Below are 72,089 nucleotides of genomic sequence, written 5' to 3' on the forward strand. Positions count from 1 at the left end.
AGGTATGCACCACACTCAGACATGTAGCCAGACCATGAAACACCATAGGGTACCCGATATGAGGTTGGGGGGGGGGGGGAGGGGGCGATGGGCTTCAGTTATATGCCTTGTATATTATTTTGTGTTCCTGTGTGGGGGTAGCCCATCTAATTAGGATCCTGCGCAGGTGGAGGCGCTGTCACCTAGTGAATCAGGTACACCCTAGGCTCCCAGCGGCGGAGGCTCAGACCTCCTGTGAGCCACAGGTAAAGCACCACACGCACCGTAGACACCTTATCTCCAGAGGGTGGGGGATGAGGGCTACATTGGCAACATCGTTACAACATTCCCAGCAATTGAAACACCATTATGTTCCACTACTGCCTCATAATCACGTTGCCAAAAATATATATTGACAAACACTGACATTTCTTTGTAAATGACAGGGAAAAAGAAAATAAGGTACAGGAAAGGCTTTCTCAAAAGCTAATTCGGGCATTTAGACGTTATATCCTCTAATGGCTTTTGGATGAATAATTGTTGCAGCAGTTTTCTAATCTATACTGTATTCTGCAACACACAGTGAAGAGTCACAATCCTGGTTTTGTCTGTTTGTATAACCTTTGAATGTGAATCAGAGCAACTCAAAGGGGATTTCCTGTTAGTTGATTTCGTTTACAGAAAGGCTTTTCTCTAACATCCAGTATTCACAACCTATGTGAAAGAAACGTTTTAATTAATTGACACCTCAGCAAAAAATGTCTGTCCGATCCTTTTATCTGAACTCTTACAGGGACAATCTAATTTATATGACTAATAGGATACCATTTAAAAAAAATGTTTCCTTAAATCCTTCTCAGAGCAAAACTACATTTTTGGTTGTTTGAAAAAAAAGATATTCTTTTCAGACTCTTTGGCCTGGATACAGTAAGCTCTGTTATCTTAAAATTGCGTTAGCGCTAGAAAATGTATGATATATTTATAATTTAACATAAGAAATATTGCATATTTAAGATTTGCGTTATAAAAAAGTTAAACCAGACACGTGTAAGTAACAGCAAAAAAATATATACACGTGTGATACATCAACATGCGATGGGTGTGGTTAACTCAAAATCGGATTTATATAGCAAATAATTAACACCTGCTTCAGGCAGGCGTTACCTACCTGTTTTTTAGTGTAAATGCTGAAACTTCCTAATACCTTTCTAACGCTGACTAAATGGAGCTCTTTAAGATATTTTTTGTGGAGTAGAATCTGAGGAGACATAGGCTCATGGCTGAACAGAGGGAGAGGTGGAGACCGAAAGAGTGGGAGAGTGGGAATTTCTGGAGGAGGAAGTGGCAAAGGTGGCCAGAAGGAGACGTTTAAGGCCCAGGGTGTTTAGAGAGAGGAATACCCTGGTAAGACTAAGGCTTCGTCCATAGTGCAGGCTACGGCGCGAGCTATGTAGGTCGCGCCAAAACAAACACTAGTGGGCCAATGCAGAGAACTGCGAGAATGGCCATTCGCCATACTTAAAACTCTCCATGTTTTTGGCGGATTCCCCTCGCAGTATGCAGGAAAGTGCACATATCTGGGAGAGGAATCCGGCAGAGAGATGGCGAGCCCTATAGTGTCATTGTTGGGCATGCCAATAAATATATGAAACTGAAGGGGTTACTGGTGTATTATTTAGTTATTTATATATATATATATATATATATATATATATATATATATATATATATATATATATATAAAAGGGACATAGAAAAAAAATCTGTCCCTTTTCCTGGCTCGGATTGATGCAGGGGGGCTCTTACACACTGCACCCATCCCTGCTAACCACAATATATATATATATTTATATATATATATATATATATATATGTGTATATATATATATATATATATATAAATATATATATATATTGTGGTTAGCAGGGATGGGTGCAGTGTGTAAGAGCCCCCCTGCATCAATCCGAGCCAGGAAAAGGGACAGATTTTTTTTCTATGTCCCTTTTCGCCGCTCAGCACCACTTTCTTGTTGGCGGAGCGATTTTGAGAAAATCTCTCCATTTTATAGCCGCGATCAGCGCCGAGATGCTGATCGGGGCTACTAGAATACAGCGGGTTTTAAAATTGGCGAGATATTGCATCTCACCACCCGCGCGGCGAGATTTTTTTCACAACAAAAAAAAACCGGCGGATTTTCCTCATCTCGCCAGTTTTTTGCCATTTACTGAATTGCTGTAGGCATATATGGCAAAAAACTGGCGAGATAGGGCTTCTCGACGCTTTCTGCATTGGCCCCTAGGACGGCAATGTATTAGTGTATAGTGCACGCTCTAGCGCGTGCACATGCGCTACAGGGAGAGCGGCACTTCGCAATACAAACAAGTTTGTTTTGCAAGTGCGACGCCGGGGAGGAGCGCAGAAGCTAGCGCATCCTACTTTGGACGAAGCGTTAGTGAGCAGGAGGTGGTTAGGGTTGCCAGGTGTCCGGTTTTCAACCAGACAGCCTGGTATTTTGCCCCTGCGTCTGGTATAAAATGAAAGGTAATACCATTATTACCTCTCCCCGAACACAGGGTGGATGCAGGCACCCGGCGGCAGGTCCCAGCTTTTGCTGATGTTCCCGGCTCTCCCCCGCTGCAGGTTTCTCCCTCACTGTCTGTCCCACGAGGTGTCTGCTGCTGACGTCAGCGTCGGAAGTCAGCTGGGCTAAGCTTCCAACATGCCGGCCTTAGAGGGAGGCCCGGCACATGTGACGTCAGCATCAGACACCCCAGTGTGGGACAAACAGTGAGGGAGAAGCCTGCAGCGGGGAATCTGCTGCCAGGTGCCCCACAGCCACCGCCTCCCCGCCCCCAGTCATCGCCCCCCCTGTAGCCACCGGCCCTCCTGCAGCAATGGCCCCCTTCGCAGCAATGTCCCGTCACAGCCACCTGCCCACCCGCATCCCGCAGCCACCGGCCCTCCCACAGCAACCCCCCCCCTGCAGCCGCAGCCACCGGCCCTCCCGCAGCCACCAGGTCTGACCTGAGACCATCCCCAAGGTAAGTCTGATTTTTATATGTGGACATGTGTTCCCCCCTCCAACCTCACTTAGGGACCAGTGTGTGGAAGTGTTGTGGTGCTCTACCTGTTGGTTCGCTGGAGGTCTGAGTGGTCTGCTTGATGTTATGAGACATGACAGGACTGGCTCGTACAGGACTCTGGGTTCTTCACAAGGTTGTCAGCGCCTCCAGCAGTGATGGATCCACGAAGTGTAGGTGTCAGCCCCCATCACTACATACATACCTCCCTCCAGCCCAGGATCTGAAACCTTAGGCAGGGGTATCTCAAAAGGGTCTTTATTACAGGCATCTTTCATCAGCACTTTTAGCAGCATGTCATACTCCACTCGTCCCAGAACTTCTAGACGGTGCATTCTCTTCTCTATTACTCTGCTCCAGGTGGTCATTAGGCTAGCTAGACCACTATGAGCAAGCTTACCCCGCCATGGGGAAGACTCACCACTCCCACCTTGTTCATCCTCCTTCACCCTAGCCAGGGTTCAGGGAGGGACACTCTCTCCTACATCTTCTCTCTCCAAGGTGGAGAAGAAGACTCTGCTTCCTTCTCTCAAGGCTGCCAGAGAAAGACTGCCCTAACTTTAGGCTATTCCCCCTAGAAACGTCTGGAAGGGGCAGGTTCATGGACTGTACCCACTTACAAGGGGCTGTACACAGGCCATAAGGCACCACCTACCTTCCTTCACTTTCTTGGGAAGCAGGAAGGGGGGTCAAGGGCCCCCAGATTAACCTGTGAATGCCTGGATCTGAACAGGGCTTATATAGCATATACACTATGTGGGAAGAAACAGGTACAGCAGGTACCCCCTGTTACATATGTATTGGGGGTATATTTGTTCTATGTATTGGGAGGATTTGGGTATTTTTTCTATGTATTGGGGGTTGGGGTATTTTTTCTATGGATTGAGGGGGTTGGGGTATTTTTTCTATGTATTGGGGGTGTTGGGGTATTTGTTGTATGTATTGGGGGTTGGGATATTTGTTGTATGTATTGGTGGCGTTGGGATATTTTTCTATGTATTGGGAGGGTTGCGGTATTTTTTCTATGTATTGGGGGTTGGGGTATTTTTTCTATGGATTGAGGGGGTTGGGGTATTTTTTCTATGTATTGGGGGTGTTGGGGTATTTGTTGTATGTATTGGGGGTTGGGATATTTGTTGTATGTATTGGTGGCGTTGGGATATTTTTCTATGTATTGGGAGGGTTGCGGTATTTTTTCTATGTATTGGGGGGTTGGGGTATTTATCTATGTATTGGGGGGTTGGGGATATTTTTGCTAGGTATTGGGAGGGTTGGGGTATTTTTTCTATGTATTGTGGGTTTGGGTATTTTTTCTATGTATTGGGGGGGTTGGGGTATTTATCTATGTATTGGGGGTTTGTGTATTTTTTCTATGTATTGGGGGGTTGTGGTATATTTTTTATGTAATGGGGGTTTTGGGTATTTTTTCTATGTATTGTGGGGGTTGGGGTATTTGTTCTATGTATTGGGGGTTGGGGTATTTGTTCTATGTATTGGGGGTTGGGGTATTTTTTCTATGTATTGGGGGGTTGGGGTATTTTTCTATGTATTGGGGGTTGGGGTATTTTTTCTATGTATTGGGGGGATGGGGTATTTTTTCTATGTATTGGTGGTTGTGGTGTTTTTTCTATGTATTGGGGGTTGGGGTATTTTTTCTATGTATTGGAGGGGTTGGGGTATTTTTTCTATGTATTGGGGGTTTGGGGTATTTTTCTATGTATTGGGGGTTGGGGTATTTTTCTATGTATTGGGGGGTTGGGGTATTTTTTCTATGAATTGGGGGTTGGGGTATTTGTTGTATGTATTGGGGGTTGGGATATTTGTTGTATGTATTGGTGGCGTTGAGGGTGGGGTATTTTGTCTATGTATTGGGAGGGTTGGACTAATTTTTTCATGTATTGGGTGTTGGGGTGTATTTTTTTATATATGTATTGGGGGGTAGGGGTACTTTATATAGTATATGTATTGGGGGGGTATTTTGCGAATTTATTGGGGGTATTTTTATATGTATTGGTGGGGCGTGGGGTTATTTTTTATATGTATTGAGGAGGGGTATATTTTTATATGTATTAGGGGGGGGGTCTTGCATATTTTAGCATTGTGTCCAGTATTTTTGGGCAAGCCTCCTAGCAACCCTAGAGGTGGTACAGAGGTACCGTCTGAAGAGTAATTGAATAATGGCACTTTATGAAGCTTTGACGGGAGACTTAGATCTCCTGACTAACCGGACTCATACTGTGCCTGGTTTGGTCAAATTAATATACTCATTAAATTTTTTGTAAGCTGAAAAACACAACCCACCTTTTACCTCTATTTCTGCAATTACTTCATGCTTTAACTAGACTTTCTAGGAGGAACATATCATTTCTAAGCGAGAGGACAAAGGGGCAGGACATCATTAGCCTTCTATCACCTAGCGGGCCTTCTAAATGTTGTGGTTGCCGTTGATTGCACCCATGTGTCGCTAGTATCACTACACGAAAGGGAGAGATATATCGGAACCCTAGAACATTATCACTCCCTTAAAGAAGCAATACTACATTCCCTCTAATCCCCTCCCACCCCCTTCCACGCGTAATCTGTATATGTAAAGCATATAACAATGTATAATTCTACATTCTTAGAATGTAGCAATCAGCAACTGTTTGGTGCTCCTGTTATACTGTAAGGAATCTGTTCCTGGTTTTGGCTGGAGCTCACTCTTGCAGAGTTGGTGAGCTCTCAGGCAGACCTTTCCTAGGAATTGCAAGCACTATCACCTGTGCTTGCAATCTCTGCAGCTCTGTCTCTCTGCTCTGGCATTGGAGGAGTTCCCACACATCCCTGTCTTGGGATTGGCTATCTGCCCTTCTTATACTGGGTTCTCCCTTTCTCTCATTGCTGAGCATAAACCAAGATTCACTTGGATGTAATTGTGTCTGCCACTAACACACCTGCCTTAGCCTTGTTCCTGAGACCTGCTGCATTCGCCCCAGGCAGAGGTCTGCTTCCTGTACTAAAGCGCTGGATCTCCAGTGCTAGCCTTGCCTTCCTGAGACCTGCTGAATTCACCCCAGGCAGAAGTCTGGTTCCTGTACTGAAGCGCTGGGTCCCCAGTGCTAGTCTTGCCTTGTTCCTGAGACCTGTTGCATTCACCCCAAGCAGAGGTCTGCTTCCTGGTTCCTGTGCTGAAGCGCTGGATCCCCATTGCCAGCCTTGCCTTGTTCCTGAGACCTGAATTCTCCCCTTGCAGTGACCTAATCATGGGGCCATTCCCGCGCTTCAGCTGCTATGCTGAAGCGGTGTGCACCTGACTTCCTGTTGCCGAACTCCAACCCGGACATCGACTACCTACTGTCTCCAACCCTGACCCTGGCATGTCTATGGATTACCCTGGCTTCTCCAACCCTGACCCTGCTACAATTGACTACGGACTGCGCAATCCTGAACAGGCTTCGTGTTCTAAGGTCGGTGTATTCACATCCCCACCTCAGCCCCGCGGTCCGGTCCCAGTTTGTAGCAAGCACGTCCGTTACAGTATGCTTAGCCCCACAAACGCGGACTGCCCTGTGGTGAGAGTAAGACTGTTCCTGTCTGAAACACTGTCTGAAGACCGGTTCCTGTTTGAAATAATGCCCCGCCTGAAACCCAGTGCCTGTTTAAAGGTCTAACACCGTCTGAAAGACTGCTCCATAAGGAACTCCTTGGGCCCAGCACCTTAGAGTTAAAACAGACCCTGGTCTCCTATGTCCCTTCTCCTGGTTCCCCTGTGCCCGGGGGAAACGTGGATCCTGTACAACTGGCGCAGGCACAAAGTGCGTTCCATGAACTGTCCCTAGCTTTTGATCATTTCATAAAACTGCATAACCCTCTCCTCACCAGCTGCGCTGTTACTGGACGGTTCCCCCGCTACTAGTCCTGTTGCTAAACCTTTGGAGGTGCCTCCTTCTGAAAATAACCAAACTGATTTTGTTGCTCTGAAGTCAAAAGAAGAGTTTGCCACGATACCTGGTTTTGATTCAACCTCTAATTTCTCTGACTCTGATGTTTTGCCTACTTTCACCCCTGCTTGCAAACCCTTTGAGACACCCTTTGTGCATTCTTGTAATCCCCAAGCCAATGTCACCTTCCTAAGCCTGAAGATGAACCTTCTATGCCCCCAGTTTCCAAGTCAAATCCCCTTCTCTCTGACTCTCATGCACTGCCTGCTTTGACCCTTGATATTGTATAGCTCCTCAAATGCCCATGTGGCTTGGTTTATGTGGGAAAACCCATAAACATATTAAAAGAACAGATATCTCAACATAAAAGTAACATTAAAAATGTCATGTCACATCTGTGGCACGCCACTTTAGGCAAATGGGACACAACTCAGCCCAGCTGAGGTACCAATAGCCAAAAAGTCTGTCCTGCACTTCTGTGCACTTGGCAAAATCACCTTAGGTGTCTCAGTCACTGGAGCAGTGTGCGAGGGAACTCAGCGTGGCCACAGAGTTGACCGGTGCAGGGGGATGTTAAATCTTACCTCAGCTGCATTTCCGGTCTGGGACCCGTTCACCTTGTCTGCTTCTGCGTGCCGCCGTCTGGAGTATCAGGATAGAAGAGAGGATTCGGCGCAACTGCGCATGCCTGAGTCAATGAAGCTCCCGGATGTTCTTCAATCAACTTTATTGTAACAACACACAAGGGCTACACCACGATCTCCCCCTCGATCTCCCCCACGATCGTGGTGTAGCCCTTGTGTGTTGTTACAATAAAGTTGATTGAAAAACATCCGGGAGCTTCATTGACTCAGGCATGCGCAGTTGCGCCGAATCCTCTCTTCTACCCAGCTGAGGTACCAGGTCATAGACCATGTGAAACCACTGCAGAGAGGAGGCGATAGAGAAAGAATCCTTTTACAGAAGGAGGCAAAATGGACCTTTACGCTGGACACGGTATCCCCTAGGGGCTTGAGAGACTCAAACTGAATTGGTTCCTGGGGTAAGGTCAGCCTCCATTAGCAATCAATACATATGCGGGTGGTTATACTACGGGTTCCATCCTGTCATTTTGGTTCACGACTGCAATGGGTTTCCATATATATTTTTTGGTTTACCATATACTAATAAAGTTAGTTGAATTCCCACAATAAATCCAAATGTATGCAGGTGGGTAGATCAGAAATGCAGTTTTAATGATCTGTTACTCTGAACAATGACTACTATGGATTTTTAATATTATATATATATATATATATATATATATATATATATATATATATATATATATATATATTACTAATTAATATGTATACACTAAAACATATTCTCCCATTACTATTATAATTATATGCTCTTTCATTTATAACTCTAAAGGGCTGTTTGCCATGTCATCCTAAAAGGAAATATGTGGATAAGATTGTCTCTGTTTATAAACCCATAATACTGAACCAGTTTCTAACTCATTTCCTTTTTAGCTGTAACATCCTCATTTTGATTGAAGAAACACCTAATTGAGAGAAAAAGAAAATATCTTCATGGTTCCCTCCAGTCCTTCAGACTAATTATTAGTCATTAATCTCCTTTTAACATCAATATAATGCATATGTGCTGTGTAATCTATTCCAGTTTTGTTTTTATCACAGCTCAGCTGCTATACTGTGCTGTCTGTGTGTTCTGCATTTTTTTCTGTTCTTGTTTATGTTTTCAGCTGGTTGCTACAGTACAAGGAAGTAATCAGGCTGCAGTGGCTGCTCAGCTCTAAAACACAGGTGGTGGGGGTAAGGTGATTATGTAACCCAGTGGTGTGCAAACTTTTGCAGCTGCGCCCCCCCTGTCTGCTGCCCCCGGTGCTCGCGCCCCCCTTACCTCCGTTCCCTGCGTCAAATGACGCCACAAAGTCATGCGACGTCACGTGATCCAACGGCATCATTTGACACTGCGTTGCCATGTCGATGGGCGTCCAATGACGCCGAGGTTAATGTTACGTCACATGACCACGCCACGTTGCCATGGCGACGCGTCAGCAGCCGTCTGAATCTCGGTAAGTAATAGGTTGCAGATTCCTCACGTGATCCCCCTGCATTTAATTTAAACACCATAAGGGAGAGCACAGGGCCTCTGCAACCACCGCGCCCACCCAGAAAAATCTCCCGTCCCACTGGGGGGCGCCCCCCCAGTTTGCACACCGCTGATGTAAACCTTAAGGGATATTTATACTTGCTTTTGACACTCTTTGGTAAGGTGTATGGCAGGCCTGCACAACTTGTACAGTGAGAAGGGCCGAACTGCTCCAAGGATAAAAGATTTGGGCCGCACGGGTAAAATCATCATCATCATCTCTCCTCCAGCACCTCTCATCATCATCCTCATATATCCGTCAGCACCATTCATCATCATCATCATCATCCTCATATCTCCCCCAACACCCAACATCAACCTTTGCGAGACTCCCCATCGATCTCTCATACCCCCATCTCTCCCCGTCACCCATACACATAACACTCCCCCTCCACATCAAACACACAATACCACTGCACACCACACATCCCACCCCCCCTGCACCTCACATCACGCTCCCCCACTGCACCTCACATCACTCTCCCCCTGCAGCACACATCACTCTCCCCCTGCACCTCACATCACTCTCCCCCCTGCACCTCACATCACTCTCCCCCCTGCACCTCATATCACTCTCCCACCTCTGCACCTCACATCACTCTCCCCCCGCACCTCACTTCACTCTCCCCCCCACGCCTCACATCACTCTCCCCCCGCCCCTCACATCACTCTCCCCCCCCCCTGCACCTCACATCACTCTCTCCCTCACAAGGAAAACAGAGTTGGGCCCCACAGCCAAGTTCAGTAGCCCCCCAGCCCATATCAGCAGCCCCCCACAGCCCATATCAGCAGCCCCCCACAGCCCATATCAGCAGCCCCCCACAGCCCATATCCGCAGCCCCCCACAGCCCATATCAGCAGCCCAACCAGCCCATTTCAGCAGCTCCCCAGCCCATTTCAATTTCAGCACCCCCCCCAGCCCATTTCAGCAGCAACCCCAGCCCATTCCATTCCAGCAGCCCCCCAAGCCCATTCCAGCAGCCCCCCCAGCCCATTCCATTTCAGCAGCCCCCCAGCCCATTTCAGCAGCCCCAGCCCATATTAGCAGCCCCCCAGCCAATTTCAGCAGCCCCAGCCCATATTAGCAGCCCCCCAGCCCATTTCAGCAGCCCCTTAGCCCATTCCATTGCAGCAGCCCCCCTGCATGAATGAACTGCCCACCCCCAGTGTCAGCAGCCCCCTGCATGAATGAACTGCCCACCCCCAATGTCAGCAGCCACCCGCATGAATGAACTGCCCACCCCCAATGTCAGCAGTCCCCCGCATGAATGAACACCCCCCCCCCCCCCATGCTAACCTGATGATGGTGGCGGCAGGGTGAAGCCCGAGGGAAGCGCGCTCTAGCAGCAGACCCGGAAGTTCCGGGTCGCGCTACACTGCTAGAGCAGGCTGAGGGGAGAGGGGGGTAAGGAGTCGGGTCAGGAGAGGGGAGGGGCGTTAGGGGGGGAGAGCGCGCAGTCACACAGACACTGCTGGAGCGCGCTCCTACTTAATGCTGGAGCGCGCTCCTGTCCTTACCAGGGAAGGGGGGTGAAGTGGGGGGGGGGGTTGAAGGGGGTCAGTTGCGGGCCGCACGGGGTGCCCTGGCGGGCCGCATGTTGTGCAGGCCTGGTGTATGGTCTGTAGAAAGGACTTGATAGTCCTGAAACGTTACTATATGTATATACCTGCTCTGATGCCTTAATACAGCAGAAGTTAATTTAACTCAACCAAAGTCTCCTGTGTGCTTCCTCTATTACCAATACCTTCTCATGTCCACGTGGATCCAGTTTTAAGACACCGGGATCAACAGAAGGTTAGTACCAAGGAGGAAAATATTGTTAACTTTTTTTCTTTAAAGCAACGGTGTGCCATTTTTTTCACTCCCACTTTTCCAGGTTGTATTGTATATATGTATGTATGTATGTATGTATGTATGTCTTTATATAGCGCCATTAATGTACATAGCACTTAATTGTTCAATTGTAATTTGTATTATATGTCACCCTTTATTCCCAATATCACTTGCTTATACACTTCACACTTTAATTAAGTTTGCACTGAAACAGTTTATCATCACCATACAAATATTTAACCCTGACTGATTAGATACAGATTTGGGACGTGTGCAACATGTTTCTATACACTATATTTGTCATGTTAAAGACTAAGTATGGCCATAATGTGTAAGCTTTAAAATGTCATATAATAACAAAACAAACCCACTATGTTTTTTTGTGCCAAATGATATCCACTCTTTATTTATCACAATAATGCTTTATAAGGTGTGGTGCAATGTAGGACCAAAGTGAACCCATTTTATGGGACTCCCAATTTATCCTAACCTGTGGTCATCTGTAGAGATGGGCACATTTTTGGGGGCAGATTTGGCTGGTGGGTCCGCTGGTTCCTTTGGTCCGCACGATTTCAGTGGATCAGTCTCAAAAATGGTGATTCTCTCATTAGCTGATGGTTTTTAAGAAGCGAATTTGTGGATTGTATCCAATGGCGGTTGTGAATTAATCTGAAACTGTAACAATCCATCGGCAGATTTTACACCGTGGAACGGATTTTAAATGGCAAATTCAGAAAAATCCGGGAAACGGATTTGGACTGGTTCGCCCATCTCACATTGATGGGATGAACATACTGTGCATCTGATGACCTGAAGTTCACTGGAGTGAAACAAAGAGAGATTATTATTTTTTTCAGTCCCAGGTGTAAATGAAAAATGTCAAATTTTCAAAAATGTTTTAGAAATTCTAAGGCTGAGTTTATAGTGGAGTGTGGCTGTGCTCTCCAGCGCTGATGCTTGCTAATGCTCACCTCTCGCTGCTTTTCATGTTCTTGCCCATCAGATAGAGCGTGTGCTCTAGTAGGCGGGGCTTGTAGGCGGAGGCGGGTCGGGAGGCGTACCTGACAGATGTCATTGTGCAGCGTCGTCTCCAAAGGGTGTGACATCACAGTGCAGCGACCACGAGGAACCAGCGAGGCACAAAGAAAGTGAGGCAAAGAGCCAGGCAGCTAGCCTAGTTGTGGCATTAATATTCATTGTATATAATATATATATATATATATATATAATGCCATTGTCAAGAAAGACCAAGAAGCAGCTATGCTCATCTTTATCACAAACATATTGTGTCCTGTTTTTATGTGTGTGTGGCGTAGTGACGATTGAGTGCAATTCTGTCACTCTGCTTGTTTGTGTGTGTTGGTGTCTGTGTCAGCCATGTGGCCACATCCTATGTCCCTGAAGTTTCTATATAAAATGAACATATACATTGAACAACAAAACAGTACAATTTTCTTAAACAGAATATACATTTTATTTTTAAGTGCAACGCAAAACTGTGTAAAAAATAAACAGTACAAACAAACCCCCCCTCTTGTTCCCCCGATGGGTCCATTTGCCCCCCCACCCCACAGCAGCCCATTTGCCCCCCCACCCCACAGCAGTCCGTTTGCCCGCCCAACCCCCCACCCCACAGCAGCAGAATCCCGTTTGCCCCCCCCACCCCACAGCAGTCTGTTTGCCCCCCCACACAGTCCGTTTGCCCCCCCACCCCGCACCCCACAGCATCAGCAGCCCGTTTTCTCCCCCACCCCACAGCAGTCCATTTGCCCCCCCATCCCACAGCAGTCCGATTGCCCACCTACCCCCCACCCCACAGCCGCATCAGCCTGTTTCCCCCCCCCACCCCACAGCAGTCTGTTTACCCCCCACCCCACACAGTCCATTTGCCCCCCCACCCCACAGCAGCAGCAGCCCGTTTGCCCCCCCACCCCACAGCAGCAGCAGCCCGTTTGCCCCCCCACCCCCACAGCAGCATCAGCCCGTTTGCCCCCCTACCCCACAGCAGTCCATTTGCCACCCCCACCCCCCACCCCACAGCAGCAGCAGCAGCCCGTTTGACCCCCCACCCCACAGCAGCATCAGCCCGTTTGCCCCTCCCCACCCCACAGCAGCCCATTTGCCCCCCCCCCGCACCCCACAGCAGTCCGTTTGCCCCCCTACCCCACAGCAATCCATTTGCCACCCCCCACCCCCCACAGCAGCAGCAGCAACAGCAGCAGCAGTCCATTTGCCCCCAACCCCAGCTACCTCTCTCTCTGCATATGCTTGAAAATGGCTGCTCTCGGGTGTAAGTTAATTTCTGTGCTGCGCTCTGATTGGACGGCAGTGAGTCACGTGACTGCACCTCCTCTCCAGCAAGCACAGAAACACAGATTTGCCTGTAGCTGGAAGCTGAGCGAGGTCCAGCAAGTGTGAGCAAGCAAGCGGAAGATTTCACTCAGAATGGCACCATAACATATAATGGGTCTCTGAATATATGCTAAGCGTGCCTCAGCGCGCCTCAGCAAGCACTACGCCACTATAAACTCAGCCTTATGCTGTGGCCCCGCTGGCACTGACCGCGCTTATGCTTGAGTGGTGACATTACCAACTCTCCAAGCATGAGCGCGGGTGTCCTGCGAATTTTGCAAGCGCGCGCTAGGGGGTTGCATGGGGGGTCTAGTGAGCGCGCTTTGAACATTCTTTTTTTGACTTCCCAAGCGCCAAGCTTGGGAGAGCGTGCGTGCCCACGCACGAGCGCGTGCGCCGCGTGAGCGGGGACATGAGAAAATCACTTTGCACAAAGTGAACTCGGCAAGCGCCGCCCGCTCAGCGCGCTCAGCGGTAGCGGGGACGTAGCCTTATACTTGTCTTTTATTATGTAGACTTATTGTAGATACCTTTTAGGGAAACATATGTTTCTCATACAGTAGATGAAATAATAGTGTACAAAGCTTTCTGAAGCTCACAGGTTTTTCAGAATAGACACCTTTGAGGTTTTGAAAGCTCTGAATATTATAGTTTAATCTATGAAAAAGGTTCATGTTGGTCCCCTAACAGATGTTAAGATATCTATAATTTTCCATGAAAATAAAGTTACTAGAACTCTGGCTTTTTTTTTATTAAGACATCAGTTATGAAGATTTAACTCAACATATAAACCACTGCATTTTACTTTTACCTACACGGGCCACTACTTTAAAGTTACATTTGCATTATAAAGCAGTTTTCAACCTGTGTTCCTTGAAGGGTTTCACAGAAGGTTACTAGAGAGTAATCAAATCTTATAATGTCATATATTTATTTAAAATAATAGTATATCTAAAAATGTAAGCCCTACAATAAAAGTTCTAGGTACATATGATAGGTAGGCTTGGATCCATAGTCACAAGACATTTAAAAAAATGTTCTACAGTTCTTAAAACGTTTAAACCACTATTATTGTGTAGCAAAATCATCATTTACAAAATGTGCTCGTTGCTGTTTTTTTGTGATTATATAAATAAAGGTAATTATTCTAGAAATACTATTTGTACATTCTTTTCGACTATGACCAGCAAAGTACATTCACCAAATAATCTTCATATATGGGTATTATTGTCATTTGTCAAGTTGACTGAATACTACAGAAATAATAAATATATTAAAGGCAGGAAGCATAATTTCTTATTTGACATATAAATCACACACTTCTTCTCTAAAATCCAACTCTACTTAGAAATAAATCAATCCACATTCATTAACTGATTGTAAATTGTATTTTTTTATCTTTAATATGAGATTTACATTCTAAAAGTAAGTAATATGATGGTTTTTATTAGGAACCACATTATATGGCATATATAAAAGAACAGTGAAATTGTAAAATAAATGTAAAACAAAAAACTTTGTACAAATTTTAAAGATAGAAAGACTATTTGAAATGACACAAGTTTTGTCAATGAACAAAACTTGTTGTCACTTCTGTTTATCATGCATGAAAGCAACAATAATACTGACTCATGATGGTTAATACAATACAAAGTACTCTTTTGTGTCAAAGACCTTGATTAATGGACGCCATTGTCTAGTGGACTTGAGCTTAGAATTGCTTATTCAAGCAAAGACTGCTGCATATTGTGCTGAGAGTTTATTGAATTCATTAAATAAACATTCTGAATCTCATTCAATGAAATATTTTTTTTGACTGGACTAAAACTGCAGATGTGTCTTTAATGGGAGCTGTATCATTTATAATGGGCAGACGATTCTATTAGTCTGTCAATATATGTACCTGACCAGAAGTAGATAGCACTATCTGTTTATACATGTTAGCATTCTTATTTTAATTTTTGTGTATATATTATTGTCAAGTCTCAGCAGCTCTGCTATTCGCAATATTTCAAGAAACAAAATAACGCGAGTCAGTAAAGAGGCGATTCTGTGAAGATAGGAGACAGGGGAGAATGGTAAATAGATCCATGAGAGAAGTCTGGAAGAGAAATGCAGTATGAATGTCCTTTCTTACTGCCAGATTTACAATGCAGAACAAGTGCTCTCGGTGTATATTCAATGGTGGTGCATTGGTCACCTTTAGTGAATACTGTAGTGAATCTGAGCATTATTCAATATGCGGTGAAGCTACTTTCCAGGGCTACAAATAAAATATCCAGCATTGCATAGCTGCTTGAAAGCATATTAAACAAGAGCAAAGCAGGTGTATGTCTTCGCTTTTAGGTCAGGATGCAATTTGGTCATCACCAGAAGTTTAGCTTTGAGGCATTCTGCGTTATGGGACTGAGTTATGGGACTGCTTGTGGCAACTGCGGCCCGCCAGGGCACCCCATGCGGCCCGCGATGGACCCCCCTTCAACCCCCCCCCTTCAACCCCCCCACTTCACCCGCTTCCCTGGTAAGGACAGAAGGAACATGCTCCAGCATTAAGTAGGAGCACGCTCCAGCAGTGTCTGTGTGACTGCGTGCTCTCCCCCCCCTAACGCCCCTCCTCCCTCCCCCCTCCTGACCCCCCTCCCCCCTCCCGCCCCCCCTCCCCCCTCCTGACCCCTCCCCCCTCCTGACCCCTCTCCTGACCCCCCACCCCCCTCAGCCTGGCCAGCAGGGTGACGCGCTCTAGCAGTGTAGCGCGACCCGGAACTTCCGGGTCTGCTGCTAGAGCTCGCTTCCCTCGCGCTTCACCCTGCCGCCGCCACCATCATCAGGTAAGCATGGGGGGGAGGGGGGTTTCATTCATGTGGGGGGCTGCTGACATGTGGGGTGGGCAGTTCATTCATGCAGGGGGCTGCTGACATTGGGGGTGGGCAGTTCATTCATGCAGGGGGCTGATAGAATGGGCTGGGGGGGCTGCTGACATTGGGTGTGGGCAGTTCATTCATGCAGGGGGCTGCTGAAATGGAATGGGCTAGGGGGCTGCTGAAATGGGCTGGGGAGCTGCTGAAATGGAATGGGCCGGGGGGGGGGGGGGGGCTGCTGAAATGGAATGGGCCGGCGGGGCTGCTGAAATGGAATGGGCTGGGGGGGCTGCTGAAATGGGCTGGGGGGCTGCTGAAATGGGCTGGGGGAGCTGCTGAAATGGGCTGGGGGGGCTGCTGAAATTGGCTGGGGGAGCTGCTGAAATGGGCTGGGGGAGCTGCTGAAATGGGCTGGGGGGGCTGCTGAAATGGGCTGGGGGGGCTGCTGAAATGGGCTGGGGGCTGCTGAAATGGGCTGGGGGGGCTGCTGAAATGGGCTGGGGGGCTGCTGAAATAGGCTGGGGGCTGCTGAAATGGGCTGAGGGGGCTGCTGAAATGGGCTGAGGGGGCTGCTGAAATGGGCTGGGGGGGCTGCTGAAATGGGCTGGGGGGGCTGCTGATATGGGCTGTGGGGGGCTGCTTATATGGGCTGTGGGGCTGCTGAAATGGGCTGTGGGGCCCAACTCTGTTTTCCTTGTGAGGGGGAGAGTGATGTAAAGTGCAGGGGGGGAGGGAGAGTGATATGAGGTGCAGGGGGGGGGAGTGATGTGAGGTGCAGGGGGGAGTGATGTGAGGTGCGGGGGGAGAGTGATGTGAGGTGCAGGGGGAAGAGTGATGTGAGGTGCAGGGGGGAGAGTGATGTGAGGTGCAGGGGGGGTGGGATGTGTGTGGTGTGCAGGTGGTATTGTGTGTTTGATGTGGAGGGGGGGTGTTATGTGTATGGGTGAGGGGGAGAGATGGGAGTATGAGAGATCGACAGGGAGTCTCGCAAAGGTTGATGATGGGTTTTGGGGGAGATATGATGATGATGATGATGATGATGAATGGTGCTGACGGATATATGAGGATGATGATGAGAGGTGCTGGAGGAGAGATGATGATGATGATGATTTTACCCATGCGGCCCAAATCTTTTTTCCTTGGAGCAGTTCGGCCCTTCTCACTGTACAAGTTGTGCAGGCCTGCCTTACAGCCTACTAACTTCAATGAGCTGTAATGTGTCTTCCAGCAACAGAGGGTGGTAGTAATTATGGCCCAATATCCTTTCTTCTCACTGAGGAGTATTTCTGCCATCATTTGTCAAACAGAAAAGTATTTAGATAATAAGAAAGTGAGATGATTTCAAATGAAGTGCTGAAAATAAAAATGTATTCACATTTTCAGGGTCATTTAATCTTGTTATGGAAATTAGTTGAATTATTATCCAAGTACTTGACCCAGTCTTCCGCAGGTACGTCGTGCATTTCGCAACAGTTCTCAAAGGATCGCAGATATCATAGATGTTATCCGTGTCCTTGCAGAATGTGGCGAAGCTACCATATGTGAGTCGGGGTACCTAACTTGCCCGGGACCACCGACTTCTTGAGGACGATCTGGGCCTCGATCGGATGGGTGCGTGAGAAGCCAGGAGCTGGAGCAGGGTGACTCGCTCGGCAGCGGTCACCCTGTTGCCCAGGTCTTCCAGTGCACACTGGCATACCCACCTCTGCTGCAGGCGTCCCAATAGTTGGCTGGCAATTCCCGTAGTCCAGAAGGGCCCAGAACTACCTCAGGGCTGGCCAGTGCCTCAGCTCTAATCACTGAGCACTGCGCCTCATACGCTACCAGTTCGACGACCAGCTGCTTCTTGTCGCAGTTCCCTGTAGGTACTCCACACTCCTTACACTGGAGTGCGATACAGTCCTTGGTCCAGGACAGATACTTGGCCGACATCCTTGTAGTCTTGTCTGTATGTCGACTAGGCTACAGGGAATGGTAAGGGGGGTGTGTTTGAGTACAGGAATAGTTGTTACTGAGTTCTGTGAGCTGCAAAATTGAGACCCTAAAAAAATGGGAAAATGTGATTTTTATTTACTGTTTTGATCTGACTTTTATAAACCATTCGATCTGCACCATTTGGCACTTTTTTGTTCCCTCTTCCTTAGGCTGAGCTTATAGTGTGGGCTACACTGACGGCGACGCGACTGGTGACATCGCCGTCGCAAAAGTTGTAATTTAGTTTTTCCAATGTGCTGGCTGCAAGGGGCAGTGACATCAGGTAGAGGCTATGTGATTGGCTTATTGCAGTCACATGGTGTGGCCGTTGCGGTTAATATCAATCTATTGATTTCAGCGATTTTGGTCGCTGTGTCGCGCCATCGCGGTCACGCCCACTATAGGCGCACATGACAGATTACATCTACTTGCTTTGGCACTGCGGGCCATCGATGTAGCTGGCACTATAAGCGCAGCCTTATATCTGAGATGCTGGTTGGAGGAGAGAGACCTGATACCATCATCGTTTTGCTGTGTATTGGAAGCAGACATTAAGGATAAGACATTTTATCTTCGCTTTCTATGTCACATTTAAGTAGCAGGGTGGCTTTTACCAGTCATTTATTATTGCATTTATTGTGCACAGTTACTAACACTTTGTATACAGTATTCACTGACATATTTTTTGTGTATTACCAGTGCTCCCCATTGTTTCATTATTTCTTTACACTTTTCAAACTATGAGGCTAGTTCATTTGGGTTGTTAGAGTAGCGATTATTTGTAACTCTTTGAATAGTCACTATTTAAAGAGTTACAAATAATCGCTACTCTAACAACTACTCTTAACTGGTAAGGGATATCCCTTCACTTATTTGTGTATTGTATCAATATTCACAAGTATTAAGATGTTCATAATCATATAGGAGTGCCGGGTTTTGCATTTATTTTACCACCCCCTGTTGACCTATATGGAGAGTATACAGACAGCAAAGACAGATAGATGGTATTTCTGCATACAAATTAATGTAGTGCACCCACAGTGTACCTTTTTGTGTTGGTTTGTGGCTGCAGCGATGAAGGTCTCTAGGGCTCTCCAGAGGACGGTTGCATTTCATCAGAGGAGGTGGGACCTTGGAAGTCTGAGGCTACTGCTTCGGGTGTACACAAGAGGGAGTGGAGCAGGCACTAAAAAGCCATTTAGAACGGCAGAGAGTAGTAAAGGGTTTTGAAGTTGACATTTGAGCCGTTAGGGCATAGAGATGTAGAGACCCTCGTGAAGGCAAGACCTGATGCCAGGTGGGGTAAGACAGAAGACCATAGGAAAGATATCTACAGGACTAAAAAGAAGAAATTACATATAAATGAATAAGTACACGTGTAAGAGGGTAAATGAAAATACGTGAAAGTCAATCAAAGTGAGGGATACGGTGAGCAAGAGAGAAAGAGAGAAGTGGTTGATAAGAAGAAAGGTACCTGTAGTGTGAAAGTGTGAGGAGGGATAGAATAGGGGTGAAAGGAGATAGAGTAGAAAGAGACTAGCGAAAAGGCAGGGGATCCGGTTTAGAGACACATAATATATAGATAGAAATATAGCTTTAGACAACAGAGAAGCCATAGGTATATGATACAGTATGATAAGATATTCAGGAATATGTAGAAGCACATGCACACCGCTGGTAGGTGCTGGAGGGGGATACTTATCTGCCGGTGCGCTCCTATCCAGGGAGGTCCAGACATCCCAGAGGTACTCGAGCAAAGGAATGGAAGCAGGCACACGGTCTTTCTAAAGGTGCAGTTTATTGTGCCACCAAAGGTCCAACGTTTCGGCAAATAGATTGCCTTTATCAAGGAGAGGGCTACAGAACATGCTAAACATACCACAATTTATACACAAATGGGTACTCACCCCTCCACGATCACTGCTGCCTTGCTCCTGGATGTCGACGCCCCCATCGTGACGTCAGAGCGCCAGCGCGACGCGGCGTGATGACGACATGCACCACCAGGGGAGGATCCCAGGGCTCCACGAGGAGACAGCCTCCCCAATGCCTGTAACAGGCTAAGATGGCTGTCCTGCAGGAAGCTGGAAACTCAGGGAGCCACCCCCTCACTGGCAGCAGAGGCTCCCCTGGTGATGTCATCACGCCCTCACGGTGGAGGGGGGGAGGGGCGGGCCCCAGGCATCAGACCTGCCCTGGAGTGGAAGAAAGACAGCCTGATGCCCAAGGAGGACTGAATGATCGTGCAGGGGTGAGAGCCCTTACATAAACAATCAAGTGTAATGTGACTACAATTTTATTAAATAAAAAATAATTAAATAAAGTGTACAAATCTCTCCTAGGCCTGATGCAAAGGGCTGATACACTGGTGCTTACTGAACACGAAATTAACAGAATACTTTTTAAATCCACTCCAGAGGAAGCATTTGGGCCAGACCGGCCGCAGGACCATCTGCAGGAATTGGAACGCCTTAAAAGGAGAGAGATTGAGCTTTTTGCACACGGCAGCACACTGTCTGAGTATTACAAGCAGAAGCTGATTCCCAGAGGATTTCGGATAAAAAACAAGCCAACTATAGGGGGAGAAAATACGGCTTTCTGTGAAAGGTGGTGCCAGGTACTTAATAAGGCCTCATTAGACCTTATCATCTTGGTGATTGAGGAGGTGGGGGAACAACTTATTAACACCAGAAGGGATATACTGAAGGTGAAAATCCTGATTGAGCAGGCGAGTTCCAGTACTGACATTATACAATCTCTGGACACTTTAAAGACCAAATTGGAGAAAATAAAGAGTGACCTGATCCATTTAAAAAAATTGAAATTCAAGAAAGTGGTGCAGGATTATAAGGACATAAGGGTCTACCCGTGGCTAAAGCAGGATCGCAAGCAACGCAAACCCAGGAAGGGACAGACCCCCCCGACAAACACAGACGCCAACACCAGTGATTCCGAAGCCCACTCCTCCAGTGAATGACAGAGGGAAGCACCACTGACTCCTTTTTTAGTACAGACTCCGGAAAAGGGGGCAAGAAAACCAGACAGGGGAAGAAAAGAAAAATCTCCTTACCTCCGATCACAAACACGCCAATGAGTATGGATACCCTGGTCATTAATCTTTCACAGCATATACTAAGTGCAGATGAAATGTCTGTACTGGCACGTGGCCCCTCCTATGTACCCACCTTGAACTTTGATGATTTTGGGCTAGAAGTTGACTTATTTAAGTTTGAATGTTTACTTAACCCGAAATCCTTTTTTTCCCACAGGACAACAGAAACGATGCCGCCTACAGAGCCACCAGGGACAGATAATTTGGCACTGCCTATCGAACCGTCAGGGACAGTTAATTCAGCTGATCAGAAAGGTACTAAAGTATGTAAATTAAAATCCACATTCATACCTCCTTTCAAAAACCAATCAGTGAGTACCTATATGCGATTAGTTAAGGCAGACATTGCTAAATATGCTACCAATAGGCATAAAATCACGCACAATATGACACTTAGGGAAAAGAACGCCCTTCAAAAATTGTCCAGTAATAGTGATATTATCATTAAAAGGGCAGATAAAGGTGGCGCCCTTGTCATACAAGACTACATAGCATATAAAACAGAAATTACAAGACAACTGAGCTCAATTGATTGTTACATCAAATTGGATAGAGACCCCACTCCGACTTATGCGAGGGAGATAAAGGAGATTATCCAGCTTGGCCTTAATAACCGCTGGATATCTGAGACTGAAGCAGAATTTCTTACAATAGAATATCCCAAATGCCCACTGTTTTACACCCTCCCGAAAATACATAAAAATCTCCAATTACCTCCAGGGCGACCAATAATAGCAGCTATACATTCACTTAATCAGCCATTAGCCATATATGTTGACACATTCCTCAACCCTATAGCACAAAAAGCACGCTCATACGTAAAGGACACCTTTGACTTTTTAACCAAACTCAAAGATATTCCACGCAATGGTACTGACCATATAATGGTCAGTATGGACGTTTCCAGCTTGTATACTATTATACCTCATGAGGATGGCTTAAATATAGTAAAAACTGCTTTATCTGCCCATTACCAGGCGACAGTCCCCACTGAATATATTTTGCTCCTATTACACTTCAGCCTTCATAAAAACTATTTTAAATTTGAAAAGGAGCATTTTTTGCAAATTAAGGGAACTGCGATGGGCAGCAACATGGCGCCCGCATATGCCAACCTACAGTATATATGGTAGATTTTGAGGAGAAGTACATATATGCATCAATATACTTTAAATACATAATTGGGTATTATAGATATATTGACGATCTGTTCTTTGTGTGGACAGGTACTGAGGACCAGTTACTATCATTTTTTGATTATTTACACAATCTCCCTTCTCCTGTACAGCTTACTAATGTCTGGAGCTCTAAGCAATTATCCTTTCTAGACGTCCTGATTTCCCAAGAAAATTGCGAGTTCCACCCAGACCTTTACAGGAAAGATACTGACAGAAATGCCCTGTTACGTGCTTACAGTCACCATCCCCCATCCCTCATCAATGCCCTGCCTTTCTCACAAAAAGTGAGGGTTTCTAGGATCACTAGTCGACAGGACAAACTAGCACCGGCCATGGATGACCTTCGTGAAAGGTTCACTAAAAGGGGATATACCCTGGCAGTGCTTGATGCAGCCCTTAACAGAGAGGTGATTCCTAATAGGGCGACTAAGGATGAGATACGCATTGTATTTTCCACCACATACAATAGGGCCAGTAATTTTGTCAGATTTACTATCAAGAAACATTGGCACCTGCTGCAGAATGATGAGGTGTTAGCAGCTAGTTGTCAGACACCCCCCTTGATCGCTTATAGGAGAGGGAGAAACTTGTCAGACAACTTGATACATGATGACAACAAGGACCACTACCATACGCCCCACTTCCTAGAAGGCGGTAAACAGGGTAACTTCCGGTGTATGAATTGTTCGGTGTGTAACAGTCTTATTACCGGGGACGTATTTTGTCATCCACATAGTGGTAAAAAAATCACTATTCATAATCGTATTACATGTAGATCTACATTTGTGGTGTATATTATCAGGTGGCCATGTAGTCTTGTCTATGTAGGCAAGACTACACGCATGCTTAAAGTAAGATACATTGAACACAAAAGTGTGATATGTAAGGGTACGGACCCTACTGTACTGGTACAGCACTGTGTTGAACACAGACACACTGTGGCATCCCTTAGAGTGATGGGGATTGAACAAATAGCACCAAGACAGGGATACCCTGATAGAGAAACCTTTTTACTGAGGCGTGAGGCTTATTGGATCCACACACTGCAGACAAGTAATGGCAGGGGTCTTGATGAACAACAAAATTTCAAATGCTTTCTCAACAGGAGGTAGCGGAAGGACTCTGTAAGGCTCTGTGCGTCTCGCCGTGGACCCCTGCGACCCATTATGTACACTATGCTCCTCTAAGGATTGCTGTATATGCATTTATCTATATGTATCATGTATCCTTTCAGGTTCTAATTCTATATGTAATGTTGCTAGCATAAATACAGTTCTCTACCATTTTTTATACACTGCATTAGGTGACACTGTGGTTATATAATTAATTTGTACACTTTATTTAATTATTTTTTATTTAATAAAATTGTAGTCACATTACACTTGATTGTTTATGTAAGGGCTCTCACCCCTGCATGATCATTCAGTCCTCCTTGGGCATCAGGCTGTCTTTCTTCCACTCCAGGGCAGGTCTGATGCCTGGGGCCCGCCCCCCCCCCTCCCCCGTGAGGGCGTGATGACGTCACCAGGGGAGCCTCTGCTTCCAGTGAGGGGGCGGCTCCCTGAGTTTCCAGCTTCCTGCAGGACAGCCATCTTAGCCTGTTACAGGCATTGGGGAGGCTGTCTCCTCGTGGAGCCCTGGGATCCTCCCCTGGTGGTGCATGTCGTCATCACGCCGCGTCGCGCTGGCGCTCTGACGTCACGATGGGGGCGTCGACATCCAGGAGCAAGGCAGCAGTGATCGTGGAGGGGTGAGTACCCATTTGTGTATAAATTGTGGTATGTTTAGCATGTTCTGTAGCCCTCTCCAAATTAATTGGAGAGAACCGCCGATATCGTGGAGCACTGCGCTGGTTGAGACAGCTGTATAACCCGCTCGCGTTTCAGCTAACCCTTCCGCATACGTCACTTCCGGACGACGTCACACGTGTGGGCGGAAGGATATCTTGCCTCTGGGTAACGTGTGACGTCGTCCGGAAGTGACGTATGCGGAAGGGTTAGCTGAAACACGAGCGGGTTATACAGCTGTCTCCACCGACGCAGTGCTCCATGATATCGGCGGTTCTCTCCAATTAATTTTTTAATAAATAAAATGTGAGTTTGTTACTCTTTATCTTATATCTTTGAATATATCTGGTGAAACATTACACACTATTGTGGCATCTTTCTCTCATTGTATATCTGACGACTACAAACCATACACACTGAGGGATATCCTGTGACTACACCTTCTCTCTACAAAATGGCTCCAGTCAGAGAGAGAAGTATCTCTGACATACTCTCTTTATCTGGAAATATTGTGAGTGCAATCTCATCAGAACTTTATTATCTTCCCAATCACTGGCATATACCATCTGCACTATTGTGTTTTCTTTCATTTCACACATCAATGGATATATTCAGTGCTCCTCCACCCAAAGAAAGAATCCGTTACCCTTGGGACAAAGAACAGTCCCACTTGGATGTTGAGCAGCTTTATTTTTCATTGTATATATTGTTTCATTATCACTTTTCACTATGGGTAAACTTTATTCACCTTGCACTTTGCATTTTATCACATTTATTTAATATCACTTTTGTATCACGTTAGAAGCGCCCAGTCCACTCCCCTTTTCCATTATAAGGATGGGCCTATTGACACGGCAACGCAAATTGCTATACTCGTCTACTATAAGATACAAATACTAAAGCCCTGGCCAGGTGAATCCATCTAATCATATAAACTTCAATTTATTAATAATTTAGAGCTCCACTAGGGAAATCACCATAGTAAGGCAACACAGTAGCTGATTATTACCCTACAATAGAAATGAAAGGCAGTGAATAATTGAGCATTATTATTTAGTTGTTACACATATTTATTTATGAATTTATACAACATTATTGTTGATAGGTACCTTATTCCATTACAATATAAGCATATTTACTACAGTATAAACTAGGGTTGTATTTTCAATGTCTGTTTGTCCTGGAAATCAGCTATCTGTCCAGCCTCTACTTGTGAGTGTTGTTACATTATATCAATGTAGGATGCATGTTATAGGGGCTACCCATGCAAACAAACCTAAAATCCAATATATAGCAACATCCATGAGTCGGCTCTCCAGGCACTGCACACACACACCATCCACCATAGTATTGACAGAGACAGATAGATACTGTCAGAACAATGTAGGCAGGATAAAGAAAGGGAAAATCCAGAGAGAGACAGATAGCAGCAGGGGAACATATTATTACATCAAATAGAGACAGAGTATAGTCTTATTTGAGTCTACAGGGGATAAGTAGCAATGACATAATTAACTTTTCTCTTGTGCAAATATGTTCTGCTATTAACTGTATAACGTTTGCAATATATTTAACCTATTAAACATAATATTGAAATTTGTTGAATGTGATTATATGTGAGACTGCACTTTTAATCCATTATGTGCTATATTAATATTAGAAAATGTTCAGTATTGTTAGCATCTTCTCCCATTATATATACAAGCAAAGTATCAGTCTCACCTGCCTGAAGTCATTGATTTAAAAAATTAGATTTTAGCTGTTAATTCTTATCATGTAATTTGTTGAATATCATGTGAAGACTTCATTTTGTGAGATTTGCTCATGTGGGTAAATTTGTACAGTCAAAAGTAAATTGCTACCTTACAATCACTTATAACACACTTGGACAAGATCTATCTATAGATAGTATAAAGTGTTAATATAAGTCCAGTCACAGGAACTTTAGATGCTGCTCTGTTATGGAGGGGTTTTCCCACCACCTCCTACGTATATAAAATTTGTGGAAATACAAAGCACAAAAAGCACCCTCTAATGGTGTGTAACGGTTTTTCTGGACCCCCCTTGACCCACCCAATCTCAGATTGGCCCCTGTGGTCTACCCGGTCCCCATTACATGGTTGTATCTGGTGGTGCACCTGTTGGCTACAGGACTCCTGAGTCTCCCGCATGATGTTGGTGGGGATATCAGCAAGACATGCGCTGAGGTAGTGTGCTTTGAGTACTACCTACATCCAGTGCAGCACCTCCACCTCTTCAGTATCTCTGCATCCGCAGGGAGATGGGTCTGATGAGGACCTCCTCTGGGGTGCCTCCTTCTGTGCAAGAACTTCACTCCCGCACAGCAAGGGTTTGTTGAACTTGGGCATCTTTATTGTACGTTCAGGCAGACTGCCCCTCATAGCGGTCGTACTCAGCCACTCATTCCTTTTCTGCACTCCATTAGGAAGGTTCCTTCTCCTCTAATAGAGTTGCTCTCCACCTCTGCCCTCAGGGAGATTCACCAGCTTGTCTCTCTGCTTTGAGCTACACAGACTCACAGCTATTGCATCAGACACTGCAACACTGTTGCAGACCTCCACATGACTCTCCTGAACAGAGTCAGAACACCAACAGGACTGAACTAACTTTAGGAAGTGCTGTGCAATATATCAGCTTCCAGAAAGACCCATCTCTCTGTGTCACTAACAGTGGACACAGACAGGCTGTCACTTCCTTTGCTACTATCTTACACATCACCAGGGGTTAAGGGCAAACATCCATGATGACTACTGGCAACCCTGCCCTTTTAACAGGAGTTACTGCACTGTATGAGAGAGATATGTACACCAATTTTACACATGGCTACAGGTGTAATGCCCTTTAATGGGAAATAAAATTAATAGGCAATAAAATACACTCACACACATCTATCTTTGGTACTTGACACATAAAAAGGCAGCTGCTTGAGTAGCCGAACGCAGGAAGCTTTTCAGCAAGTTTCTTACATTTGACTCTAAACATTATACAGGGAGGTTTATGCTACCACACAACTATGTACAGGCATACCCCACATTAACGTACGCAATGGGACCGGAGCATGTATGTAAAGCGAAAATGTACTTAAAGTGAAGCACTACCTTTTTCCCACATATTGATGCATGTACTGTACTGCAATCGTCATATACGTGCATAACTGATGTAAATAAGGCATTTGTACCAGGCTCTATAGTCTCCTTGCTTGCGCACACCTTCGGTACAGGTAGGGAGTCGGTATTGCTGTTAAGGGCGTGCTGACTGGCGCATGCTTGAGCTACCCTTTGCCTATTGAGCAAGATGTACTTACTCGCGAGTGTACTTAAAGTGAGTGTACTTAAACCGGGGTATGCCTGTACTATGTAACTATGTAACAATGGAGTGTATGAAGTTCTGCATTTCTATTCATTATATTTTCCTGTGTTTTAAGATTTAAATAAAAGCCTCCATTTTTTTAAAATCTTAAAACACAGGAAACTATAATGATGAATAGAAATGCAGAATTTCATACAATCCATTGTTACATAGTTACATATTGTAAGGAATCCGCTCCTGGCTTTGATTATAGCCTTGCAGACCTCTGCAGTTACAAAGGCTTCCTCTGGCAATCAATGGCACATGTGCTGCCTTTCATTGCAGCTTCAGCCCTGTGCTCCGTCATTGGAGGAATGCTCACACCTCCTCCATGTGATTGGATCTCCGCCTTTTATATTGCTGGGCTTTGGCACTGAGTCAGTGCTGAGCATAATCCTTCTCTGGACGTTACTGTCTCTGCCACAAACCACCTGGCTTGTCTCCATGTGTACTAACCTCTCTATTCTCGTTAGTAGTTCCTGAGTTCCTGAGGCCTGCTGCTACTCTCCGTGCAGAGGCCTGAGTATCCTGAGGCCTGTGTTTCCTGAGTATCCTGAGGCCTGCTGCTACTCTCCTTGTAGAGGCCTGTGTTCCCGTGTATCCTGAGGCCTGCTGCTACTCTACACGCAGAGGCCTGTTCCGGACTCCTGTGCTGAAGCGTTGGTTTGCCAGCACTGGTTCCTGGTACCTGCTGCATTCTCCCCTAGCAGAGGTTACCAGTCGTTTCCTGAGGCCTGCTGCTATTCTCCGCGCAGAGGCCTGCTTTGGATTTCTGTGCTGAAGCGTTGGTTTTTCCCCGACACTGCCCCGCGGGGTACTTCAGCCAGCCTGCTGTCTCCCCCTGCTGAGACCGGTGTCATGGGCCGAGGCCACTCCCGTGCTCACGCTCCTAAGCTGAAGCGGGGAACTCCTGTCTACCTGTTGCCGAACTCCTGCTTGAATAACGACGATGCTGCCTTCTCCAATCCTGACCCTGCTATGTACAACTACGAACTGCGCACTCTTGATCAGTCTGCGCGGACTAAGGTCGGTGATTATATAACCCCACCTCAGCCCAGCGGTCCGGTCCCGGTTTGTGGCGAGCACAATTGTAACACATATTAGATGAGGTTGAAAAAAGACATACGTCTATCAAGTTCAACCTATGCGAAATGTAGATGACAGATACTTTATCCTCTGTCCGTACTTACAGTATATTGATCCAGAGGAAGGCAATAAAAAGGGGAAAACTAAATTCATTCTCGACTCCAAATATTGGAAATCAGATTACTCCAGATTATTATTAGAAATCAACATCCTTCCCATGTTTACTTTTTTGGAATATCCCTGTATATCTTTCCTTTCTAAAGTTGTCCAACCATTTTTAAAAGAAATCTATTGTATCTGTCATCACAGTCTCCATGGGTAATGAATTCCATATTTTAACTGCCCTTACTGTAAAGAACCCTCTCCTTTGTTGCTGGTGAAATCTTCTTTCCTCCCAATTTAAGGGATGACCCTGTGTTGTTTGTAGTGCCCTTGGGATGAATAATTATTTTGAAAGTTTCTTCAATTATCCCTGAATATATTTGTATATGGTTATCATATCCCCTCTTAGATACCTCTTTTTCTAATCTAAACAAATCAAATTTAGCTAGCCTCTCCTCATATATCGGATTATGCATCCCTTTAATTAATTTGATGGCTCTTCTCTGCACTTTTTTCTAGTTCCATAATGTCTTTTTTATGGAGTGGTGCCCAGAAATGTACATCATATTCAAGATGTGTCTTACTAATGCTTTATAGAGGGTCAAAATGATGTTTACTTCCCGTCCATCCATTCCCCGGTTCATGCAAGATAAAATCTTCCCCTCTCTCATTCCCCCCATTATCCCCTACCTTACCCACCTCTCTTTTGCATGGAGTGTACTGTATAAAATCCAAGAGGGGGAGGAGGTTTACACTGGAAGGGAAGCTATCCACTATTACTAGTGGAAGCTATCCACTATTCTTATATTGATATATAATGATAGAGATCCTAGGGTAGGTAATAGTAGAGGCTGATAGCAGTATGAGTAAGGTAAGTCTTTAGAGGAGGTCTAATTGTTCACCTAGGAGTGTTAGTATACAGCTCAATCCCGTTATAGCGCGATCTGCTACAACACGAATCTGCTTATAACGAGGTCTGAGCATGGCTCCCGATTTGAAAGCCTCAATTTTGTCTCGCGAGGACTTACCAGCATCTAGATCTCTCTCCTCATTTCATAAGGCTGTCCATGTGCTCTCCTCTCTCCAGCTGTCCACGTGCTCTCCTCTGCTGCTGACAGCTGTAGAGAGGAGCATGTGGACACAGCCCTATGAAGAGAGGAGAGAGCTGATATCTGCAATGAGGAGAGAGATCTAGATGCCGGTGAAATTTTAACTCGATCCCGGTTATAACACGGTCTCGGGGTTGTGGACCCCAAGGACCACGTTATAATGGGGTTCAGCTCTACTTAGTACTTTAGTACCTCAGAGACAGATCCCAGGGTGGGGCCTGTTCCTGTAATAAAAAAGGTACATGGGGTGGTTTTTAAGAACCGCGGTTAGCTCAAAAGTGCTCTAAAAAGGTATGTTAATTCATTCAGAATAATCTTGTACTATATGAGCTATTGTAATACTGCACAGGGCTGCCAATAAATCAAGCCTTTAGACCCTCACATGTCTGCAGATGCTGGTTCAATAAAGGCCAAGAGGTCTGATTTGACTTAGTGGGGCCAATTCACAACATTTTGAGTGACTTAATGCTTATTTTCAAGTGTTATTGCCTGTGTAGCTATTCACAAAACTTTCATAACAGGGTAATATTGCTTGAAAATGTCTTTTTAGCAAGGGTTAGCACTCTTGCTATAACAAGCCTTGCGGTAGCTGAAAAAATGGCCAAACTTGCATTTTTTTTGCCAGCAACTGCTATTCACAAAGCTCTGAGAGGCAAATCGCGGGTTAAACACACACATTGTTTTCTTGCTGCCTAAAGGGTGGTGAGATCGGAATTGCGATTTGCATCAGACGGATTCTTTTTAATAAATAGGATTAAAAATGTACTGCGTGTACTGATTGATCTGTGTGGGTGATTGAAGTGCTGGTTGGTTAAAGTGTGTGCAGTTAGAACCAGAAGCAGTTTGAACAAGGAAGCGGTTAAACAAGGAATAGTTTATTGAAGTACAGTTTACTGTTAGTACTTCTAAACTTCATAGTTGCTAGAATGAGCATGATTGAAAATGCCACTCAATGCACATCTTGCCACATGTATGTGCACTTGGAGCAGCTGTTCCAAGGAGCATACCGCTGTGAGACGTGTGAGCAGGTGGTCTCTTTAGAATCAGAGATTGCTGATCTGAAGAGGCAACTTGCAATATTGAGGGACATTGGCAATCTTGAAAGGGAATTAGAGCTCACTGAGCAGGCCCTTGCTTCGACTAGTGGTGCAGATGGTGGCGCTGTTAGTGAGGAGCAGGTAGGTAGCTTAGTTGCTGTTAGTGAGGAGCAGGTAGGTAGCTGGGTTACAGTTAGAAGGGGAAGCAGGGGCAATAGTGAGAGGCAGGTCGTTTCTGAGCTGACAAATCCCAATAGATTTGCCATGTTAAGTGAAGATATTGGGAATGTTGGGGCAGAAATGGCAAGGCTGGGGGAGACTGATTCCTCTAGCAGCCAGGGGAATAGTTCCTCCAGCACAGTGGGGACTCAGGATGCTCAGATGCAAAGAAAGATCGTGGTGGTAGGGGACTCCTTTATTAGGAAGGTAGATAGGGCAATCTGTTGCCGGGACCGCATGAACCGAACAGTTTATTGTCTCCCGGGTGCTCGGGTTCGGCACATTGCAGATCGGGTAGATAGATTGTGGGGGGGGGGGGGGGGGCTGGGATTGACCCGGCGGTCTTGGTACATGTTGGCACCAATGACAAAGTTAGAGAAAGATGGAGGGTCCTAAAAATGATTACAGGGATCTAGGCCAAAAGCTTAAGGCAAGGACCTCCATGGTAGTATTTTCTGAAATACTACCAGTGCCATGCGCTACCGCAGGGGGACAGTCAGAGATCAGGGAGGTTAATGCATGGCTAAGAAAGTGGTGTAGGAAGGAGGGGTTTGGATTTTTAGAGCACTGGGACTCCTTTTCTGAGAGGTGCCATCTATATTCTAGGGACGGATTGCACCTCAATGAAGATGGATCTTCTGTGCTAGGGGGGAGAATGCTAAAAAGGTTGGAGGAGATTTTAAACTAGGATGGAGGGGGTAGTGGAATGAAACAGATAATGAACTAAATGGAATAGATGAGGATACAAGGTGGTATGGAGGTAGAATGAGGGCAAGTGCAAGTTTGACAAGCAGTGAGAAACCCATAGTAAATAGAGATAATACTAGAAAACTTCTAAAGACTAAACCAAGTGGGAGCAGAAAGGAAGGAGCAGATAAGATAATAGTACAGGCTGAAAAAAAAATTAAATGCATGCTTGCTAATGCAAGAAGCCTGACAGATAAAATGGGGGAGCTTGAATTAATAGCTGCAAGGGAGCAGTATGATATCATAGGCATTACTGAAACATGGTGGGATGAAACTCATGACTGGACAGTTAATTTAGAGGGTTATTCTCTTTTTCGGAAGGATAGAACAAATAGAAGGGGAGGTGGAGTATGTCTATATGTTAAACCAGATCTAAAACCTATTATAAGGGATGATGTCTATGAAGGGAATGATGAAAATATAGAGACCTTGTGGATAGAAATTAGCAGTGGAGGTAAAAGTATAAAGAAAATGTTTGTGGGAATATGCTATAAACCACCAAATATCTGTGAGATTGAGGAAGCTAAAATACTTTTGCAAATGGAGAAGGCATCAAAACTGGGTCATGTTTGCATAATGGGGGTTTTTAATTATCCAGACATAGAATGGGGCAATGAGATTAGCGTTACAACAAAAGGAAACAGGTTTTTGGGGTGCTTAAAGATAATTATATGACAAATTATTGAGGAACCAACCAGGAGAAGGGCAGTTCTGGATTTGGTCATATCAAACAATGTACTGTAGAAGTAATAACAAATATTCAAGTCCTGGAACATTTGGGTAACAGTGATCATAACATGGTCTCATTTGAAATAAATTATCAAAAAACAGATTACTTGGGTTCAACAAAGACTTTAAACTTTAGAAAGGCAGATTTTAATAAACTGAGGTCTAATCTAGTAGTAATAAAATGGGATGATGTTTTTGCAGGGAAAAATGTAGAAGATAAATGGGCAGTCTTTAAAACATTGTTAGAAAAGAACACTTATCAGTGTATACCCTTGGGTAATAAGTATAAAAGAAATAAGTGAAAACCAATGTGGCTAAATAAACAGGTAGGGGAGGAAATGGACAAGAAGAGGAAGGCGTTTAGATTCTTTAAGTCAGAAGGGACAGAGACATCGTATCAGAATTATAAGGACTGTAACAAAAATTGCAACAGGGCAATTAAATTAGCAAAAATGGATAATGAAAAAAGGATTGCAATAGAAAGTAAGGTCAACCCTAAAAAGTTCTTTAAGTATTGTATTGTATTGTATGTCTTTATTTATATAGCACCATTAATGTACATAGCGCTTCACAGCAGTAATACATGTGGTAATCAAATAAATAACAGATAATAAATAAGCACCTTAATAACAAAAAAATGAGAAAAGAAAATATAGTACCCTTTCAGTGTGAGATGGGTAGGCAGATTATTGGAGATAAGGAAAATCAGAGGGATTAAACAAATTCTTTGCCTCTGTGTTTACCAGGGAAAAATCAAGTTCAATAGTAGCGCCATAGGAGGAAGCCACAACCTCCATATTAATGACCAATTGGTTAACTGAGGAAGAAGTTCATAAGCGACTTGAAAAAATTAAAGTAAATAAGGCACCTGGCCCCTATGGCATACATCCAAGAGTTTATTTATTTATTTATAAAATATTTTACCAGGAAGTAATACATTGAGAGTTACCTCTCGTTTTCAAGTATGTCCTGGGCACAGAGAAAAACAAATAATACATGGTTACAAGTACAGTTACATAAATGAGCAAGGTATACATTATATACAAGACATTGCATGCACAGTTAAAGAAAATATATATTATGAGCGTATGAAACAGTTACAGACCAGGTTAAAATGTTAGACAGCCTTAGATTTGAAAGAACTTAAACTGGTGGTGGATGTGAGGGTCTCTGGTAGGTTGTTCCAGTTTTGGGGTGCACGGAAGGAGAAGGAGGAACGTCCGGATACTTTGTTGAGCCTTGGACCATGAATAGTCTTTTGGAGTCTGATCTCAGGTGATAGGTGCTGCATGTGGTAGGGGCGAGGAGCTTGTTCAGGTAGCTGGGTAGCTTGCCCAGAAAGTATTTGAGGGTGAGACAGGAAAGGTGAACTTTGCGCCTAGACTCTAGTGATGACCAATCTAGTTCTTTGAGCATTTCGCAGTGATGTGTATTGTAGTTGCATTGGAGAATAAAACGACAAATTGAATTGTAGAGGGTGTCAAGTTTGCTAAGGTGGGTTTGAGGTGCCGAGCCATATACTATGTCTCCATAGTCAATAATTGGCATTAGCATCTGCTGTGCAATACGCTTTCTGACCAGGAGACTTAGGGAGGATTTGTTCCTGTAAAGTACCCCTAGTTTGGCATAGGTCTTGGTTGTCAGGGTATCAATGTGCATCTCGAATGTTAAGTGGGAGTCAAACCATAAGCCCAGGTATTTAAAACTAGTGTCAGGTGTTAGGGTGGTGTTAGCGTTGGTTCTAATCAGTAGCTCAGTCACTGGAAGCTTTACAAATTTAGTCTTGGTCCCAAATACCATTGTTACAGTCTTGTCAGTGTTTAAAAACAGTTTGTTTTGGGAAATCCAGTTTCGAGTCTCAAAAAGTCAGACTGAAGTATGTGTTGAAGGTCAGAGAGGCTATGGCTGTGTGCATATAGGATTGTGTCATCTGCATACATGTGTATTGAGGCTTCCTTACAAGCTGTGGGAAGATCATTAATGAACACTGAGAAGAGTAGGGGCCCCAGAACAGAGCCTTGCGGGACACCACAGGTGATATCCAGGGGGTTGGAGTTAGAGCCTGAGATGGACACATGTTGGGATCTTCCTGATAGGTAGGACTGAAACCAGTTTAAATCATGTTTCCCTATTCCAGAGCTCTGGAGTTTGTTAAGCAGGATAACATGATCAACTGTGTCAAAAGCCTTTGCAAAATCTAGGAATACTGCACCAGTGAGTTGTCCCCGTTCCATTCCACACTGGATTTCATTGCAAACTTTTAGCAGGGTAGTTACGGTGGAGTGTTTGGGACGAAACCCAGACTGGAATTGGCTAGGGAAATTTGTCTTGGTGTAGAAATCGCTTAATTGGGAGTGGGCACATTTTTCCAGTTCTCAAGGAGTTAAGCTCAGTAATAGCAAAACCATTATATTTAATATTCAAGGACTCCATTTCCACAGGCTCAGTACCACAAGATTGGCGTAAAGCAGATGTGGTGCCTATATTTAAAAAGGGAGCTAGATCACACCCGGGGAATTACAGACCTGTAAGCCTGAATTCAATAGTAGGGAAACTACTTGAAGGTTTAATACGGGATAATATTCAGGAATACCTAATGGAAAACAAATTGATTAGTAATAGTCAGCATGGATTTATGAAGGATAGATCTTGCCAAAATAACCTTATTTGTTTCTTTGAGGAGGTAAGTAGGAATTTAGACCAGGGTAATGCAGTTGATATGGTCTACTTAGATTTTGCAAAGGCTTTTGATACGGTTTCACACAAGAGGTTGGTGTACAAAATAAAGACAATTGGACTCAGTAATAATATATGCACCTGGATTGAAAACTGGTTAAAGGACAGACAACAGAGGGTTGTCATAAATGGAACTTTTTCAGGTTGGGCTAAAGTCGTGAGTGGAGTACCTCAAGGATCGGTACTGGGACCCCTGCTTTTTAACTTGTTTATTAATGACCTTGAGGTTGGGATCGAGAGCAAAGTCTCCATCTTTGCTGATGATACTAAATTGTGTAAGGTAATAGAATCAGAGCAGGATGTAATTTCTCTTCAGAAGGACTTGGAGAGACTGGAAACGTGGGCAGGAAAATGGCAAATTAGGTTTAATACAGATAAATGTAAGGTTATGCATTTGGGATGCAAGAATAAAAAGGCGACTTACAAATTAAATGGAGATATATTGGGGGAATTCTTGATGGAGAAGGATTTAGGAGTGCTTGTAGACAGCAGGCTTAGCAATAGTGCCCAATGTCATGCAGTAGCTGCAAAGGCAAACAAGATCTTATCTTGCATCAAACGGGCAATGGATGGAAGGGAAGTAAACATAATTATGCCCCTTTACAAAGCATTAGTAAGACCACATCTTGAATATGGAGTACAATTTTGGGCACCAATCCTAAGAAAAGACATTATGGAACTAGAGAGAGTGCAGAGAAGAGCCACCAAATTAATAAAGGGGATGGACATTCTAACTTATGAGGAGAGGCTAGCTAAATTAGATTTATTTACATTAGAAAAGAGGCATCTAAGAGGGGATATGATAACTATATACAAATATATTCAGGGATAATACAAGGAGCTTTCAAAAGAACTATTCATCCCACGGGCAGTACAAAGGACTCGGGGCCATCCTTTAAGGTTGGAGGAAAGGAAATTTCACCAGCAACAAAGGAAAGGGTTCTTTACAGTAAGGGCAGTTAAAATGTGGAATTCATTACCCATTGAGACTGTGATGGCAGATACAATAGATTTGTTCAAAAAAAGGTTGGACATCTTTTTAGATGGGAAAGGTATACAGGGATATACCAAATAAGTATACATGGGAAGGATGTTGATCCAGGGATTAATCCAATTGCCAATTCTTGGAGTCAGGAAGGAATTAATTTTTCCCCTTAATGGGTTTTTTTGTTTTCCTTCCTCTTGATCAATAAGTAAGTATAGATATAGAATAAAGTATCTGTTGTCTAAATTTAGCATAGGTTGAATTTGATGGATGGATGTCTTTTTTCAACCTCATCTACTATGTAACTATATGTAACTATGATTGAAACTGGGGGTCTCCGGAACTGACACGCAATCATTTCAGCACTGGAGACTCCCGGATTTAATCCTAGGTAATAAAAATAAATTTACAGTTGAGCTTCATTACCTTAGTGGCTAACCACTAAGGAAATGAAGTGGTTAATAGCAGAAACTGCTTTGTTGATGGTAGAGGGGGTGGATGAAGCTTGTAGTTGCTTCTAGAGAGGGCAGTTGCCCACGGGTGGGTGTTTTAGGCCTTGCGGGAGGGGTTAACCCTTTCATTACCTTAGCGGTTGTCACCGCTAAGGTAAGGGAGGGGTTAATACCTCTCTGAAGGCCTAAACACCCACCTCTGGGCAACTATTAAGGTGGTATTTGTCCCTTTGTGGGTGTTTAGGCCTCTCGGGTGGGTAGCGGGAGTGGCTAACCCCTTCATTACCTAAGCAGTAGTAACCGCTAAGGTAATGAAGGGGTTAACTCCTACCGCAACCCTCCCAGGAGGCCTAACCACCTACCCTGGGCCAACTACAAATTCCCCCAGATTCTGCAATAATAGTGAATTGAATCCAATCCAAAACTAAGTCTTTTAATTCCATTTTTATATGTTTTATGCAATATTTTTGAGTGCAAGCCAACCCATTGTTTTTTCCAGTAGATCCTGAATCTGCAAGCAATATAAGAGCGTTAACAGGGGGTCAGCACAGATACACAAGCTATCGCATCACCACAACAGCAACCTATGGTATAGAGGACTGTGACAGTAGGGGTAAATGTGACTGCGTTTAATAAAAGTCAAGCCCTTCATTACCCCTACCTGTCAATAATACAGTTGTATTATGGTATGTATATTCATGTATTATCTTTTAACCTGATTCCAGCATTTCAGAGACATGGGGTTAATTTTGCTTTCAGGAGTAATGTTGCAAAAACTATCTGACCTTTCCCTGTAACATTTTTCATGTAACTAATGTTATGTTGCATTTCAACCAGCAACTAGGGGCTGGGCACATGGACAGCACCTGGCCTTGAATGTTGCAATGTTGGGGCTTAGTGTATATAAAGGTGGGGATTGAGACCCCTAGTGAACTTCAGCTCTGGTGATGAATTCCAGTTGCAGATTCAGAGCCCAAGTGCCGGTCCAGGTCTGAAAAACAGTCATTGTAGGCACTGTGAAGGAAGGACAGGGGAAATCTCTGCAAGTAGGTCCCTACATATAGTTATGCAGGGTATCCCCAGTTTTCCACGATTGGGTATGTGTTGCCTGTTTGTCAGTTGTGGATAACTTTTTTCCAATAAATTAATTTTATAAACTCTTGTGTTTGTGCCTGGCAAATTGATCCCTGGTGTGATAGTCCCGGTCTCCTGTGACAAGAACATTCTACATATTTCTAGAACTACAATGCCATCTACCGCTCCTGTTAACCCCCACTGTGTCCAATTTGTACCTGGATCAGGAAAGGTTAAGGAAAGGAGAGGCTGGAAAAATCATTGCTACAGTGTCAAAAACAAAATCTTGTAAAAAATATGTAATAATCAAGTTAGGGCAGTGAGCTCTCTTGGGGGATAACCATGCACATTTTATAGTGGACACTGGTAATATTTAGAGGTAGTTGTGTTGATTGACACTTTACATTTAAGACTCTTTAGAAAAAATTAAGAATATTCTTGAAAGACAAGAGCACAATATTAGTCATTTCAAATCTAGATGGTCCTCTGAGTCCTTCTTCACGAGCTCATCTTGTTCTTCATTATCCCAACAGCTAGACCAGTCTGCTCAGACTGAGTTACAGCTGTCGAAGCAAGGAATTCTGGGCCTGAGAATTGGATTATGCTATGGGTTGTGAGACACATTATGGTATACTAAGAATACTCTGGTGACAAAATGGTTAATCAGTTTTGAACAGTTTGTAAGGAATGTTTGAGGAGGTTGGGGAGCACCAGATAGTGAAGCATACAGACTGTTTACCAGAGAAGAGTTACAGTTAGCAACTTCAGGGTCATATGTCACTAACAAGATTAGACAGTTGTTGTAGGAATAGTGGTGAAAAACTCATTCTGTTTAGCTTGGCATAATAGGTGTTTTTCATAATCCTTATATGGGCATTACATTAGTTTAGCTGTATAAGCAATTGCGTAATATATCCGGTGATTTTGATGTATACAAATTGTTTTGTTCTTTGAGTGTTCAGACCAAGCTTGTGAGATTTCATCATTTTGGTCTGCTTGCAATTGCATCGTAATAAAGAAATCATTACTTGTCTTATTCTACTCATTTTTGGACAATCGGTATTTTTAGTTCTCCACTACCACACAGCCCACTCCATTACTTGAAAGTTAAGGAAATGTTCACCATTCCAGCGGCCTTCAGCTAGAAGAGGGTGCCTCAGCATCAGAGTGTATGGAACCCTTGGAGGTAACATGGAAACCCACAAAAGACAGGAGACCGAAAAACGTAAAAACGGACAGGGTTTATTGTTACACTAAAGTAAATAAGACTGGGAAAACAAAATGGAGTCTGCAAAGTGTACAGATCAACAAACAAAAGACTATGGTAGCTAAGGGAACAAACAAGATGGTGAAATAATACTAAGGGAAATAACAGGACAAACTAAAGTTAGCTGCAAGAATTGAAGTGCTACATGCAAAAGGCAATAGTAGTAGTGGACAAATAATAAAGAGCGGACAAAATAGTGCAATAGAATACAAGACAACAGACAAGAAGGTACCTGTAGATCGGTAGAACTGGAAGCCTGATAAAGAGGAACAGGGAAAGATGCAGTGCTAGGGAACAAAGAATAACATGATTCCTGACCTGTAAACAGAAAGTTTGACAAGCAAAAAACTAACAGACTGGGTGGGGTTTTATACCCAAACTAAGATGGCAGCTGGCCTCATGGACTGTTCCATTTCTAGGCCTGAACTTGACTCCACTGTGTGCCTGTATTGGTCTATGAGGAGTACGGTGAGAGGGAATCTTGATACTCAGGCCACAAAATCATAGATTGTAAACTCACCTGGGCAGGGACTGGCTGTAACAATTCCTATGTGCTGCATACAGGGCACCATACTGTAATTGTGAAGCACCTTTAGGCCCATTGGGAGAAAAGAGCTACAGTATATGAAATAAAGTTGTTGTTATTTGTATTATTATTATTATTATTATTATTATTAGTAGTAGTAGTAGTAGTAGTAGTAGTAGTAGTAAGATCCTATAATATTGAACATTGAAAGGAAAGTCAGTCAGCAATTGTAAAAAAATATTGCCCTGTTTCCCGGCATTGGAAATGTTTTTATTTGAGTTTAAAATGGTTCCTTCAGTTATTGTGACTTGTTAGTCATTTGCCTAATTCTTATAGGGGTCTTTCTAAACAGCAAGTTGAGATAAAATAGAGGCGTTTTGTTCTGGGCCTACTTTTCAAGGAGACATGCATATTCATTTTAGGTTGAGAAAACTTTTATCATATCAATATAAGATTGATTTGGGTCTGAAATGAAAGCTTATACATCTACCAAACCCATTAATTTTATTTTTGAGGAGAAACATTTTTTACACTTTCATTCAAACTTACATACAATGTTAGAATGCCAAGCTTTCATCGAGTACAATTTACAATGAATGTGCCTAATGCTGAAGTGGCTTTGTTTGCCAAATTGAGCATTGACAAATCATGTACAAATGTTGCAAACTCTAAAACATTGATTCTCACTTTTCTCCTCAGCGCCCCCCCTCGCAAACAATGTTATGGAGACAACCTCAACATTATGTTGCTATGGAAAAGTATTGCAATCACCTGTTTGGTGCTGAACAGTTTGTCTAAAAATATGCTTTGTCAGAGGGCTTCTGAGGAGAACCGTAGAAAGCAATGTCACAAACTGGCCATTAACTCCCACTGTTATTAACTAACTTTCAAAAGACCCATATGTAACAATTGAATGTCTCAATTGTCTTTACAAATATTACACATGGGTGTTTCTTCAATATGGTATGAATCTGCTTCTCTGTGCTGAAGAAGAGATACATCTGAAAAAAGAGGTAGGGGAGATAAAAGGGTTTATTTTTGAAGCTCAGGATAGCTGCGCATTTCAGCTCTTCACAAATCTTTTATTCTGTCTGTGACGGTAGGGGTAGCTAGTCTTCATAATAAAGGTGAAGCCAGACTGGTTACCCCTGAAAACTGTGCATCCCCAGTAGCTTAGTAGCAGCATAAGCCGGTATGTATGATATGAATAATGACTTTCAATAAACCTGTGATTTCGGGAGTGGGAGTTTAAAGGGTGTTATTTGGGTGGAAATGTGTTCAAAACATGTGTACATGGTCAGGGGCAAAGATACCAGTTGTCCCCCCATTTTACCCGCAGACCGCTTCTGGCTGCGGGCATGCGTATGCAAGTTGTCCCCGTAATATCTTCCCTTTAAAATATTGTATTTCCCACCCGCCATGCTTAGTTTAATAGTTGTATTCCCGAGCCCAGGTTAGAGTAAAAACTCTAGAGTGGTAGTCACAATTCCCATTGGCCAATTCGAATTTCCCGCTTGCCGGCATCCTGATCCTCCTCGACACCCCCTTTCCTTTGACGTGTACAGCAAGATGAGCCCCCATCTCGGATTGGCTGTTACAGCTATGATCTGTGCTCTGATTGGTCACCAGCCCCTTCTCCATGTTGAACATAGAACAGTGAGAGCTATGTAAGGGGACTGGCCAATCAGAGAACCAGACTATCTTGAAATTTGGTCCGGTGAGGCGCAGGCGGGCTTTTCAAAAGTGCTTTACTCCGAATAGCAAAGCACTCGGTACGGAGTTGCAAAAGAAACCTAGCTAAGGCTGCGGCCCAGCTGCCGCTGAGTTCGCTCATGCTTGAGAACGGTGAGATCACCAACTCTCCAAGCATGAGCGATCGTCTGTCCTGCAATAATTTTATAGCGGGGGCGTGTCTATTAAGGGAAGGGCGTGTTTTGGGCTGAATCGGGGCTGTTTGTGTGTGTCTCAGTGTTTGTCTGTTTGTGTGTATCACTCCATTCTCTCCCCCCCCTTCCCTCCAGTCTCTCCCCCTTTCCCACCTCTCTTTCCCCCACTTCCCACCTCTCACCTCCCCTTTGATTGCTCACGCTGGCCACACACATTGCCGCAATGTGTTTCATTGTGGCCACTGTGAGCGCGCCCTCCCGCTCAGCGCCACCCTGGCCGAGGCCTAAGTCGTGGTCAGCGGGGAAAGTCAGGTTTCTCTCCCGTAAAGAGTATCGTGGAGTTCCTGGATGTGGAGCAGACAGGGTGAGCCTTCTGATGCAGGCGCCCTGCACCTTGTGAGGCAAGAGACTCCCCTCAGGCCCCCAGTTACACTGGCGACACACTTTATTCGAGCTCGGCTAGTCCCACGAATTCGGGTATACCCGGGTGTATTGAGGTTTGTGACTGTTTTTTGCCCGAGTGCATTGAGTTATTTTCCAGGCAGGGATTGAAGCATTTTATTCCCGCTGGCTGCAATACTGCACAGTATATATATATACTGCATTACAATTCATGAATTTATGCCATCTGGTAGACACGCGAAGCATTGCAGCCTATTAAATCCTAATCATTATCATTTAACAGATCAGCCGCCCATCAGCCAGGCTTGAACCCAGGCTGGGAAGGCAAATGCAACGGGGCTTGTCAGAGGTGAGGAGCGGCGCATTCCAGGTATCTGCCAGGTACATACTGGGTATTTGCTCGAATAAAGTGCGTCGCAGCAGTAAGTGTGTATTACCTGTATTTTGTGTGTTAGTGTGTGTCTGCTAGTCTCACCATAATAAACGTCATTTTATACCATTATCTTGTTCTGCCTAGTGAATTGATCCCGGAAGGTGCAGCGAACCCCAACACATGCCCTCTGCTTCCCCCCCCCCCCCCCCAACATATACATACATACACACACACAGCCGGAGCTGGCCGCAACCTCTCCAGCACGCGGAGCCTGCAAGCCAGGTACCGGAGAGAGGGAGGGGGGGGGGAATGCTGCCATACTTGTGCAGTGCAGATTTTGAATCGCAGCCGTGGGTGCACATAGCCACAAACATATACACTCAGACCTCCCTCCCGTAGCCCTAGACAGCTCCCTTCCTCCCTCCTCATTGGCTCCCTGCCGCACCACGTGACGCGTCGCTGCTTGGGATCACGATCCTCGTGTATCCCCTGCTGGCTGACGCGTCAGTGCGCAGCGAGCCTTGCAGCGAGGAGGGACTGGGGCCGGCTCGGGAGGAACTCAGGTCTGGTGAGCGACACGCATGCGCCCGCGTGCGCCGTCGGATGTAGCGGGACCCAGGCCTTAAAGCAGCAGTCCAAGCTGCTGTTTAAAAAAAAAAATCCCTTTAATATGTGCATCAATACAATCCACACAATGATAAGTAATTAGCTAAGTTGCCGATCAATCCTTTTTCCTGTGATCGATCGGTGAGTATTCAGCTCGGAGGTTCACTAAATGGCTGCAGAGGATTATTTCCTCAGTATCTGTGACTTTGTAAATGGTTGCTATAGAAACAAAAAAAGCTTGTTACATTAAAATTGTAATTCAGAGTTGTTTTAAAAAACAAAACGCTACAAGTATTTTCTCATAGTAGAGAAATGATTTATTAAACACAAACACACACACGTAGGATATTGCTTGGTCTGCAGCGTTAATGTCTGTGCCAGCGTTCACAGTGTGATGGCATTAGAGGATTCAGACTACCACAACATTTTTCTTTTCATACCCAAAGTGTCACTACATTTTTGTTTACAAATGTACAATTCCCCATTCTTTTTAAAGAAAAGGGGATTTGGTTTCTCCTTTCTCCTTTCTCCTTTCCATATTTACAGCATACTGCACATTTTGCTGAAAGGTTGCTAAAAACAGTACAAAGAGCTTTGCCCGAATGTTTAATAAATGTCAATGTACATTAAAGCTGGAACATGTCCACTCGTTTGACTAGTACTAACTGGTTAAAACTTCACCCTGCATTTAATTAGAAGAAAAAACATAATTATTAGCCTTTACTTGTAAAGCGCTAACATATTCCGCAGCGCGGTACAGCAGGGAATCAGGGTGACATCAATTACATAAACAGAATGACATACAAGTAAGGACAGATGAGCACAAACAGATACAGTAGATAATTAGGACCCTGCTCCTGAGAGCTTACAGTATACAAGGAATAAGGGGCAATGATGAAACAAAAGTGGCGGCTCATTGTGGGGGTGGAGTATGGCTAATAAGGCTGCATCCATAGAAGGACAAGCAGTGCTGAGCCGTGCGGACGCTCCGCGCTGAGCCCCTGCATCCTCAATGAGGATGCCTCGAGAGGGGGCTCACACGAGCGTCCGCAGGCGTGCGAGGCTTTGGAGTTTTCAGCCGAGCGCCAAGCTGTTTTTCAGCGCGCTGTCGGCTGAAAACATCCAATCAGCCTTAAGCAGCGTCAACGTCACGGCGCCGTGACGTCGGCGCCGTGACGTTGACGTCAGTGCGTCGCGGGCGATTGGCCCAGCGACGTCACTGCCCCGCCTCCAACCACCTCCCCCCGGCTCACTTCGCGCACGCTGGCTCGCCTGCAAGTCCGTGGAATCGCGCTGACTGAAGCAGGCGAGCCTCAGCGTTAGCGCGCCTCCGCTCTCCTCACTTCTCTATGGCCCGGGCCTTAGGATGGAGTATGGGGCTGCCGTACCGCTGGATCTGTTCAGGTTCGGGGGGGATGTGGATGTTAGGGGGTGTTTGATAGCATGGAATCAAAAGAAGCCCTTGATTAAAAAAATAGGAATATTCAGAAAGCTCCAGATTGGCACAAATACATCAGTAACAATTATACTGAAGAACAGGACTGTATTTGATGGGAAATGTAGCAGACTAGAATTCCGACACCTTTTTTAGGGATTAACAAGAAACTCCATTTGCTGATAATTAAATTGTTAGGAGTAGGGGCGGAATACTAGCTGGGAGCAAATAAATAATCTTTTTACCCCACTTCGTTATTTAAAGCAGAATCATGTATGGTAGTTGAGACAAATGTGTTTTTCCATAAAAAACACATTTTCCATTTTGCTTTCAAGCGCCATTTGTCCTACAAAAAAACACTGTTTGTGAAATAGTGTATCCAGAACATTTTTATTAAAGAGATAATCAATAAAACTGTTTTGTGAGCTAATTAAGAATACTGAGCCACAGGATAAACATCTCATACCTACTATTTACAGGTGGCACACAGTTATTTACATTGGGGCTGTTGTCTCGGTGCCAAATCTCACATCACCTTGTTAAATGTATCTTTTTGATGAGCTTTCAGTGCTTGCTACTGTATATCTGTAGAAAATAAAGATTAAAGATGTTATTAGTTCTAGGCAGCCCTCTGCATATGCCCTTCATTCTTACTCATTTAATGTTGTCCCCCGTCTTTGAGGTAGATCAAGTTTTAGCCATGTAAAGCCCACTGCAGTTAATATACCGGACAATATTAATCCCGTAAGAAGAAACTGCATGTCAATGGAAATAAAAAAAATGACGATCGTTTTTCTGCCCTGTCACATGCAGACTAAAGATTAATAAAAAAATGAGCGTCTGATTTAGTAAAGAAGGTGCGTACAAGCTGTTTTATTTCGCACTAATTCTTCCATTTTAATAATGTACTGTAGTGCTGCTTCCACCACCCCCATCTGGGATATTTGGCCCCTGCTTAGTACCTGTTGGTTCCAGGAGATGCTGAGCTTCCGTGATGTTGTGTGGAACAGGACAGGCTTTATGGGTGATTCATGTTCTGTTCTCAGGTGCTGCTCCTATATCTACCATTGGCCCCAGGGTTGCTGAAGGCAGTTCCCATGATAGAACCGATTCACTCTCTTCCCAAGTAACAGCATCCTCAGGCCAGAATATATTAAACAGGAATTTATTAGCATCCACAGCAATCTGCACATACAGTGAATATATTGGTAGTCGTAGCCTATGGATGGTCTCTGTATAGATGTTCCTGTAGTCCTTCTCACAGTCCCCTAGGGCAGCAGTACGCAAACTGGAGGGTGCACACCCCAGGGGGTTGTGCGAGATTATCTGCGAGGAGTGCGGGGTTTACAGAGGTTCCGCGCGCTTCCCAAAGGCACGTAAATGAAGTGCCGGGGAAGCAGCGAAGGCCTCTGTAAACTGCACTTACCTTGGCTCTGGCAGCTTCTGGAGATGCGTCGCCATGGCAACTCGGTGGCAAAAGACGCCGCGAGGTCATGTGATGTCACCTCTGCACATGTGGTAAGAGGTGTGGGGGCGCAGAGAGAGGTGAACAGACGGCAGGGGGGTGCAGGGAAAAAAGATTCCGCTCCCCTGCCCTAGGGGAACCGATCATACAGTCCCACCCCACAGGGTGAGACACGGCTTACACTCCCAATACTTGGCTTAGAGCTGTACACCTCTCAGGAACTTGAAGTGCACTGAACTAGAACTGGAACAGAACTAACTATAATTTAGGCATGCCTCTTCCTTAGTGCAGAAGGGGAGGGTCCAAGATCTGCAACCGGTTTGGGCAGTACACAGACCCTGTCACACTTCCACTCCTGCCACTCAAGGAAGCTGCAGAGGGGGGTGGGGGTAAACCCAAATTGGTCCTGACACTGCCTGCACCTACCAGGACTTATGTTCCAAGGAGGTCAGACGGATAGCCAGTACCAACTATGGCTATAAAAATATGACATTTTATAAGCAATTCAAATGTGCCCAGGGAGAAATAAAATGAAAATACAAATATATGTTTCACGTGTTACTAGAAATATTATTTATGTAGTCTGCTTTTTTTATAAATAAATTTTTTTTATGTTTTCTCTTGTTAAATCAGACAGGTCTGCATGCTTTTTGCATGACTTCTAGCAGTTTGATTTATATGGTATATAACAATAAATATTTCTGAAGTTTGGACACATTAAAAAGTGTTGCAGCGATGAAAGTTCTTGCTTTATTTGAAACCTATTGTACTGTAATGATCCAAAAGTGGGATTGCTGCAGCCTTATTACATGTGCTGCTAGAAAAACAGACTTTGACCAAATTTGTTCTGGGGGTTTAAACTGCTGTATACAGTCCATGGTAAACAAACAGAATTGTCTCATCTAGATTGCAGGCTTGAAATACTGTTATGAAACTTTCCATCATTTGGCACATACCAATTTCGCTTCCCCAGATGTTGAAATAACTGCTGAAAGTATGTGTAGCCTTAATGAAGAGCACTAGGTGCAGTCACTGATTAAAAATAGAAAAATAGGTTGCATAGTGCTCAAAAACAAAAATCACAGCAAATTATAGTATAATAAGCTAAAGTTGAAAGCGGATTACCCCTCCAAAGGAAGCAAAAGATAAGGCTAGGATAATGATATACACCCACACACCTATTGGATGTGTAACTGGAAAGTAAAGTCCCACAGGCAATGAGGTAAGGACAATACACACCTGCCGGTGTCCAGCAATTAAAACAACATCATGGTGAAAACATGGGGTAATAAACAACAATCCTTGCAGCCACTTATGGAGAAAGGAGGGTGGAAAAAGTAAGAGTATAACTCACGCAAATAAGGAGCCTTGTAGTCCACTTCTCCTGGGGTGTACCGTGCCTCCGTTCAGGTAGATTTGCAGAGGAGAAAGAGAAAAAAACGAAGCACTGGTTCCACTTAAAGCTATGAATAAACACAGAGGTGCGTTCCCAATAATAAAAGTTTAATGGACCAAAAATAGCACAAAAACAGAACACCTACGCGTTTCGGGCTTTTATTATTGAGAACGCACCTCTGTGTTTATTCATAGCTTTAAGTGGAACCAGTGCTTCGTTTTTTTCTCTTTCTCCTCTGCAGTCACTGATAAGGCTAGGATACAGATGGCTTCTAAGGCCCGTAATATAGTGTGTGCGGCCGTGCGCGCGTGCGTGCCTTTGCGAACGCACGTGCACGTGCCGCACACTTTTTGTGTCTATGCTGTGAGCGACACAGTGAGGTACTGTGTGTGTGTATGTGTACGTGTGTATGTGTATGTGTATGTGTTTGTGTGTGTGTTAAATACGTTTATAACAAATAAATAAATACGTTGGTGAATAAATTATTTATTAACATTGTACATACACACACATACATACATTCATACACACACACACACACACATACTGTACATACATTTCAGCGGCGGTAGCGGCGCAAAATCTTTATTTTCCCCCGTCTTCTCCCCTTTCGGCCGGCTCCACGCTCACTGCTGTTCATGCGCAAGGTCCTATTATAGGAAGGCTGATTAACCACAGCCAACTATAACTGCTGCGCATGCACGGCGAAGCAAGCGTGCCCTCTATAGAACAGCCCTAGGAAGCACTATGTGCTGTCACTGTTCGGGTTAGGTGACAGATTGTTTCTGAAGAGGACTAGGTGTGTTCACTGATGATGCTAGGTTACAGATGTTCTCTGAGGAGCGCTAGTTGCTGTCACTAATCGCTCTAGTTTGCAGATGGTCTCTGAGGAGCGCTAGGTGTGGTCACTGACTGGACTAGGCTATAGATTTCATGTTTCTGAGGAGTCCTGGGACTAGGGTTGCCTGGTGGTGTCTCCAAAAATTACTGGACATAATGGTGGAAGGTGCAATGTGCTCAAGATACACACACACACACACACACACCTCTCACTGCTCTCCTCTCCATACTGTTTCCTCCTCTCCTTGGCCCCACCCCCAGGCTCCTGGCACATCCTCCTGATTGGCTGCATTACCCAGCAGCAGCCAATCAGGATGGAGGAAGCTGCCCAGCCCCCTAGCAACAGCCCTGCTCAGGGGAATCCCATGGCCTCCAAACCTGTAAGGTCACTATGTCCAGAGAGGTAATACCAGACACATACATGCCCACTATTACCTCTCATTTTTTACTGGACAGTCCGGTTCAATGGTGGCAATCCTACCTGGGAAGCAGTCTAGGCATAGCTAGGCCACCTTTACCTACTTTGAATTGTGCAGTGCGAGGAAAATATGCATGTAGCAGGGTACGCCCTGGCTACTAAATCTACCCACTGGGCTGGCAGTAAACCTGGTGTTCACAGGTTTGCCAGTAGTTATAATGGGGTTTTCCCCCTTCATCCTTTGGTGCTGTGCTTGAGTGACAGCAGGGGGAGGCATATCCTGTTGTTGCCGGGCCAACGGGATGCCCGCCCTCTGGCTGTACTTAAGGCAGGACCACCCTAAAAGTGGGTGGTTGTCCTTCCACATGAGGAAGGCAGGTCATGTCTGGGAGCCTGAGATTAGGGCCTACCCATGAGCTCTTCCCTCCGGGGAGGAGTAGAGTGACTATACCTCTGCCTCTGCTAGGTAGATGGGGAAGAGCTAGGACGGCTGGGGGTGCCCTAGGCTCGTAGTGACTGTCCAGGGACTATCTCCAGTGATATCTTATAGAAGAGACTGTGATCCGGCAGGTGACTGCTGAGTACCTGTATTACTGCAATAAGAGTAAAAATAAACCCGTTCCTGTTTTGAAATATACCGCCTGCCTGGTGTGTGATCTAATTGGGGGGGGGGGAGATACAATTCTACCGTGGGAGATCGCCTCCATATCCCTGGAGCCTACGGCAGATGGATGCGCTGCACTGCTAAGTATTACGTGGGGTATGGACCCCAGAAGCCTGTTCCTGTTGTGTCCCAAGGTTACCGCGGATGACTCAGCCCTCTTGTTACCAGCAGGTATGCACCAACACCAAGTAATGGCCCCGATATGGATGGGACGACGACACACATTTACATGCACAATAAAAGATCCACAATTATATAAAAAGAGGCTTTCTTGAAACAAGTCCAAAACAATTTCTTCTGGGAAACATGGTCTGGTAAGCCAGGGGCACAGTCCTTAAAGAGTGTTAGGAGGAGAAGGTAAAGATTTATGCTTCTGTGCACTAGGGAATTTCCTTACAACAAAGGGGGTAGGGTCCTATCCTCTTCAGGTCCGGTCTACTCACTGGTTTCCTCTATGTCTGGTCCTGGTGGGCAGCAACATGTTTTTCTCACCCTGACTGCTTAAGGTGGGAGCACTGACTACAAGTCACTCTTTTCTTGTTCCGAGCTCTGACCAGAAGGAACTTTCTCTTATAACCCCCAGCCTAGGATACATTTCCCCAACCCTGACTAATTACAATCAAGAAGGAGCTACAACTTAGATATGTGGAGATAACCCTTGGTGGCCTCATTATTAGATGTGAGTATAATCAGGAGACTTTCTCTCATGTTCTAATCTTAAACATTTCAGTATTGGAGTGGAGTAAAGCATAATACATAACCCAACAGTGCTAAATCATATAATTGAATAAGCAATACAAGCACTTACCAGTATTATTGTATTAATGTAGCATTTCAACTTGCAGCATATATATTTAAAATATATTGTTTTATTGGTCCAATATGTATTTTATATCTCCAAAATTTACAATTCTACTAACCAGCAATTTTTTTTTTAAACAACACAAATTGCTTTTCTCCCTTTATGTGCTGATTACATACTTAACGTCACATTTTTTTTATTTTTTTTATTATAGTTGAGAGGTATTGATGCAAAAAATATTTTGGGAGGAAACTGAAATGTGACCGCTAGCCTGTTTTTTACCTGCGTTCCTGGCACATCTTTCCTCATTCAAAACTTCTTATGCCCAAAAGACACATGGTGGACCAACTCCTGCTCTACACAAATTTTCATTATCAGGTACTTAACTCTCCTTGCTTTCTGTAGGCCCTTTCTTTAGTGGGGGCTTCTCCAGCGGCGTCACTTACAAAGTTCAGGTCCTGAATATGTCCTCTACAGCAGCGGTGTGCAAACTAAGGGGCGAATAGTTTGCACACCCCTGCTCTACAGCTCCAGTGAATTATGCATACTTTATTGCTTTGCACATTCTACTTTACCTCTTACCGCTCTCAGACACCTTCAGTGCTAATGGGCCAAGTCCCTCCAAGACTAAATGGGTTAACATTGAACTATTTCTTCCTCCCTTTCCTTTATCCTGGATATCCCCTTATTTCATCCGTAGTCCACACTTTCACCCTTTTTCTTTACCTCGCCCCCTCCTACCTCACCCAGGGCCGCCAATAGAAATCATGGGGCCTGGGACAAATGAAAGGAGCAGCCCCCCCCTGAACCCATAGCGCACCCCCACCCGAACCCATAGCGCACCTACCACGAAAAAATATCTTTTAACGCACAACTTTTACTTAACTGTTTTCTTATTGTGATACAGAAAAAAACATTACAATGCAACCTATTTATTTTTATATTTTCAACAAAAGACATGTGACTGCCTGTCTGGGTGAGTGGGTGGATGACAGTGACTGGGTGGGTGGATGACAGTGACTGGGTGGGTGAATGACAGTAGAATGACAGTTGGGTGAATGACAGTGGGTGAGTGGGTGAATGATGGTGGGTGGGTGAATGACGGTGGGTGGGTGAATGATAGTGGGTGGGTGGATGACAGTGGGTTGGTGAATGACAGTGGGTGGGAGGGTGGGTGAATGACAGTGACTGGGTGGGTGCATGACAGTAGAATGACAGTTGGGTGAATGACAGTGGGTGGGTGAATGATGGTGGGTGGGTGAATGACGGTGGGTGGGTGAATGATAGTGGGTGGGTGGATGACAGTGGGTGGGTGAATGACAGTGGGTGGGTGGGTGAATGACAGTGGGTGGGTGAATGACAGTGGGTGGGAGGGTGGGTGAAGGACAGTTGAATGACAGTGGGTGGGAGGGTGGGTGAATGACACATTGAATGACACTGGGTGAATGACGGTTGGTGGGTGAATGTTGAATGTGGGTGGGTGGGTGAGTTATTGACGGTTTACAGTGACTGGGTGACAGTGACTGGGTGGGTGGGAGACAGTGACTGGGTGGGAGGGAGACAGTGACTGGGTGAAAGTGACTGGGTGGGTGGGAGACAGTGACTGGGTGACAGTGACTGGGTGGGAGAGAGTGTCTGGGTGACAGTGACTGGGTGGGAGACAGTGGGTGGGTGACAGTGACTGGGTGAGTGACAGTGACTGGGTGGGTGACAGTCAGTGACTGGGTGGGTGACAGTCAGTGACTGGGTGGGTGACAGCCAGTGACTGGGTGGGTGACAGTCAATGACTGGGTGGGTGACAGTGACAGTGGGTGACAGTGACTGGGTGGGGTGACTTACCTTGACCGGGTGGGTGCAGCTTGCCACCGGACACTTCCCCCTCCTGCCCCCGATATCCCTGCGGCAGCTGCCCGGGACAGGAGGTGGGCTTGAGGGAGGAGGCGCGGGAGGTGGGCTCGGGGGTTGGCACGGGAGGTGGCTCGGTGGGGGGCCACGAGAGGTGGGCTCGGGGGGCGCATGGGAAGCTGACCGCGGGGGGAAGCAGGCCGCAGGAGGAGCTGGTACTTCCTCCTCCATCCCACATTGGGAGCGGGGGGGAGTGGGCCACAGGAGGAGCTGTGGACCTGGTACTACCCCCTCCGTCCGACGTTGGGAGCAGGGGGGGGGAAGCGGGCCACAGTAGGAGCTGTGGAGCTGGTACTTCTCCCTCCATCCCACGTTGGGAGCGGGAGCGGGCCCTGCTTGGCCTGCGCATGCGTGCCGGGACCACGGGAAATCGCCTCCATTTTTTAAAACTTTTTTTTTTAAATTATTTAATTAACTGGTGCCCGGCCCCCCTGACCCACGGGGCCTGGCACGCCAGTATCCTTTGTCCCCCCCTGTTGGCGGCCCTTACCTCACCTGTCACCCTTTCCATGACTCTACATAACCTGCTGTCAGGACTCGCGGATCCTCGCGCGTTCCTTCACGGACTCCACGCGCATGCACTTACCTCCGTTCCTTCCCGACACCCGCTGGCAACCCTCCGCGTTGTCCTCCTTCTTCACGCGCCTCTCCCCGCATGCGCAGAGCGCTCCCCACATCACGGGGATTGGAGGGCAGAGGCGAGACGCGTCACCGGCGTGTGACGCAAGCGCGCGACACGCGCAACGTCCCCAAGCGACGAGTCAAGAGGAACTCATTAGTTGTATTGTATTGTATGGTATGTCTTTATTTATATAGTGCCATTAATGTACATAGCGCTTCACAGTAGTAATACATGTGGTAATCGAATAAATAACAGATAATATAAATAACAGATCATGGGAATAAGTGCTTTAGACAAACATAACGTTAAGGAAGTGGAGTCCCTGCCCCGAGGAGCTTACAATCTAATTGGTAGGTAGGGAGAACGTACAGAGACAGGAGGAGGGAGTTCTGGTAAGTGCGTCTGCAGGGGGCCAAGCTTTATGTATCATGTGTTCAGAATGTTCACAGTGCTATTCGTATGCTTCTTTAAGCAAGTGTGTCTTAAGGTGGGTCTTAAAGGTGGATAGAGAGGGTGCTAGTCGGGTACTGAGGGGAAGGGCATTCCAGAGGTGTGGGGCAGTCAGTGAAAAAGGTTTAAGGCGGGAGAGGGCTTTAGATAAAAAGGGGGTAGAAAGAAGATATCCTTGAGCAGAACGCAAGAGTCGGGGTGGTGCATAGCGAGAAATTAGGGCTGAGATGTAAGGAGGGGCAGAAGAGTGTAAAGCTTTAAAAGTGAGGAGAAGAATGGAGTGTGAGATGCGGGATTTAATTGGAAGCCAGGAGAGGGATTTCAGGAGGGGAGATGTTCCAGTACTGCCAGCTGTCTCTTACTTTCTAGCCTATCCCTGGTCTCGCGAGGGTTACGCCTCCGCTCCACCCCCTGGGGTGATTGGTCATTGCCTGCTACTAATGCTCAGCTGTGCCACTGGCACTTCGGCTGAGCATAGACTCACGTTACCTTGTGCTTGCATCTGCCTCTCTTGCCTTGTTGCCTTGTTTCTAGTTCTGCTTACTCGTGTATCGACTCTGCCTGCCTTTGGAACCCTCGCTCTCTGGAACCCCGACCTTGGCTTGAAGTTTGACCATCCGTATCTCTCCTGCCCTGACCCTTGGCTCTGGACTCCGACCATCCGCTCTTCTCCAGTTCTGACCTTGGCAATAGTACCTCACATGCTCTGGACCTCCCTCGCATCGGATTTCTCCTGTCCCAGACTCAGCCAGCAAGACTACTCTACATTCCGGACGGGGTGCCCGTGTCTGTGGCTGGTGGCTATCTATCCCCATCTCAGCACAGGGGTTTCGTCTAGCTTGTGGCGGGAATAGCGTAACACCTGCCCATTCAGCTTTCACTGTCCCCAGGTCACTTTACTCCTTCTTCCATTCACACTTCACTTATCCCTTATCTTAGCGGTGCGCAAACTCCCTGCGCCTGCGCCCCTCTTACCTGCTGCCTCCTTGGTCGCGCCCCCCCCTCGCCTCTAATGATGCGTCAAATGATGCTGCGGGGTCATGTGACATCACGTGACCTGCGGTGTCATTTGACGTCACGTCTCCATGGTAACGGGCGTCATTTGATGTCGCGTTGCCATGGAGATGTGTGGACAATAAGCCGGTATGCACATTTACATAAGCCTCGCGCTCTTAGCGCAGGGCCTCTGTAACCGCCGCATGGCCCGCGCCCCCCAGTTTGCGCACCACTGATTTATCTTATTCTCAACCGCCTCTTGCTTTCCTCTGAGTTCCCCCATCTACCAGTGTTCCACAGATATTCTGACACCAGGACCTTGTGATTGCTAACAAAGCCTCTAATTTGAAACATTTAAACTTTTGTGTCAGTGGAACCTCGATAAGCAAAAAGGCTCCACACCAGAAACTAAGTAATGATCTCAAGGGACAGTATTTTAACTTTAGCCCTGGGCCGACGATTGCTACCACTCCGGGTTTGACTTGGAGACTACGAGTTTCAGCTAGGTATCTCAGGTTGAGATTTGAAATCTCCGGGTTACTGCCGGGCCGGCTGGGAACGTTTGGTTCAGGGACATGTGTGGGGCTCGGCTTTTACCCTCTCTGGCGTCGGTATCATCCGGCGGCATCTTCCCTTGCATGATCCCGTCAAGATGACTCTGCGACATCAAATTGTGTTGTGTTGCCATGACAACGGGACGTCACATGATGTCGCGGCGCCATGAGACGTCACGTTGTTATGGAAACGGACACGGAGTCACATTGTCATGGCAAAGAGATGTCGCATGGTGCAGCGTCGTCACGGGTGACCCCGTTGTCATGGCAACACGACACCATTTGATATCTTGACGGGACCATGCAGGCGGAGATCCTGCTGCCGGAGAAGGTAAGAGAGTTAAATATATAGATAAAAACCTTTACAAAAATAATAAAAAGTCTCAGTTATCATTGAACAGAAGATGGCAACCCTGCCTCGACCGAAACATTTATTTTGGTACTTCCTTTGTAGAGGTACTATACAATCAACAGGTCAAATTAAGTAGTTCTTTTGGAGTTGGAAAGTGCATATATTTAAAAACAAAGATGATTGAACTTGATACATGTTTTATGAATGTTTAATGGAAGAACACTGATCAGAGAATGTTTGTATTTGATGAAAAATGCACCTACAGTATGTCCCATTAGGTGGCGCTAGTACACAGCTCAAAGTTACCATAGACCAGCAATACTTCTGTACAGTGTACCAACCCTTCTTCATGGGCATAAAACAATTTACAGACAAGGAAATTAATTAAAATTTGAAGGTTCCAAAAAAAAATATTTTATTTTTTTTCATTTGAAATTTTTTCAGGAATCTTTAACCTAGCTCTGTCTTATAGGACCATTATATAAAAGGAAGAAAGAATCACCATCAAAAACAAACAAACAATAAAACAACATGTAATAGACAAATACTAGAGGTGAAATTCTACAAAGGTAGCTTTATTGACTGGCCAAATAATGAATGTATCATTAATCTACCAGAAGTAAAAAGCACAACGTTCCATAAATAACGGCTGCTATTCAAATTGCCCCCTAAAATATATAAAGAATACGATCTCTAGACCTCCTTTTAGCTCACCACACTTTCCTCTTCTCTGTCCATCTGTGTCTTCATGAAGCACCGGTACAGGTATTGCTGACAGTGATCATGAACAGTTGTGTGAAAAAGAAAGTACACCCGCTTTGAATTCTATGGTTTTACATATCAGGACATAATATCAGTCATCTGTTCCTTAGCATGTCTAAAAATTAGGTAAATACAACCTCAGATGAACAACAACACATGACATTTTACACTGTGTCATGATATATTTAACACAAAGAAAGACAAAATGGAGAAGCTATGTGTGCCTTACTGCTTCCATAGGAATTAAGATGCTAAGTAGCAGACAGGAGCTGCTAATCAAATGCCCTTGATTAATTGATCATCAGCAAGTGTTACCACCTCTATAAAAGCCAAAGTTTTAGCAGTTTGCTGCTCTGGAGCATTCAGGTGTGTGTTAACACAATCCAAGGAGGGAAGACATCAGCAATGATCTTAGAGAAGCAATTGTTGCTGCCCATCAATCTGGGAAGGGTTTAAAGGCCATTTCCAAACAATTTAAAGTCCATCATTCTACAGTAAGAAAGATTATTCAAAAGTTGAAAACATTCAAGACAGTTGCCAATCATCCCAGAAAATTCACCTCAAGGTCAGACCATGCAATGCTCAGAGAAATTGCAAAAAACCCAAGAGTTACATCTCAGACTCTACAGGCCTCAGTTAGCATGTTAAATGTTAAAGTTCATGACAGTACAATTAGAAAAAGACTGAACAAGTATGGTTTGTTTGGAAAAGGTTGCCAGGAGAAAGCCTCTTCTCTCTAAAAAGAACATGCAGCACGGCTTAGGTTTGCAAAGTTGCATCTAAACAAACCACAAGACTTCTGGAACAATGTCCTTTGGACAGACGAGACCAAAGTGGAGATGTTTGGCCATAATGCGCAGCGCCACGTTTGGCGAAAACCAAACACCGCATATCAGCACAAACACCTCATACCAACTGTCAAGCATGGTGGTGCAGGGGTGATGATTTGTGCTTGTTTTGGAGCCACTGGACCTGGGAGCCTTGCAGTCATTGAGTCGACCATGAACTCCTCTGTATACCAAAGTATTCTAGAGTCAAATGTGAGGTAATCTGTCCGACATCTAAAGCTTGGCCAAAATTAGGTCATGCAACAGGACAATGATTCCAAGCACACAAGCAAATCTACAAAAGAATGGCTGAAAAAGAAAAGAATCAAGGTGTTGCAATGGCCCAGTCAAAGTCCAGACCTCAACCCGATTGAAATGCTGTGGCTGGACCTTAAGAGAGCTGTGCATAAATAAATGCCCACAAACCTCAATGAACTGAAGCAACGTTGTAAAGAAGAGTGGGCCAATATTCCTCCACAATGATGTGAGAGACTGATAAAGTCATACAGAAAACGATTACTTCAAGTTATTGCTGCTGTAGGTGGTTCTTCAAGCTATTGAATCATAAGGTATACTTAGTTTTTCACACATGGCTTCTCCATTTTGGCTTTATTTCTGTTAAATAAATCATGACACAGAATAATATGTCATGTGCTGTTGTTCATCTGAGGTTGTATTTACCTAATTTGTACACGTGTTAAGGAACAGGTGATTGTTATTATGTCCTGATATGTAAAACCATAGAATTCAAAGAGGGTGTACTTTATTTTTCACACCACTGTATCTATGCCCTTACTACTGCAGCAGTAAACAACTCCCTTGAGTGACAGGGGATGGGCCTAAGCCCTGTGTACTGCCCTATCAGGGGCTCAGACTTCGGACTCTCCCCTGGGTACAAAAAGTGCTGCAGATCCAAATGTAGGGAGTTTTTCTTCCAAAGGGAAGAGAGAGAGAGATCCCTCCCGCGGGGTAGTGGGAACAACTACCCTATACTCCACCAGGGAGCATGGGATTCAGGGATAGACCTTTGGGTCCTAAAGCCGTTGGTGTTAAGTCTATGGAGCAGAAGAAAGGGCATTGTTGATGTGTACAGCTGTACTTAATAAAGACCAGTTGCTAATTTTATACTCCTGCCGGTTACTGCAGTTTATCAGGGGGAATGCAAGATGGTGTTCCTGCAGGAACTGCACCCAGCACTGATGGGGCCTACTGGGAAGGGAGGCTCTGCACCCAGAACGAGATGAGAGCTCTATATCCAAAAGCATGTCCTGTCTTCCCCACTACCATTGGTGAACACTGAGCAATCCTGTATGCCTCACAGGTACAGCACAACGAGAGTACAGGTAACAGTGACATCTCCCAGAGGGGGACACCTGTTACACATATATACAATTTGGTCAAAGTTAAAAACAAAAAACAATTAGAAGCCATACTTGGATGCCTGTACATCATTTAGAGTGTCTTAAAATGTAAAAATATAGCATGTTTAGTTATTCATATGAATAGGGTTGCCAAATGGCTTCTCGAAAATACTGGACACAATGGTGAAAGGTGCGGTGTGTTCGAGACACACACACACACAAACACAGTTCTCTCCACTCCATGTTGTTTCCTCCTCTCCTTGGCCCCACCCACATGCTCCTGACACCTCCTCCCGATTGGCTGTATATCCAGCAGCAGCCAATCAGGATGGAGGAAGCCACCAAGCCTCCTAGCAAAAGCCCTACTCTCTAGTTGGTTGGGGAAATTCCACGGCCCGCCAAGCCGGTTTGGTCACTGTGTCCATAGAGGTAAAATTGGACACATACATGGCCAGAATTACCTTTAATTTTTTACTGGACATAGGGGGCTATGCACTAAGCTCCGATAAGTCGTTTTTAGAACGCAAAGTGCTCTTAGAACGTGATGTTGCGCTGAACACGATTCACTAAGCCACGCAAACAGGCACTTTGTGCTCTAAAAGTGACTTTTTTCTGTCCAACTTTGCTCGTTCGTTACCCTGTTTGCGTGAAATTCTGCCCCTAAGCGGGATGCACTAAGCAACGCAACCTTAGCGTACGTGAAAGTTGCGTTCAACAAAACACGTCAGCTCAAGGTAGCTGCAAAAAAAGCTGTACTTAGAAAAATTTCTTTGTTTACATTTTTGCATGCGCAAAACCCGTACAACAGGCCGGCGGGTGTCCCCGGCTGACCCCGTGGATGTCCCCGAGGGAGGCCGGGGGTCACGCGGGTGTCCCCGGCTTACCCCGCGGGGGTCCGGGGGTCCCCGGCTCACCAAGCGGGGGTCCCCGCGGCCGTCCCGGGGTCCCCGCGGGCCTGCGGTACCAATGTTGCGCCTCCAAAAATAATAAACAATATTTATAACTAAATATACCCCCTAACACATACAATATAGTAATGGGCAAAATTATTATTATCCACATATGGATAATAATGCATTTGCCCATTTTAAATACATATAAATTACAATAAATACAGTAAATACATATTACACTTACCTTTTACAGGCACCCACAATGAAGGCCGTCTTCATCCTCATCTTCATCCTTCCCATGTCCCTCCGGTGCTGCAAACCATACACAAGAATAAAAATAGCCCCTAACCCCTTAATCACCTTAGCAGTCATTAACCGCTACAGTCATTAAGGGGTTTACCCACCCTCACCCACCACTCGGGAGGCCTAAATACCCTCCCTCACTACCCATCCCGTGAGGCCCTTGCCCACTAACACAGGCGGGAGGCCTACCCACATACTGCACCCTTGGGGCCAATACCCCCTTCCCCCACCCCCAGTACCCACAAGAAAAACAATACACAACCCCACAATAAACATCATTATATTTATTCTATACATAACCCACCCCCTGTGCCCACCCATAAATACATGATTTATTATTTAACATACAGGGTTAATACCCCAGGCCCACGGGAGTCCCCAGTTGGCTTGACGGGTCACCTCACAGACCTCACAGTAGCCCAGCACCACGTTTCAAACAGGGTCTGGAGGCCTATGGGTAGTCCCCGCCAGGCACCATGGTCCACCAGGTGGTCTCCGTGGGTCACCGTGGGCCACAATGGGGTCCCCACGGGTAGGCCCGCGGCTGTCTGGGGGGCCCCGGGTCACACCCACAGGTGTCTGAGGGGCCTCGGTTGGTTCCCACGGGGGTCTGGGGGCCCTCTGGTGGTCCCTATGGGTCCACGGTGCCCCCACAGATGTGTGGCCACCGGTTTTTCCCCACAGGTGTCCCCCGTGGACCCGGCAGCCGTTTACCTGTGAGAAGCCCGAGGAGTCTCCATAGGTCCCCCGCTGTCTAAAAGGAACCAACCATGTTTGTAAAAAAAATAAACCTGTCCTATACATTAAATACATCAATCCCCGCTCCCCCCCCAACACATACAGTATAATAATGTGCAAAATAACTATTATCCAGATAGGGATAATAGATTATTTGCCCATTATTAAACACATTAAATAGCATAATAAAATAAATAAAGTTCTACTGACCTCATCAATAAGAAGCCCCCTCGACAGCAAAATCCGTGTCCTCCGTTGCCAACAAAATACATAGCCAATACATTGCAATTACATTCTGATATCTATGAACCCCTAAATCACATTATCGGATAATAACCGCAAAGGTAATTAAGCGGTCAAGCCACCCTGGCCCGATACCCAACCTTCACACATTCATTTGTACAGTGGCTTCATCATGCATATATATATATATATATACACACATGATGAACCAATATACAAAGAAATGTTTAAGGGTTATCAAAAACATGCTCTAATAAAAATACCACTTCTCCATATCAGCCACAGTAAAATAAAATCCTTTTTCCTAAAAAAATCAAATCTCATCTTCCAATCAAAAGCATCAAATGCCAATCAAAACATTGAATTTACATTGTATACATGATGCATAAAATCTATGCACCATGTACACTCTGCCAATCAATGTTAACAATAAAATATTCCAAACAAAATACCATTAAATCCAAACAAGTATACTATTTAAACCAAGCAAGTCAACATAAATCAATTAGCATTCATTAATCAAATCCCAAAACGATTAAAATACCATCCATAACAATTACACAATTAACTATTTCAATCGTTAAAACAAGTTACCATCAGACAAAATATAAGTACCAAAAAGAATACAATATACAAAAGCAAGCCTCACCATGACCTAAAGTACAGCATACAATACCAAAAATTACATCTATCTAATTCCAAAATACATTACACACACATTTATGCATAGCAACATAGCCAAAAACATTTTAAAGACAGCAAAACAAGCATTTCCTACCAAATCATTTCTTACCCTGTATGTATATCTCAATCTAGACATAGACATACATACATACATACATACATATATACATACATACATACATACATACATACATACATACATACATACATACATACATACATACATACAGTGGCAAGAAATTATCTTTTAAAAAAAAAATATATGACATGTCAAAAAATAAAAAAAACATGTACAAGTTAAAAATAAACCATTTCTTTTGTTCACTTACCATTACTTGACCAACTCACCGACTCCCGTTGAACACCTTACTCTCGAACCAATCCACGCACAGGAACCCATAAAATAATAAACCATAAAATAATAAACCATAAAATAATAAACCATAACAATCCAGGGGTCTTCTATTTGTAATCCATCGTCATCTGTACTCTTCTAAATTGTATCTTCTTCCTCTCTCTTCTGGGGTCTTCTTCTCTTCTTCGGCCACGCCCTGGCCTTTTTTCTTCGGTAGGAGGTCCTTCCTCCTCGGCGTCTGGCTTCAAAATGAGACGACATAGCCTTTTATAGGCGTATGACGTCACATTTTGGACAAATGTTTCTCACGCCCCTGATTGGGCCGTGAAAAACATGTGATTTGTGGAAAAAAAAATGATGACGCCATTTAAAGACAATGACGCCAGCCAATCAGAATGGCTGAGCTTGAATTGCCTTTAAGATGACGTCATCAAAACAAAGATGGCCGGCGACACATGACACACTCTGATTGGCTGAAGCAAAGCCTCTGTCACATGGTCTACCAGAGCCAATCAGAGTTGGGATTTCGTTCCCATGCTCTGATTGACTACCGTACCATGTGTCGCCACGTTTCGTGGTCTCGGCTGAATGACGTCATCGCTAAAGTCTCGCGGCACTAGAGGAGGAATCAGTGAGCTCAGGAAGGCAGCTGCAGATGGAGGAAGCTTACCACGGAGGATCTTGGCGTCCCACGTGGGGAGGAAGCAGACTAAAACTCCAGGCAGCAGGACAGAGAGGATTTTATATCCTATATGCGCTAAACTTCTGCTACTTTGTAAGTAGCGATCTACTTCTGCGCAGTAACAAATACAAAAACGTACTTCACCATATTTTGTCTCTTCTCCACTGTTTATTTCAGAGAAATCAAGGACTCTAAGATTATCCCCAGTCTACCAATGCTCATATTTTCATTTTTAGTTAACAATTTGCGCCTGTGTTCTCCCCTTTCCCATATATATATATATAAATATATATATAACCCACTGTACAAATGAATGGGGGCAGGGTGGGTGACCGGATGCCCATCATTGCCAGGGGGTAAGTAGAACACAATTTATTTATGCTGATTTATGTGTTTAATAATGGGCAAATATTCTATTATACATATGTGGATAATAGTTATTTTGCCCATTACTGTATTGTATGTGTTAGGGGGCGGGGGGATGTGTGTTGTATATTGCTATGTTTATTGGGGGCAATTGTCCCCAATAAACATGCTATTGTGCCTTAACACCTTCATTGCCTTAGCGGTTAGCCGCTAAGGTAATGAAGCTGCTTTAATGTATTTTTATTAATAGTGTGCAGGGGGTCCCCCGCATTGATTTCTGCCTCTGCTTCCCGAGTTACAGGCCCTGGTTTGGGGCATCGGTGCCAGTGTCGCCGCCATGTTTATAGCGTCCACGTCGCGTATGGGACGCTATAAAGATGGCGGCGACACTGGCACCGATGCCCCATACCTTGCCCTGTAACTCGGGAAGAAGGGTGTCTCTGAGGCAGAAATCAATGCGGTTCAGCTCAGGGGACCCCCTGCTCTGGCACACTATTAATAAAATGTACATTAATGCAGCTTCATTACCATTGCAGATAGCCGCTACGGTAAGGAATTATTGTTTATGATATGTGTTTTTTGACAGTAGTGTAGATGTGTAGGGGGTCTCCTGAGCTGAACCGCATTGGTTTCAGCCTCGGGGGCCCCCTACTTTATGGGGGGCCGGTATCCCCTGCAGAATGTAAATATCCCGGTCACGTGACACGGGAGCTTTCAAAGTGCAGGGGATACCGGCACACCATAACGGGGCCTGTGTCTCCTGAAGTAGTGGGCCCCCGGACCTGAAACCAATGCGGTCCAGCTCTGGAGACCCCCTGCTCATGTACACTATGTGGCAGGATGGCTGTGGTAAGTGAGGAGACAACACGACTTTTCTGGTGAAATAGTGCTGGTGGATTTATTTGTCCAAAAAAGGGTAACTAAAACAATGGGTACACTGTCCCTTTAAATGAAATACGTAAACAAAAACCTAACCCCGGTCGGGGCACTGACTAAACAAAAGTGCAGGCTATCTTCCTGGCTGGCTAGCTAACCTAGTCCAGCCCAACAATGTTCAACAATACCAGTTGGCTCCTTACCTTGGAGCTTTATTCCCCCCTTGGGACAGGATCAATCTGAGCAGCTTGTGTCTGTCTGTCAACACTCCTCTGTCTTCTCTCTGTGCCTCAGAGAGAGACTGCCGCCCCAGAGGCATTTCCTCTTCCTGTTTTAAAGCAGGTGAACTAGCTTAATTTGAATCACCTGTGGACTGCTTAATAAGCTGGGTTAACCCCTCGTCTATTGGAAAGCATGCATACTGCCATCTCCTACTAACATATACAGAGTCAATGATCCTGTCACAACTATTATTAAAATGTATTTATTTAGTGTACAATCTCCTGTAACCGCCTTGCATGGAGATACAGAATCTCCATGCAAATGTTACAGGCGGCTTATTTTTTCTAACAGCTAGCGTACGTGAAGTTTAAGAACGCTAGCAGGGGGGAAAAAGCAACACGTACGCTGTGGCTGTTTTGAGCACATACGTTAACAATGGCCTCAAGGCCTTAGTGAATCGCGTCTCCTGCCTCACTTTTTAACAGACCTGCTTTTTGATTTCATCCGGACACAAAAGCATTGAGCTTAGTGTATAGCCCCCATAGTGTCCAAATACAGGACAGTCCCGTTTAATACTGGACACCTGGCAACGCTACGAAAGGTATGACAATCTGCTTCAAATCTAGTTTCCTCTGGGACAAATATTTCAAATACAAATGCACTCTGAGGCTGCTGCTGTGTTCTGAATTGTTACAAAGAGAACCTACACTGAATTTAGGAGTTCGTTCAAACAGAATAACTTTTGACAACTACATTGTCGCACATATTTTAACATCAGATTCAACACTTGCAGACAAGCAACTCTAAGAGGAAACATTATAGTAATGGGATTATTCAGGCAAAGGGGGGTTGGGGGCAGACTGTACAATCAAGAGCTTGTAATGACTGATGACTATGTACTGAGGATTGCATACAGTATGTAAAAATGCCTGGAAAAGTACTTGGCCTATTGTAAAAGTATTGCATGTTCATGAACTCCATGTCATTATTTAGATAAAGTGGGTTGTTTGGCTGACAGGTAAAACAATGGAAGATCCAGACTGTATGGTTTGTATGATAATGTCACTTTAATCACCCTCTTCCACTGCTATAATCCTAATGATAAATGAGGCGAACGTTCCCTTGTTATGAGAAAGCGCTATTCTTAGTTTCAGGTAGTAGCTGTGCTAGTGCTGTTGCAATTGTGCATGAATAAGAGAGTACTTCAACAGTAGGTGATGCCTTCCTTATAATGACTTACAGAATATATTTTTTAAGACAAGCTTTTGAGAGCAATGCTCTCTTCTTTAGGTAAGGCAGTATAGACATTATTTTCATTTAGGTGAATTAATATGTTAAACAATTCCTTTTTTTATGTAGATATATATACTGTAGGGCTATATGTAACAAGCTTTACCAAAAGGTACCTTAAGGCTTCTTCACTTTAACGGGTTATAAGAGGCCATATTTACTAAGTGGTGCTATTCCACTAAGTAAAGACACCACATACAGCTTATTCATCTGAATAGGCAGTAGTGTGTCTTACAATGCCAGAAGGTTTTTGTGACAGAAGACTGCTTAGTAAACACGGGTCTCTAGGTATAGTGCGGCATCTAATAACAACATTATGTACATTGTTCATTATTATCAGGTCTACTGAGAAGGGGGGAGAGCCGGGTCATCCTGGGCCTGGGTGTTTGTCCTCTGGGCTCCGCAATAGCTGCCAGCCGACCCACTCCGCCACTCCTCTTGTCAGCCTCCGGAACCCCCCATCCCCTGTATTGATTAAGACTGCGGCAGATAGGGAGGTGCATGTGACATCATTGGGCATGCAGCTCTTTGTCATTGAGAGCCATGTGAGGACAGGAGGTTGTGTTGGGGGCAGCAGATAAGATACTGGCTAGGTGTCCAGCTCTTCTCCCTCAGTGTCTCTCACACTCCTCCTCGAGGCCGTTGTAACGTCATTGTAGAGGTAAAACTCATTAAGTACATTTTTGGCAAAAGCTCAGTAAATGCACTTCCTGACTTGGAATTTCTTGAATTTTTTTTTATTAAGTGCCTATTTAGTCATATCTACAATGACGATAAAATGTCATAACATTTATGTAAATGTGCATTGATTTAGAGAACAATTAGAGTATTCCATTAAGTTTCTATCACACTGTGACAGGGTAAGTAAAAGCCACCAGCTATATGCCTGGCAGACATATGTTTAGTCTGCAGTGCAGCAGTGATGAGGTTAACTTCAGCTGGGAAGCTCATGGCAATTAGTTGAATCCCAGCTGCCTAATCAAGGTGTGTTAAAAACCCCAGGATGTGCACACATGCCTGGCTGGTGAGGAGATAGGACTGAAAGTGCTGGAGAGATTACTGCTGTAAGGTCTGTGTTGCAAAGTACTTATGTGATCAACTGTCTGTCTCCTGCATACAGAGAGTAGCTGCCTTATTTTTGTTTTGTCTGCTAAAAGAAGATACTTTGTTTTTCTGCTGAAGAAAAAGCTAATTTTCTTTTGTTTGCTGATGAGAAGCTATTTTTTTTGGTGTGATGTATGTTTTAAGGCTCAAATAAATAAGCCTTATCCAAAGAACCCGCGTGTGTAGTTGCATGTACCCTGCAACATATGGTGTTCAGAAGTGCCGGGATTTTCAAAAGGCTCCTGCAGTTAAAAGGGCCACACACACACAAGAATGAGAAAAATGGAAGAATTTTTTTAAGATTTCTGTGCGAGCAGACCAGACAGCAGGCACAATTAATGCAGGAGCAGGCCCAACTACTACTGCAGCAGCAAACCCAGCTCCTAACCCAGCAGCAGACAGCACAGGATGAGCGGATGGCCAAGCTGCTGACCCAATTCTAGGGGTCGATCAGTCCAGAACTTGCGAACAAACCCCCGATACTCCTGAGGAAAATGGCTCCGAACGAGGATCCAGAAGCTTTTTTACTGACATTTGAAAGGGTTGCCGAAGCTCAGGGCTGGGCTGCAGATCGCTGGGCAACTGCTTTGGCCCCGCTCCTCATAGGAGAAGCCCAGGCCTCATATCGGGGCCTCCCTGCAGATCAGGCAATGGACTACCGACAAGTAAAAGCCGCCAAGCTGGATCGCTTAGGTCTGACCCCAGAGACCTACCGGCAGCAGTTCCGGAACATGAAGTACACCGCTAAGATGAGACCCCGGGTCCTCGCTCAGTGATTATTGGACTTGTGTACGCGCTGGATACAACCCGAGGAGTGCACTAAGGAGGCAATTCTTGAGCAGGTGGTTTTGGAACAATTCCTACAAATAATAACCCCTTCCGCACGCTCGTGGGTAAAACGCCACGCGGCTGAAACCCTAGCTTTGGCGGTCCGACTCATGGAGAACTTCCTTGGGGCTGAGAAACAGGCGAGTGGCCTAGATCCGACAGGTCCGACTCCACCGGCACCTGTGGACGCCCAAAGTGGGAGGTCAGATCAACGGGGAACCTACGGCCCGTCCATGCGCAACCGCCAAGTCCAACGGAAGGAGCAGTCGTTCCAGCAAGGGCGAAGTCCAAATGCTGGTCCCCGCCGAGACCCTCATCTCCTTCCTGATGTCGACTCATCGCAAAATGAGAGGAATTTCCGAGGACGTCGCCCACAAGACCCACCAGATGACTGGTCTCCAGTATCCGATCCAGCAGAGCGCTATCCACGCCCCCCTCCTGTGAGGGAACCTTCTCCATGTTTCGCCTGTGGAGAACAAGGCCACCGGTAGGTGGACTGTCCACAGATGGATTGTTCCTTCAGCAGGACCATCGCCTCGGCCTTCACTGGAGAGAATTACAAGCCCTGGCTACTTCCAGCCCAGGTTGGGGGAAAAACCGTCCAGGCCCTTGTAGATTCGGGGTCTGGGAAAAATCTGGTCTTACAGGAACTGTTACCACCTAACATGTGTTCATTTGACTCCCCATGGAGTATAGAATGTATACACGGCGATGTATAACGGTATCCGACGGCCAAAATCCGGCTACAGGTAAAAGGTCAGGAGGCCTACCTTGAAGTAGGAGTCTCTCCTGGCTCCCAGCCCCCGTTGTGCTTGGCCGGGACTGGCCTTTCTTTTCGGACCTAATGGCTCCAGTCTATCATGGGGAGCCTTATTCTATGGCTCAGGAGAACCCTGGAAAAATGTTCCCCTTCTCAGCAGACCTTTTTCCCAGTAGACACCGGGTTCCAAAGACTCGGAAACAAAGACGCTCTGACAAACAGGACTGGTTGCAGAAATCTGTTTCTCAAGGTGACCATTCTAGTAGCCAGAGGTCACAAGTGATGGCCGGGGATGGCCAGAGGGAGGGGGATATGGGCCCTGGAGATTTACCGGACCTGTACCTCCCTGACTTTCGCCAGAAGCAAAGGGAAGACCCAGTCCTTGCTAGACAGTATGACAAGGTGGTGAAAATTGATGAACAGATTTTAGATGCACAGAGGGTGATAGTATTCCCCCATTTTGAATTATCAAATGATATCCTGTATAGGGTGAATAGGCAGACACAAACAGGGGAGGTCACCAGACAGATATTGGTTCCCAAGGCGTTTGTTAAATCTGTGTTCACTCTAGCCCATACTGTCCCTTGGGGTGGTCACCTGGGCAGGGATAAAACATTGGACCGTATTTCGTCCCGATTCTATTGCCCAGGGATGCATAGTGATATTGCTAAATTGTGTGTGGCATGTCCGGAGTGCCAGCTAACTAGTCCGAAGGGACAAAAACCAGCCCCTTTGGTTCCTCTACCCTTGGTGTCAGTTCCCTTTGAAAGGATTGGGGTAGACTTGGTAGGACCTCTAGAACCTTCTGCGAAAGGACACAAGTTTATTCTTGTAATAGTTGACTATGCAACAAGGTATCCTGAGGCATTCCCCCTGAGAACAGCAACGGCGAAGCAAGTAGCCAACAAGTTGTTGGAGCTGTTCTCACGGGTTGGACTTCCCCAGGTTATGTTGACAGACCAAGGTACAAATTTTATGGCTAAACTGATGCAGGATGTCTTAAAATTACTAGAGGTCAAGTCTGTTCGGAAATCGGTCTACCATCCACAGACTGACGGATTGGTGGAAAGATTTAACCGAACTCTAAAAGGGATGCTGAGGAAATTTGCAGATTCAGAGAAGAGAGCCTGGGATGAACGTCTCACTTTTCTGCTGTTTGCAGTGCAGGAAGTTCCCCAGGCCTCCACGGGATTCTCTCCATTTGAAGTGCTGTATGGCCGCCAACCCCGGGGTATATTAGACCTCCTAAAGGAGTCCTGGGAGGAACAGCGGTCCCCTTCTAAGAATTCCCTGCAATATGTACGAGACCTTAGGAAGCGCCTAGATGTGGTCGGCCATTTTGCTAGTGAGAATCTTAGATCAGCCCAGGACAGTCAGGAGAGACATTACAATCAGAATGCTCGCATGAGAGTGTTTCACCCGGGAGACCGGGTGATGTTATTGTTACCCAGTTGCGAGAGTAAACTCCTGGCCAAATAGCAGGGCCCATTCGAAGTACTCTGCCGCACTGGTGATGTGGATTACGAGATCGCTCAACCAGGGTCCAGGAAGGGTAAACAAATTTACCATTTGAACTTGGTGAAACCCTGGAAGATGCAGCGGTCTCTATTCATCCACCCGGTGGAGGAGGAAACGGACTTGGGTCCTCAGCCTCCACGGGAGAACATCGTGAGTGACGATAAAATCCCAATGGGTAAACAGTTGTCCTCTGAACAAAAAGGGGACTTGTTAGCAATAATTACACAATTCCATGATATTTTTTCTGATTTACCAGGGCAAACTAACTTAATTTTACATGCGATCGAGACAGCACATGGGGTAAAAGTACGTTCCCGTCCTTATAGGTTGCCTGAAAGTCGTAGGGCCCTGGTAGAGAAGGAGGTACAAGAAATTTTACACTTAGGAGTGATTGAGGAACCATGCAGTGAGTGGTGTAGTCCACTAGTTATGGTCCCTAAACCCGATGGGAAGGTAAGATTTTGTGTGGACCTCCGAAAGGTCAATGCGGTATCCAAGATTGACGCATATCCGATGCCAAGGGTGGACGAGTTAATTGACGCCCTTGGTAACGCGGAATATATATCCACGCTGGACTTAACAAAAGGATACTGGCAAATACCCTTAGAGGAAAAGTCCAAGTGCAAAACAGCCTTTGCCACTCCCATGGGTTTATACCAGTTTGTGACAATGCCATTCGAACTGCATAGAGCCCCAGCCACATTTCAGAGACTCATGGTTAAGGTGCTGAGACCCCATAGGAATTATGCCATGGCCTACCTAGAAGACATTGCCATTTATAGTAAGCACTGGCGAGCCCATCTAAATAGGCTGAAAGCGGTCCTCAAATCTCTAAGAGAGGCAGAGCTCATAGCCAACCCTAAGAAATGTGCCTTGGGTAAGGCGGAAACCAAATACTTAGGGTATGCAGTGGGAGGTGGGAAAGTAAGGCCACTAGCCGACAAGGTAGTTGCCCTGAAAGATGTTCCGACCCCCCAAACAAAAACGCAGGTACGCTCTCTGCAGGGTTTAGCAGGATACTACCGTGGTTCATCCTTAACTACTCGGAAGTGGCAGCCCCTTTAACGGACCTCACAAAAAAGTGTGCCCCTACTCAAGTGGTATGGTCAAGGGAGTGTCAGAGAGCCTTTGAGGGCATAAAAAGGTGTCTATCAGAGGGTCCCATCCTTAGAAGCTCAGACTTCAACAGGCCTTTTGTAGTGCAAACCGATGCATCAGAGATAGGGCTAGGGGCAGTGTTGTCACAACAGTTTGAGGGAGTTGAACACCCTATCCTTTTCCTGAGTAGGAAATTGTTCCAGAGGGAAAAAAGCTACTCAGTGATTGAGAAGGAGTGCCTCGCAGTAAAATGGGCAATCGAGGCTTTAAGGCATTACCTGGCAGGAGATTTTACTCTGGTGACGGACCATGTTCCACTGAAGGGGTTAAATAGTATGAAAGATCCAATGCTAGGTTAAGTAGGTGGTATATGGCCCTCCAACCCTTCTCATTTGAGATTCAGCACAGGCCGGGAAAAGAGAACGCAAATGCTGATTTCTTTTCTAGAGAAGGGGGGTGATGGTCGGGCTTCAGCCGTGCGTAGCCCCAGCCACACACTAAAAGGGGAGGAATGTGACAGCGTAAATAAAAGCCACCGGCTATATGCCTGGCAGACATATGTTTAGTCTGCAGTGCAGCAGTGATGAGGTTAACTTCAGCTGGGAAGCGCATGGCAATTAGTTGAATCCCAGCTGCCTAATCAAGTTGTGTTAAAAACCCCAGGATGTGCACACATGCCTGGCTGGTGAGGAGATAGGATTGAAAGTGCTGGAGAGATTACTGCTGTAAGGTCTGTGTTGCAAAGTACTTATGTGATGAACTGTCTGTCTCCTGCATACAGAGAGTAGCTGCCTTATTTTTGTTTTGTCTGCTTAAAGAAGATACTTTGTTTTTCTGCTGAAGAAAAAGCTAAGTTTGCTGATGAGAATCTATTTGTTTTTGGTGTGATGTATGTTTTAAGGCTCAAATAAATAAGCCTTATCCAAAGAACCCGCGTGTGAAGTTGCATGTACCCTGCAACACACACCCTTAATTTTAACACGTTCTCACTGTAGCTGAGAAGTGATGGATTTTACATGAAACCAAATGACAGTAAATATATACCTGAGGGCCAGAAAACGGAGTCTATGTCCCATAAAAATATGAATTGAAATTCCCACATAAAAAAAAAATATTTATTAGTGATACAGAACTATCTTAATTTCCAAAACAAAGAAGTAACAACCACAGAAAATCTCATAATTAATTAAATAGGGCCTTGGAATTATTGGATTAACCTTTTTTGTGCTGCAGTTATAACAGGTTTTCCACAACCTTTGTCTCTTCCTAGTCCATCAAAGCAACATTTCTGTGCTATGATATAAAGAGTAGGTAACATTTTTAGCCTCTTCAGTCCTCAGTTTATCATTAAATAACCCACTGTGTTCACACCATGAGAAAATCTCAACACTCATTTGCCCTACGGAATTCACCCCCAGTCAAAACCAATCATCTTACTAAACTTGAAAGGGCCATAAGGTGTTTTTCAAAGTCGGAAGGCGTCTTATGGAATAGGGTCACTTTGTAAATATGGGCTTCAGGCTTTAAGTATGTCCCCATTTAAATAACTCAGACTGGGTCTTCAGTTTTCAATTCCCTAATGGCAGAGGATATTCTATATATGGACTTTCTTTGACATATTGAGTGCTTGCGTGGATCCCAATGCTCTTGTCCATTTGCTACAATAAACATTTTGGGGCGGCAATGGATACTATCGCTTCTGTTCACATATAACCCCTCACCCCACTACACTCCTTGGTTTGACAGGTCTATTAGGGAATTGAAGAAGAAGCGTCACGGTTTTGAACGGCGCTGGCGGAGGTCTTGCATGGTTGAGGACAAGCTGAAACTGATTGACCACATCACGAAATACCAGTCTACAATTACTAGTAAGATGTCAGAGTTCCTGTCACGTGAGATCATGGCAGCGGACAATAGACCAGAGAAGCTCTTCCACAGTGGAGAGGCTCTGCAAACAAGAATATCTGCAGTCTGGTGAAGCCTTTCCACAGTCCCCTTGGGTGATTTTGTTCTCTTCTTCTCTGATAAAGAAACCTCCATCTGGGATGGGTTCCTGACTGTGCTATCTAATAAGTGTCAGGGTTTCAGGCATGAAAATGCTGGTTATCTGGCATTATAGACTCGCTTTGACCATCTGGATGTAGAAAACATTGTGCAAACAATATAAGGGGTTCCGCCCCTCTACCTTTGATTTGGACCCAGTCCCAGCATGTCTTCTCTTAGGCTGCGTTGATGTAATCGGCCCTGTGTTTGCCAAAAGTTCTGTGCTCTTTGCAGAGAGGGATCTTTCCTGAACTGCTGAAAGAAGCAGTCATCAGACCTCTTCTAAAAAAGCCTTCA

At 45.2% G+C, this 72,089-nt stretch overlaps 1 long non-coding RNA gene across 1 annotated transcript; it reads left to right on the top strand.

Moving 5' to 3' along the window:
• Positions 1 to 10,699: 10,699 nt before the first annotated feature.
• Positions 10,700 to 38,893, top strand: LOC142491679 (uncharacterized). The gene is made up of 5 exons (XR_012800451.1): positions 10,700 to 10,935; positions 21,428 to 21,525; positions 23,554 to 24,198; positions 28,081 to 28,630; positions 37,309 to 38,893. It is a non-coding gene; the product is annotated as an uncharacterized LOC142491679 (long non-coding RNA).
• The last annotated feature ends 33,196 nt before the right edge of the window (positions 38,894 to 72,089 follow it).

The sequence above is a fragment of the Ascaphus truei genome, chromosome 3, assembly GCF_040206685.1.
Source record: "Ascaphus truei isolate aAscTru1 chromosome 3, aAscTru1.hap1, whole genome shotgun sequence".
NCBI lineage: Eukaryota > Metazoa > Chordata > Amphibia > Anura > Ascaphidae > Ascaphus > Ascaphus truei.